Source organism: Coturnix japonica, chromosome 5 (genome assembly GCF_001577835.2).
Source record: "Coturnix japonica isolate 7356 chromosome 5, Coturnix japonica 2.1, whole genome shotgun sequence".
NCBI classification, from domain to species: domain Eukaryota; kingdom Metazoa; phylum Chordata; class Aves; order Galliformes; family Phasianidae; genus Coturnix; species Coturnix japonica.
The window spans coordinates 25,935,676-26,001,865 of NC_029520.1; the positions used below are offsets into that span (position 1 = coordinate 25,935,676).

At 37.7% G+C, this 66,190-nt stretch overlaps 2 protein-coding genes and 1 long non-coding RNA gene across 7 annotated transcripts; 2 read left to right on the top strand and 1 right to left on the bottom strand.

The window, feature by feature from the left end:
* The first annotated feature begins 228 nt into the window (after window positions 1-228).
* On the top strand, window positions 229-8,221 carry FAM98B (family with sequence similarity 98 member B). Of its 2 annotated transcripts, XM_015864826.1 has the most exons (9): window positions 229-364; window positions 691-839; window positions 1,350-1,385; window positions 1,531-1,665; window positions 2,382-2,560; window positions 2,805-2,885; window positions 3,662-3,778; window positions 4,649-4,816; window positions 4,942-8,221. In XM_015864826.1, exons 1-9 carry the CDS (start codon window positions 300-302, stop codon window positions 5,305-5,307), a joined length of 1,296 nt encoding a protein of 431 aa, XP_015720312.1. In that variant the 5' UTR covers window positions 229-299; the 3' UTR covers window positions 5,308-8,221. The 2 variants fall into 2 exon arrangements, with proteins under 2 accessions (XP_015720312.1, XP_015720313.1); XM_015864827.1 differs by lacking the exon at window positions 1,350-1,385.
* Window positions 8,222-9,153: 932 nt separating this feature from the next.
* RASGRP1 (RAS guanyl releasing protein 1) lies at window positions 9,154-52,686 on the bottom strand. Of its 4 annotated transcripts, XM_015864821.2 has the most exons (18): window positions 52,556-52,686; window positions 42,425-42,824; window positions 38,916-39,085; window positions 27,856-27,961; window positions 27,210-27,272; window positions 25,808-25,939; window positions 24,989-25,142; window positions 22,734-22,907; window positions 21,578-21,694; window positions 20,851-21,126; window positions 20,107-20,187; window positions 19,440-19,544; window positions 18,000-18,109; window positions 17,226-17,370; window positions 16,031-16,067; window positions 15,312-15,458; window positions 14,449-14,828; window positions 9,154-12,476 (listed from the first exon to the last, which is right to left on the bottom strand). In XM_015864821.2, exons 2-18 carry the CDS (start codon window positions 42,502-42,504, stop codon window positions 12,342-12,344), a joined length of 2,412 nt encoding a protein of 803 aa, XP_015720307.1. In that variant the 5' UTR covers window positions 42,505-42,824; window positions 52,556-52,686; the 3' UTR covers window positions 9,154-12,341. The 4 variants fall into 4 exon arrangements, with proteins under 4 accessions (XP_015720307.1, XP_015720309.1, XP_015720310.1 ...); XM_015864823.2 differs by lacking the exon at window positions 15,312-15,458; XM_015864824.2 differs by lacking the exon at window positions 42,425-42,824 and having other exon boundaries at window positions 52,556-52,685.
* LOC107314954 lies at window positions 41,196-48,482 on the top strand. The gene is made up of 3 exons (XR_001555685.2): window positions 41,196-41,307; window positions 41,970-42,213; window positions 44,143-48,482. It is a non-coding gene; the product is annotated as an uncharacterized LOC107314954 (long non-coding RNA).
* Window positions 52,687-66,190: the final 13,504 nt, after the last annotated feature.

Sequence of the window (66,190 nt, forward strand, 5' to 3'; positions counted from 1 at the left end):
CTACATATTTTGCTTTCCTGCTCTCTTTAATAGTTATTTATTTAGACCCCAAATAAGAGTAGATCGTTCTAAGAGAGTGGCAAGAGTCTCATTTCTACATTCCCTGCTCTCAGATCCACGCTCCGTGGTTCAGTCTCTATCCCAGCTGATGCAGCGTGTCGGGGCGGCCCAACCCGCCGGGCCGGGCAGAGGTTGCACCGAGGCCTTGCGGCTCCACGGAACGCAGCGGCGGGCGCAGGTTGCGGCGGGGCCCATTTGAGGTGGGCACAGCGCGGCGCGGCGGCAGCCGCTGTGGCGGCATGAAGGAGCTGGAGACGAGCTTGAAGATGGAGTGCGACATCTTGGACGCGCTGGAGGCCCTAGGGTAGGGTAACGGGGGAGCGGTTGTGGCTCTCCTTTCGTGGCGGGGCCTTGGGGGGTGACGGGAGCCTCCTGGAGGGAGCGGCGGCCCGGCAGGCCCTGCTCCGCTCCGGCGGCGGTGCTGCCCGCCGCTGGGGACGGAGCAGAACGGAGTGCTGGGCGGGCAGGGCCTCCTGCCTCACCTGGGAGCCCGGGATGGGGCTGCCCTGCCTGTTGTTGGCCGTGTGTTGGTGGGCGCCTCCGCCGTGATGGAGCACTCAGGGTATTTAAAAGTATGTGTATTTAATCTTAAACCTACTTCGTGTTATCAAGGTTTGTCTCCCTGTACAGGTACACGGGTCCCCTCTTGGAGGAGGAAGCCTTGAACAAAGCAGCACAAAGTGGGTTGTCTTCGCCAGAGTTTTTTGACCTCTGTGTTTGGTTGGGCTCCCAGATAAAGTCACTTGGTGACATGGAAGAAAGCATCACATCTGCAGATGGTAAATGAGTGTTAATTTATTGAAGCTACGTAATACTTGTTCAGGGGATTCACACTTGACATTTAAGCTAGTAACCAAATTAGTGCTGAGATTTAGAAGGCTACTAGAATGTAGCCAAAGAAAGACTGATGTTTGTGTGTACATAGCTGCTAGATTAAGGTCTTACCTGGTGAAGATGCTTTCAAAAGGAAGAAAGAAAAAGAAAGGCAACCAGCCATTGACAATAAAGCTGGGCATGTGGGTATTGTTGGGTGAGTTTGACTCCTAGAACTTGTTTGCCACAACATGAATGACAGTTGCCCTCTGCTTTGTGACATACGCTGTTCACTTGACAGTGATATTCCTGTGACCTGAAGGAGACAGTGCTACTGCCTCTCTGCTAGATGTGAGCTGCTGATTCACTCCAAATGCTTGCATTATGGTTTCAGGCTGCTGTAGCATCAGCTTCTTGTTTAAAGCGTGAATGCAGTATTACCTTTGCAATTGAAAGTGGTGTCTGTCTGTATACAGGGCCTCTTTCAGAAGGAAGAAAATACTGTTGGAGTGGTAAGTGCTGTTTGTCAGGGGTATCAAAACCTGCAATCTAAATGTATAAATGATAAAAACTTAATTAGTTGGATGTTCTATTGATAAAAAAAATAAGAATTAAATGAAAAGAAAAATAATTAATGGCATTTATTTATTTCCACAGGTGATAAAGATATAGAGAGCTTTCAGCTTGAGATTAGTGGCTTTCTGAGAGAAATGGCTTGTCCGTATTCGTCACTTATATCTGGAGACATAAAAGACAGATTGAAAGAGAAGGAGGATTGTCTTAAACTCCTCTGTGAGTTAAAATCATTTCTCCCCCTCTACAATATTGTATGTGCTTGCTCTATAATTATACAATTAAAGTATTTCTCTATGTGTATTTAAGTGTATCTCTACAATCACTATCTGTGCATGCATCACATCACTCATGGGGAATGAAAATAGCAAGACAATATTTTTTATGATGTATTGTTCAACCTACTGAGGCCTCCTGGTCATTTCTTGATCCAGTTCCAGCTCAGCTGAAATTAAGGCCTTGCTTCTTCTGTTTCTGAGACATCTGGGGGTAGCTTGAAAGAAAATGCAGCATGATTGGGAGATGCTGAAAGTGAGACAGAGGGGAGCAAGATCTAGGTTTAAGCTAGACCTGGTCTAAGGGATGCCTGCTGAGACTGAGTATAGAAAGAAATTGTAGTGGGAAACTGATTCTGGCAAACACTTGAGATTAGACAGGAAAAGAATGAAATAACAGCAGGGTGCAGTGTGATAGCATGAACTAGCCAAGGAGCTTGACCTGGGGAAGGATATTAGCAGTTAAGTGTGTGTACAAGATGTGCAGACAGAAGACGGGAAGCTGGATGGAAGTTAGTTCAGGTAATGAATGGGAAACTGACACTGACCTGTCAAGAGAGGACTGAGAAAGGGTCTCTTATGTTTGCCTTGTTTTACATGAACATGGGTACAAAATTTTTTATGCCTCTAAATCTGCCATAATGATGCTTTTCTCTCTAGTATTTCTAAGTACAGAACTTCAAGCTTTAAAGATATTGCACAGCAAGAAAAGTAAAAGCTCTCATTTGGAAAAGCACAATGAAATCCATCAGGAAGTACAAGCTATCTGTGATGCACTGGGCTTACCAAACTCCTCCTCATCTGATATTCCTCCTTTGTTAAACAGTGTGGAACAAAAGGTAGAGGTTTTCTCTCTGTTTTTAGCTTCTGCATCAGTAAGCTTCCGCATTAGTTAAGAGCCTAACAGTATGATTTGTTTTATACTGCTTAGTGTTTAGCTGTTTCAATTATGCGGTGAAATATTTGAGATGCATCTTTCTCTATGAGTCTAATAAAACGCTTATGCTGTATTTGATCTTATGATTGAAACAACTTGTGCTGAAATAAACGTAAATATAATTTGTGTTACGTGTTTTGTTTCAGATAAAGGACATTCTCTCAAAAGTTCAGAAAAACCACGTAGGGAAATCACTGCTAACAAAACCTCTGAATTCTGATCAAGTGGTAAGAATAGAAAAAGAGACTCATTTTTTTTTCTGTATTTCACAGGATGGTCAAAATTTATGTTTATGGCTTCATCTGACTGTCCATTTTACAGCCACTGTTCTAAATATTAATAATTAACTTTCAGTTACTAAGCACTTATACTGCTAACATTAATTCTGGAAGTATTGGATTGTTAATGGGCTTTGTGTTAATCCATGTATTTACTTTTAAAATACCTTTAAATACAGACTGCTGCAGCACTACATGTATGCACCCCTAACTTTATGCAGTTTATAGAGGTTACCTGGGGATGGCCATTTTATTTGCTAAAAGGGCTTAACTTTTTTAGTCTGGGGAAAAGGAGGCCGAGGGGAGACCTTATCGCCCTCTTCCAGTACCTGAAAGGTGCTTACAGTGAGAGTGGGGCAGGTCTCTTGTCACTGGTGAGAACTGACAGGAAGAGGGGAAATGGCCTCAAGTTGTGCCATGGCAAGTTTAGGTTGGATATTAGGAAACACTTCTTTTACAGAAGGGGTAGTTAAGTATTGGAATAGGCTCTCCAGGGAGGTGGTTGAGTCGCCGTCCCTGGATGTGTTTAAGAGCCGTTTGGATGTGGTGCTCAGGGTTGTTAGAGTTAGGGTACTATGGTTAGGCTGTGGTTGGACCTAATGATCTTCAAGGTCTTTTCCAACCTAGGTAATTCTATGATTCTGTGCACTTTCATTTGACTTGTATGACTTATACTTGACCTGTATAGAACTGAACATTTGGGTTTTTGTACTGTAACACTACAGGAAAGATTGGAAAAAATCAATGATGCTCTTCGCAGTGAATACGAGTGTCGCCGTCGTATGTTAATGAAGAGGCTAGATGTGACAGTGCAGTCTTTTGGCTGGTCTGACAGAGCAAAGGTGAGCTTGCTGCGTTCTTTGCTTCCTGTAGATGGGAGTCTGCTACAATTCTGCAGGTCTTCTTAGCAAATGTACCTACTATGTAAATACAATTCCATTATTGCTGTCTACTTTTCAAGCAGTTTCTCATTCTGGGTTGTAATATCTGACTGCTAGATGGTGTGGAAGGGGAAGAATTTGTGGCACAGGCCATCTTTTGTGAGCGAGTGTCTGTAGCTCCAAAAATAGAAATTCAAGCATCCTCTGCTGAGGTTTTTCACTCTAAGTCCACACCTCCCTTTTTCTTCCCTATATCCACCTGCCCCCAGTGAAGTGAAGTAAGAGGAATCCTCAACATTTCTCTTAGAAATGCAAGAGGAAGCCAAACACTGGGCCTTAACATAGATAACCTACAAGGTCAGCGAGATAATTGCAATGACTGTAAACTCATTTTCCCCTCAGTTTTTTTGTAGAACACTTGTTTAGAACTTCTCCAAAAAAGCTTTTGGGATGCAAAATGTTTTGGTATTGATGGTTTTTTTAAGCCAGCAAGCAAGTTATTTTCCATTTTTAATTCGGTTACTCTCTTGCCTTCCTCCCTTACAGCAGGGAGTCTAAATTTTAGTCTTAGATATCTTGTAAAGCATCAAAGAAAGTTTGCTGTCAGTGGATAGAAGAATCTCTTTTAACTGTGCTGAGTCTTAGCAGCATATTTTGTACGTCACCATATGAAGAGAATTGGTGACAGCTGGCACCACGTTTTGTAAGGTAACCCAGTTTTACAGACATTACAACCACTGCAACTTACTGAGACCTGTACAGTGTGTTTTACAGCCTACATACAGTAAGTGTGTTTATGTCTAGTAAGTTATGTTTGATTTTTATCATTAGGTAAAAACGGATGACATAGCACGAATCTATCAGCCCAAGCGCTATGCATTGTCTCCAAAGTCAACAGTAACATTAGCTCACCTTCTTGCCGCTCGAGAGGATTTATCAAAGATCATAAGAACAAGTAGTGGATCAACAAGAGAAAATACAGTTTGCGCAATCAACAAGGTAGCTTTTCTTTCTGGGATATGATAAAAGGAAAGATGGGTGACATGCAGACAGCATGTCTTTGTCTGTAAGAGAATTAGCCTCTGTCCTTTCAAGTTATTATATCCCTTTATTTTTCAATATAGGTTCTGATGGGGAGAGTACCTGACCGTGGAGGCAGACCAACAGAGATTGAACCACCTCCTCCTGAAATGCCTCCGTGGCAAAAAAGACAGGAGGGTGGTGGAAGAGGTGGCTGGGGAGGTGGAGGTGGTGGAGGGAGGGGCGGCTGGGGTGGTGGAGGGGGTAGAGGAGGTGGTGGGGGTGGCTTTGGGGGTGGGGGTGGGGGTGGCTTTGGAGGTGGGGGTGGGGGTTTCAGGGGCGGTGGAAGAGGTGGAGGTGGTTTCCAAGGCGGCAGGGGGGACTATGGTGGCAGGGGTGGTTATGGTGGCAGAGGGGGTTATGGAGATCCGTATGGTGGAAGAGGAGGTGGAGGTTATCGGAGATACTGAAAGAGTAGTAAACAAAATATAGTGGTGGTGTTTACTGGTATCAGGAATTTAGATAATGGTACCTTTGGTTTAGATTAGATTTAAGTATGACCACGTGAATCATTGCATTCGACCAATGTTGTCACTGAATTCTTTTAGTTAACTAAGCAGAACATTTATACTAAAATATCATGATTAGAGTCTTCGCTTTTTGTACTGGTTGTGTTTTGTTGTTTTTTTTTTAATTATGTTCATTTATTTAAAATAAGCCTCAGAAAACAGAATAAAAACCTTTTTAAAGAAACAGAATAAAAATGACGTTCAGGCTTCTCTAATTATTCATTGTTGCATGTGAATTCTCCTGCTCCAAAAGCTGGATACAAAAAAAAAAAAGAACTAAAAAATCAGACCTAAGAACTTGAGGGAGACACTTCTGAAAGTCCGGACTGCTGCTCTTGTGCTTTTTTCCTTATCCAGTTTTTACATGGGACATATTGGAGAACTTCAGTTTCAAGTTGTCACTTAAGGCTTTGGTCAGAGTTATTCAGGGAGCTTTCCTTTTCTTTCAGAACTTGACATAAAAGTAACATCCTGAATTACTTCTCTATTGATACTAGTAAAATTAGGTGGCTTTGTGTGTTTGTAAATACATCGGAAATTAACCGAAGGTCAGAGCATGGACCACAAAACCAGAATCGTGGTGGCTTTTGATGTTTATTTTTACATTACTTGCTTTTCTTATTATTGATGTTTCACAAAAGCATTTTCTACTACCATCATGTCCAATAGAAGTTCATTTATATACTCCTCCTGCATCAGCCTTTACAAATAAAGGTCAACAAAGTTTAGTTGCCTGAGAAAGAGCATGCCATTTCTTTATCTCCTGCCTGCTCTGTATTTGGCAACTGACAGCTGATGAGTTGCCTCATGCAGAAGTTGCTTTTCCCCATTAAGGTTTTTGGAAAAAGCTCCAATATAGCATTCAAAGGCTTTGCTTTTTTATTCTGTCACCCAATTGATCTGATAACATGCAAGAAATTCAGTCTAGATATGTATGGATACTTTCTCCTTCACAGATTGTGTTAGTCCAGTAAGTGTATCTAGATGAGGAAATGGATTTTGTATAGTTATGGCTGTTAGTAGATTAATTTAGATAGATTAAATTAAGTTCAAAGCTGCCAGCTAAAAATGATGTCTGTTACTTAACTTCTTTAGATCCCTCCTCTGTTGTGATGCCATTTGTGAGTAGAGGTGAAACAAGAGAGATGATGCCCACGTATCTATTCACAATAGTATTTATCAAGGTCATGTCACTGCAGAGATTCAGGAAGGCATCTGATAAACCTGGGCATGTCTCTTGACAGAAACCTTGAAGCACTTTCAAGGAATATATCACTCAGACTTATCTGCAGTTGAACTTTAAGTTTTGAATTTGCTTTTGTGTACCACAGTTATGAGGTTTTTTGTGTTTTTTTTTCCCACAAACTTGCTGTTGGTGTCCAAGTTGGTTGGTATGCTTTAAAATTCTTACCCTGTCTTTGCGGACAAATGGATCGTGCCCTCAAGTACAGAGGCAGATCTATGTAGGAACGTAAAGCTTTGTTCAAAATTAAATGCTTCTCTAGCATGTTAGTTAAAAACGTGTCAGGTGTACCAACACCTTCATTTGAAATTTTAGTCTAGAAAAATCCTTCCTGTTATTTTTTTGTATGCTTATTGACTCAGAATGCTGCTTTATGATGTGATTTGTACAGCCTTAACCGTACTTTACAGTTCCAGTAGGCTTCAAGAAAAAAAAAGTGGGAGATGTCATTGCTTGTACATGCTGACTTGAATGTGAACTTAATATAATGAAGTACCCTGTTGGCTCAACTTCACCCACCTCCTAGCAGTAGTCTCATTGTTGCTTTGTTTCTACACTCATTTCTGTTGTCGGCCTCTGCTGATGTTATGGAGAGGAATTTCGAGTGGGAGCGTAGTACTGATTTTTCTTTGGAGGTTGATTTTTGCATAGTGCTATAGAGTAGCTCACAAATAACATTCAGAGTGAGACCACTGGCCATGGAGATGACAAGTATTGGTCAGCAAGGGAAGGAGAGTAGTTTTTAACAAACAAAGCCTTAATTTAAAATTCTCTTTGCTAATCCTATGCTGTTATTTTTGCTACAAGTAACATATGAACAACAATCAAGAATTTAGTTTTACCAGGGAATTAGGCTGGGAAATTCAAGTGGTTTTTCTACGCATAAAGATTTCATCATTCTTAAGATGTGAAGCTGCACTGGGTTAGTTGGCCTGCAGGGCTGGTAGAACCATAGTAGTTGTGCATGTGCCTCAGTGCTCTCACACCTGTCAGTTTGTGCTGTTCATAACAGATAGCGCCGTTCGGAGTGAAGTACACCAGATGTGCGCCCCTTACACTTCTAACAGTTCAATTATGCCATACTGTTTTCCAATTGTTTTTTAAGTTGATGTTGTAAAAGACAGAAGTTTAAATAAGGTGAAGTTTTATGGCAGATTTTTTTTTTTAATTTATTTATTTGAGCCATTTCATATTTTCTTGAATAATTCCTAAGTGTGAAGCCAGTAGCAGAAAAGCAAAGTAAGCACCACCACATTTCATTGAGGTATCCCTTTCTCGGTCTTGTCTGTTGTCAGAATAGATGTTCTTATTTCATCAAAAGATGCAATAATACCATTAAAACAACTGACTGAAGCCTCCAACCCTTCTGTCTCAGTCTTGAAAGAAGTATTTTCAAAAATTAAGAAAAAAGCCATTTTAGATGTCTGCGATTATTTCCGTGTTTATTCAGATTCAGTGAATTGTTTTGGTTGATCAGGAATTGAAAAAGAAGACTTTTGTGTCCGGGCTGAAGAGGGATGGTTTTGTTAACAGCTGTAAACACTGAGGAATAAAGTACCGTATTTGAAGTTATTTGCATCACTTGTGATTTTGGTTCCCTATGTCATATCTCCTGTGCTTGCAAGAAAGATTTGCTGCTGGTGATTTGAAATAATGGTGAAACGTGCTTGTATTGTAGGGAACAATACAGGAAATGTTCACCAGACAGGAGAGGGCCCAAATATATCCTGATTACATTATCTGGGGTTTTTGTTGAATCCGTCTCCATTGAAGGATATTCAGCTACAACTGACCTTAAACCTGTGCAATTTTCTTAGCTTATTATGTGATCATTACTTTTGTCTTTATGTAAACTAAAGAAAAACTTCACAAGCAATGGGAGGTTTTCCTTTTTTGTGTTTTTTGTTTCTTTCACTTTCACTTCTGTAATCCTGAAGCAAAACACGCCTTGCTGTGTACGTGCAAAGATTGGAGAGCAGCTTTGCCTGTAAGTAGGAATGGTGGTTTTCAGTGCTCTGCACCCTTTTGTTCTTCACTCCCCTCCCTCAGATATTTTGATGTTCACTACCGGACATAAAAACATAAATGAGATACAGTCTTTTGAGTTCTGCGGTGAGGTAAAAAATAGCAAACATTGGGGATGATACGATGCTACCAGCCCTAGTAGAAATTACAGAAGGCTTGTTTAAGTGTACCTGTCATGCTGTAGAGTCTTTTGAAAACTGGTGTCCTTAACAAAAGCAAGATATTGTGCTAATGAAGAATTGTACTCGGTAATACCTTGAACGGTGTAATGGCAAAACAGCATCTGTATTGTCTCAGCCACTAAATGCTGAAATAATCTGAAGATACCCAGCTTCCCAAGTTCTCTCAGTGTCCTCAGGCTCAAGAATATAGAAAGGTTGGCTTGAGACTCACGTATATCAGCTCAGTCCTGCAGGCGTGTTGCAGATGGAAAGGAAAATGAATAGATGTTGTTCAGGTTTCTTTCTTTCAGATACAAATTCAGAGGCAAGGTATGATTTTAATATTTTTTTTTCTAATATAAATATGAAACTGAAATCTTACACTTCATATAATATAAATGCTTACGGTCTGTACACTTTTCCAATCTTCTTCAATAGCACTGAAACAAAAAATGGGATCTCTGTAGGGATGGGTCCCAACATTGTAACAGGTTACTACTGGAACAAAGAATTCCAAATGGTAACATTGTTTTGTATTTTCAAAAGCTTATGTGAGCTATTTTAAAGGGCATTGTCTTCAGTATTAAATTTAGCTCTGGCCTTTTCATTGTTAGATCATTCAGTCTACTTACTTTCATCTTTTAAGGATCAGAATTCACACTTAAAAAATGAACAGTGGGTGGGGTAGGGACACATTTCATTTTTTCTTCCTTTCTGTATGTATATGAAACACAGCTGAGCCTGGAGAAAGAATAAAGGTGAGTGCTTTTCATTTATATTAACTGTGATAAGACGAGTTTTAAACAGTGTTCAATACTAGTGCTTGCTGGTAAGTCCTCTAAAGAGCACTTAGTACTTATTCATTGTATCTTTTTTCCCAGCATAAAGTAGCAGTAGGATCAACAGAGATGTGGATGATTTTTGCTCAGTAACTTTGTCAGTTTCAGCAGTATCCCTGTACAGTCATTATTTTTGCTATTAACACTATTATTTCATGCAGCAAAAAAGGAAGTTGCAAAGTAATAACAAGGGACTACCACCAAAACAAATCAACAACAACAAAGTATTGCAGGAGGCTTTGGGCAAACATCCTGAAGGTGTTTGGAGAGCTTTGAAATTTTCCAGGTATCAACTAATTTTTCTGAAGCAGGAAGTTTTCAGCATATGTGAAGTATCCCGTATGGATTCTGTAAGATGATCCTGCATCAGGGTGGGTTCAAATCATTCCAATTGCTTACAGGAACAGGGTGACAGAAAAGTAAGTTTTAATCTTAGGCTGTACAAGTCTACAGTCTTGACTTGATTCTGAGCATTAAGTACTTAACATTACTAACACAGTAACCTTTGGGTCAGCTATCGATGGTAGGGAAATTCCAAATATTGACTTGTTAATTTGCTCCTCTTTTACCCACCAGAGCAGGCAAAGTGTGTGTGCATGTGTGTGTGTATTGTGTGTGTATTTATATGCATACACACACACACACACAGAAATTCAGTTAGAACTGAAACCAAAAGCAAGCAGTTACCTCAGATGCACAAGATTTGCCAAATTTTGCTGGTCTTGTAAGGTATTTTCTAAATGCACTGAAATATTTCCAACATTTATCCTGTTCCCTTTAATTGTTGAAGAAATAGACTTTTATCTGCTAATTGTGTATGAGAAATACTTCTTACTGCAGTCCTACAGAGAGGGCAAAAATCAGGAAACTCGCAGAAAATCGGCTAAGCAAATGTGATTTGAAAGCCACTTTGCTTCAGTGATCAAAGTGTAATCTCATGTTAACTGTTAATAATTCAGGCTTAGTGTACAAGGAACAAAAGTTTCACAAACTTCACAACAGCAAGGTTTGTCATATGCATTTAAATTCCTTACAGATCATGTTTATTTACAGTAAGATAACAGAAGGTCTACAACTACTATTACTACTACTCTCCCCCTTCATTTGTTTTTATTTAATCATGGATGCAAACACAACTCAAGTTCTAAGCAGGAACTTAGAACCAGTAGATTAGGAAGTAGTTTCAGCCTGACTTGAAAAAAATAAATAAATTATTAGTATACTTGACAATTAATGACTGTAAGCTGGAAACAGAGCATACTTTTATGCCACTGAACACAAAGCACACCATGCTATTATAAGGGGTCAACTAAAAGCGTTTAGTCTGTCGTGGATTTTGTAAACTAAGCTGTAAGTTTTGAGGAGCACTGAAGTATATCACAGAATTACAGAATGTCAGGGATTGGAAGGGACCTCAAAAGATCATCTGATCTGACCCCCTGCTGGAGCAGGAGCATATGTTGTTAATAGATATGTTAGTTTTAGTTTGTGCTTTATAAATGTTCAGTGATGTCCCTTTTTGATAAAAGCAAGTGAGTTTTATACAGCTGTAAGAATTATCATGAAATGCAAATGACGTTTTAAGATTGGCTTTTATGACTAAAAGATTCACCAGTAAGTTGAAAGATATGTCATTCCTTGACAGTATGTACACAGAATAGTTTTAGAAAATTACATTACCTCCCTAGCACCTTTCACTGTACAAAATCTACACACATAAGAGCACAGTCACCTTGACTCTTCACCTAAAGTGCGTGTGAAATCTATGAGAGAAAATGAAGAAATCCTGGTTAGAACCATAAGATGTTAGAAACTGGAATACAGTGTCCACTGCATTGAGATTGCTATGCAGTTTCCTTCATAATATGGTCTTTAAGGTTCTACTCAGATGTTACAACACTGGTATCCACTTTGATATTAGAAAAAGTAATCAATGTTATCCCATATCTACAGTACAAGGACAGCAAGCTATCCCTTAAGCCCAATGAGTAGGGCTGTTTTCCAAGTTGTAACCTGGAATACTGAAATGGAAGCAGAATTCACTCTAAGCTCTCTAGTCTCATATTTTACCATAAAGAAGTTTTAAAACATTTGTCAGTATGCCCTATTGAAGTCTAAAAATCAGCTTAACTACTTATATTAATATTCTTGCTAAACTCTAGAAATTAAGATGACTACGTAATGTTTTTAATTGGTTTCAGCCACAATGAGAAAGAACTCTCTTTCTTAATGAAATACATCTACAGCTTTACTTAAATGCTTATCTCTATTGAACATTTGTTTCTACAAACCTGAATTTGGGCCAAATCTGAAGTGAGAGTCTTATGAGTAGTTACTTAGAACACTTGTAGAGTGAGATGTGCAGCCAAGTCACTGTAGAATTCACGTGGTCAGCATGTACATAAGCTTTAGGAACAGTGTTGCTCCTTTAAAAACCAATCCCAGAAGATACTGAGTTCATTGTGCAGATGATGTTAACATACCTTAAATTGAAGGGATTCATTTACAGACTTGGAAGTGTTTTCAACAGGGAAATGTCTAGAATAAAGAGAGTATTTCTGTTTTAAAATCCTTTGGATTGTCTTTCCAGTTCACTTGGTAAAGCAGCTTTATCACAGTCATTCCCTTCAGTCTTACATTCTTCCATAAGAAACTTCCCCTCATCTGCTAGGAGCAGTCTTTGTGTTGTAGGTTGTTGATAACGTGATTTCTTCTCTGAATCGTAAGAGATTCAATTGTTTTATGTGCCTGTTCCAGTTGCATCCTTAAACCTTCATTGTCTGCCTTTAGAATATTTCTTTCCTAAGGAAACAAAAGAAATAAAGAATGGCATTTGACTTTACATTCGTTTCAGGATTGCCTGGTTGTGCATATAGGTTGAATGGCGTAAACATCAGTTGGTGTAGCTCTTAGCAGTAGGGAACCAGTAAGTTTAATTCAGGGCTATGAAAATGGTATTTGTTTTGTTTTTCCTGGGGGAGGGCAGCAGGCCTAGATATTTATATACATACATGTTTTTTTCTTTCCTGAACCAAAATGCTGGGAGGTAAATAGGGACTATGCGCTGAATATAATTTGATCTTAACAAATTCTTATAGTACCCCTCCTGTCTGTTTCTAAGACTGTAATAAGTCCAGAAAACTCAATGGGAATGTGACCATCGTTTTGTCTCTGTGGTACAGATTTCTGCTTTAAGGACTGTCTGCTACATGCTATAGCAGTTACAAAAATAAAAATACTGATCATGTGCTCTGTGAATGCAAAACTGAAAAGCATGGACTGTGAATTTTAAAGGCAAATATAATAAATAGACTATTCTGAACCTGAGCTACAGAAATATCTAGTGAGGTATGTAAAAATGCAAGATAGAATTAAATGAAACTACTGTACTGAATATATAAAGATAGTGGTCTGGCTCTTATGTGGAAAATGTCAGTTTCATTGTTTCTTTAAAGATGGGTCCTATTAAAATTTTATGGAAGCTGTTAAAAGTATTCACAACAGTTAGATTAGGACAAACTTATTTTTATAGCTTATTAGCCCAAAATGAGGCCATGTCATGAGTTGTTAAGTAACCAGGAATACAGACACAAGATAAGTGTCAAGACAAAGCTTTATTGCTTTTCACATTCAGCAGCAGTCACTGCTTATTGATGTTACTGGCCTGGAATTTAGACATGATGTTAAAAATCCAGACTTCAAGTAGATTTAAAAACTGAGAAACCTGATGGAGGTATGATTATTTCACCCTGTTTTGCTCTGATTTCCTTTAAAAATATGTAAATCTATAAGTATTTATGTGGCTCTTAGAATTTAAGTTATGCAAAATCTTCTTTCTTAGAAGAAGCATGGCATCTTACTATCCTTTCAAAGCTCTTCCTTTTAGAAGCTTTGATTTATTCCTGTTGCTTATTATTTCAAGCCAAATGAGGAGCTTCAATCAAGTTGTTCTAGATTGGTTTAGTACATATCTTTACATTGCTTCATTATATAGGAGGAATCAAGACATGCAACGCATAACAGAAGATGCTGTATTGTAGAAAATTTGAAGCTTATGCACAGAGCTGGTTTACGAACATTGTAATCTATGAGGAAAGGAACACAGGTGACTAACTCCATTTTAGTTAAAAATGTATATTTTTAACTAAAAATGTTAAAAATGTGAGATTTACAATTCTTTATTTATCTCATGTGCATCCCTCTGAATGTTTTCTATTTCTGCGTTCTCCACAGAGCTGGGAATTTCAGGTTTTGGCTAACATTGCTGTTTTAAATTTGTATTAGAGGTCATTAGCTACCAATATTTTTGTTAAGGAAGTGTTTATCTGGTTCAACATAATGCCGTACGTAAATAGAATACTGTCAAACATGTTAAGACACTAATTCAGCTTTCCCAGTCTTGTATTACATGTGTGGGAGACAGTTCTTTAAAAATAACTCGTTTAATGGATTAATATCTTGTCTTAACCAACCGGACTGTGGTCACAGACTTGCTTGTCACTTCTAAGGATGACAGGGATCAATATAATCATAGCAAAGTCTTCAGAACATATTCCCTAAGCCCTATACTACTACTTAAATTTCTATTTGAGGTGAAGCATTGCTGGAGGTAAAGTGACTAAAAATTCATTATGTCTCTCATGGATTGTTCTGGCAATTAATTATACTTGAGAACAGTGTCAGAATGATGTCTCCCCACACAGCCACATCCTCATGCTCTAAATACTTTACAGTACTGGTGTGTAAAGCCAAATTTGTTCCACTACATACATACCCGCTCAAGTTCCTGGTATGAGGGCTTATAGCTCTGATGCTCGCGATGATCCTCCTTCATTTTCTGGCTGGAGTCCTTGTTTTCCCATTTAACATATGCTTTTTTACAGCTCAGTAACGGGCTTGGACGTGGGGATGTTGGGATAGGCTGAAGATAAGGATTTTCTAGTATCTTTTTCTCTTTCTTCTCCATTGACTTATGCAATACATCAGCAGCCAGCAGTGTGGAATCTGTCTGTATACCTTTATGAACTACGGCTGGTTTCAGTCTTACTGAGATTTTCTGAGCCGAGGAGCCCATGAGCATAATAGTTCGGTCCTTGCTGTCTTCGTTGTGTTCTACTACTCCATTTGGAAATGTGAATGGCCCTTCTTCATGTCCTATAGAATATATATGGTAATGAGTCAAGAAGTGTTGTGGGTTCCTACCACAAAGATACGTAAGTAAACTGACTTTAAATTCCACATTGAAATTTTAGAATTGCAACAGTACAGCTTCCTTAATGCAACAATGGTGGTAAAAACAAGCATACCAAGACCTGCTTGTTACAAGATGGAAGAGTTAAGGGAACCTGGCAACTCTTCATTTCATGGCATTTAAGTTCTCATGAGAATCTGGCCAAAGAGTTACCCAGTTCTTGTGGAATTTGTGCACCTTACATTATTTAGTGTGAGGAGAGACTTCCCAGAAAGTTTTTATTTACCCAAGACTTTAACTAGAATCCATAGTTACAGTTAGTAGGCTGATAAAACTCTGTAACTAACAAAACTCAAAACACTGCATTACAACTTTTCTTTAAAATAAAAGACACAACATAAAAATTATCTAGATCTTTCGAGCTTTTTAATGTGACCTTTCCTCACCATGGAATTGCTCTTTAACTGCTACTGTGCAGAGGCTTGAAGCAAGAGCAGATGTTGGGCTGCTGTCTGCAACAGAAGCTTTGTGTCTTCTCTTGCACTCTATTACAATCAGGTCTTTGCATTGCTTGTGACAATTCATTCCACAGTCTGTAAACAAATCAAAGTTTACACAATTCAGTGTTGCTGTTGTAGTATTTAAGATGATCTCTCATACTGAGTTTCCTACCCAAGAAGCAGGGAAATGTTTGTCAACTCTACATGGATTACCTGAAACAACATAGACTAAGAAGTCAGCTGAATCCTGGTGCTATATACACCTCAAAGGCCTTTTCATGTTGAAAAAATCAAATAGCAACAGTCAGTTGCAACAGATTTTCTGCCTGAGGTAGAAAACCCTGCAAAATACTTCTGAGTCTGTTATACAGTTGTCACAGAGAGTTGATGTTCTCATCCAGCAGAACGGAAGGGTCTGTTCCTCAGCCCTTTGGATTCAGTGAAGATTTGCAAAGGGTAGAACAGTTCCTTCAGCCTTGCATTTCTTTTAGAATATCTTTCTGCCATCTTTTTATTAAGCTGGCCTTCTCCTTGAGGAGCCAGATTAAATAGGCTCATAAGGATTAATCTTGGAATGATCAGGGCTGGTTTTTTATTGTTTTGTTTTGTTTTTGTCATTTTCCACTAATTATGTATTAAATTTAACAAACGATAAAGATTCTTACCTTTGCATCTGTATCCTTGTTTAATTACTCCCCATAGCTGAAATTCAGACAAATAGAAAGACTATTTATTTCTGCACATTTGATACCTCCAGATATACAAATCCACTAAAAGCTCCGCTCAGTTCTGAAATCTGAGCACCACCAGAGTACTTTGTTTTTCTTTTGTTTTGTTTTTGTTTTACTTTTAATGGTAAAATCAAAATATGAGATATCTACCTCTTCAGCATAAATATTGTTTAGCAAACAATATTTATACATATGTTCCTTTATCGCAAGCAAAATAGCTTAACCTAGTCTCTAATTAATGCATCAGCCCAAAGTAAAGCTGTGGAACTGGAGTAGATGGAGAACTGCGTATCGTCACTCTTGTTTGATCCCAGCTAAGCTGGGGAGCAGTAGGAGTCAGTTTTACCAAATCTTCTTATGCTAGGCAGGAATCATGTCACATCTGTACCAGACATGAGTTCATAACATGATGGGATATCCTGAGTTGGAAGGGACTGACAAGGATGGTTGAGTCCTTGCTCCTTATAGGATCACCCAAAATTCAAACCATATTTCTGACAGCGTTATCCAAATGGTGAATCTATCCCAATGTCCAGCCACCCAGTGGTGAAGAACCTTTTCCTAACACCTCAACTGACCCTCCCCTGACACAGCTCCATGCTGTTCCCTCAGGTCCTGTCGCTGTCAACAGAGAGCAGAGATCTGCCCCTCTGCCCCCTCTGAGGTGCTGCAGGCTGCCATAAGGCCTCCCCTCAGCCACCTCTGTTCTGGGCTGAATAAACCAAGGGGCCTCAGACACTCCAAATCTGTTGCCTTCCAGTCACTTCAGGTTTTTCATAGCCCTCCTTTGAATGGTCTCTAATAGTACAAGTTCTAACTGCTCAGTGGAGTGGAAGCCTCCTAATTTGGAAGTCTTGTCAAACACAAGAAAGGAGCTGCATTTAAGCACATAATACTACAAGAAGGGTATGTATAAAATGCACATTACATAGCTATGTGGGCAGCAGACTGGTTTTCTTTGTAGGTTCACTGGTGTTTTATATAGGTTAATTTCAGTAGGTTACAAGACGTAATTATGCAATAAAAGAAGGCATTTTTCCAGACAATATAATTTGCTTGTTTATAATACAACATAATTTGCTTTCAATTAAAAAAATAATAATAATAATAATAATAAAGGAGAGCTTACAAATCCAGCACAGTTGTCACAGAAAGTAGGTCTTAAGTAAGTGGTCTCCTGAAAGTTGTGAGAAAAGCCAAGTCCTAATTTGGAATAGATTGAGCTAGCCCTCATAAAGTAAGCAGTTATTTCATCCCTGCTAATCAGACCTTCCCTGAAAATAAACAAGAAAAGTTGTTTGTGAAGCATCTGTTTTCTTAAAAGCATAAGAATTAAACATACCTACTCTTCTCTCATACAGTTTATAATGGCAATACCTCAATTGACCAAAACCTACAATGATATCAGCAATTTTGTCAACTGGTCCCTATGTTTACAGAAGTTTCTCTGCACATTATAATTGCAGCCTGTAAGGATAAATGAATAATCTGCCTATGAGATGCAACGTCAAAACTATTTCATAGTTTTATTGATATTCTTATCAGTTTTATTATTTGGCATCTTAAGGCACTAAGAAGAATGTTCTTAATTTTTCCAAAAAATACATTAGCCAATTCTCTGTTTTTGAGGGACAAATCCATTTCTGGAAGGTTATTCAGTGGTACATACGGAGTGTCATTTAAAAACACATTGTTTTTCTTTTATCTGAATTCTTCCTGCTACATAAACCACTGCTGTAAGCTCATTCACAAAACATCTGAATGATGCTTTTGTCAGTTACGTTTTCACTTTGTAGATGGAGAGGACGATTTTACGATCTTAGTGATAAAAGAAGAGAAAACAAAACAAACAAGCCAGGTTTTATAAGCTGAACTGGGTGAAAAGAGATTTATGAGTACTCACGAGTCCTTAGCCATTACACAAAATGAGAATGGAAAACTGGCTGCTATCTTTTCAAATTCCTCTTGAGAAATGTAACCATCCTGATCGTGGTCGTAATTTTTGAAGACAGACTGTATAAGATAATAACAGAATAGTTTATAACGAGGATAGAAGCTATTATATTGCCACTTCAGAAACTGTCAGCAATATTTAGAGGACTCTTTCCCACTTTCCCTCAATATCTATTAAATAGCTGCTTTTTTTTTTTTTTTTTTTTTTTTTTTAATTTTTTCGGGGTTTTTTTTTTTTTTTGCTCGAGTCTAAAGAGGCCTTATGTCTTCTTGATTTTTAGGAAAATGCAGATAGGTCAATACAGACATAACTGAATGGTTCACTACACAAGACTGCCTCTTACACAGTTTGTTCCAAAAGTAATGCCTCTATGTATTTCCATGGAAACAACTGCAGACAGAAAGAGCACAATAACACTATTTGAAAGAACAAGTTCTCAGCTACAAAACACTATTTCTAACCTGGTTGCCACCATTAGCTATGCATTTTCAGCAGCTGGGAAAGAGAGCCTGCATGCCACGCTCATAAAAATCTGCACCAGCAGAGCCGACCCACTGTTTCACAGCTGCTATGACATTGCCACTGCTGACACACTCCACCCACCACCTCACTGTGCTCACATTCCCTGTTCGGTCTGCATAAACATTCAGCAAGCACCAATGAATGTCCGTGTGTGCCAATTCTTCTGCATGGGGGAAATCAGGGATACACCACTGCTCCATATGCACTTCCAGTCAAATGCCATTTTCTGAGACACCCCCTCCTCTGCCGTCTGTCACTTGGCAACAAAATGGAATGGAATGTTGGAATTGGAATGTTCAGCCTCTACTGGCTAAACCAGCATTCACCTCTGATGTCATGGACCAACATAAAATAGCAGGCATTACTTTCAGAGCAGACCCCATAGTTTCTCTTTAAGATCGTTACTAAGGTCTACATATACAACTTGTGCTAATGCTTTCAGTGATGATCTCTATACAAACCATTGCAGCTGCCTGGCTTACTTGATCAGGTTAATGTTATGTGAGAATCAGTTATATGAAGATTTATTTCAACTTAGGAATGACATTACTGACTGCAGCAAGAACTATATATAGGACAAATTTAGGAATATGCTCCAAAACAGTATGCACTTATCGAGGGATAACAAGAAATATTATAAGTCTTTAGAAGAAAAAGAGATGATGCAGCAATATGAAGAAAATTTTTACCTCTCTCCATTTTTCTGTTTTGAAATCAATGATGAATAAAACTGATGACCCAAATGAGTATAAAAGCAATGGCTGCTCTAACAAAGCTGTTGAGAGGTCTGCTTCCAGAGTCCACCAGTAAAACTTGGCAGTTAAGACTACAACTGAGATATAAGGTAAATTGTCTGACCATACTTACATCCACCATCCTCTGAACATGTTTGCTGACTGTTTTTGGATCAGGTTTTGGGGCTACTCCTGAGGCCCAGTCTGCAACTACTGGTGGTCTGGAAGGTGTCAAAGGCTACAATAAATTGAATGGGACTTTATTAGTATCACACTAAAATATTTTTGATATTATACTTCTTTCAATTCTGACAATGGACTATGAAATACAGGACTGCAGAAATGGCATGACTGACACATAATCATATTTTTGATAATTTTGTCATAGTTCAGACAAAGCACTTCCCTGAGCTGTCTTTTCTTTAACTGTCACAATTCACTAAACCATAAACTCACAATCTTTTCCAAAACAGGAACAAAAACTGCAGGATAAAACTTACATGTTTGATCATTCGAATTGCACAAAAGATCTTAAAAGAACCAGTATCAGTTGTCAAGATGGAGCCTGATGTCTCTGTACAAGCAGTAGCATTTGTGTTTCTGCTAGGAAACCAGATATGGCAGCAAGTCTCACATAGACCCTCCGTTATGCTTTATCATCAGCCAAACTATGCTTTAATGGATTTTACTGCATTTTTCTCCATTTTCAGTTTTGCTCAAAGTAAAATAAGATGAATACAAGGGATAAAAATTGCATTATTCATAAAGATATTTTGTTAAGAATCTGAAAATGTCCTTACAGCGGCTCGGTGACTTCTTGGCTCTCGTGCATATGAAAGCTCATAAATTTCATCTTCTGTGTAGTACAAATCAAGGGACAGCTGAAAATAAACAGAACATTAGCTTAATCCCAGACCAGTTACTACTACTTGATTTACTTGTTCCTGGCATGCATTTGTATTTTTTGATAGATTGGTGTTTAATGTTTGCACCTATGGAAAAAATAAATAATAATCTGCACAAGTGTTGACCATGATTTGGAATGGATGCATTTCTAAGTTCCAGTCTTTTGCTGTCATTGACTGGAAATCTGTAACATTAACACTGCAAGTGACTGTAGGCATAACTATTACTGCCACGATGTATAGATAATCTTTCACACCACGTAAGCACCAGTCCAAAGACATTCAACATCAACTTTAATTCTCAGGAAACATGTCACTAAACCAGGCTAAATCAAGAAGTGCATGATGAGGATAAAANATATATTTATATTTATATTTATATTTATATTTATATTTATATTTATATTTATATTTATATTTATATTTAGTACAGAGAGAATGTATGCTACTGTCATGGGACAGAAATAAATGTTTTCTTTTATAGAAATAATTGGAAGCATGCTGCCCATGTGGTATTTCTACCCTTGCTACTTGGCAAATCAGCATTGCTAACCTAATATAATTCTCTACTTAGTTCAGTTTGAGGTAATTGAAAATCATTTTTAAAACTGAAGTATTTCTCTCTTCCAATAGACTTACCGTAAGCAAATGAACAAGGTCCATGTTAGCCTCCAGGGGAAGTGGCATTTCCTGGAGTTGTATAAGCTCATTTATGTGATTATAGAGAGAGTACAGTTTGCATATGTTAATTTTTTTGTCCTCTAAGTAATCTGGCATGGCTTCATGAAGTGATATCAAGTCTTTCAAGTGGACCCCAAGGATTGGGATCTTAAAGTTAGTGCACTCATTATAAGCACGTCGATAACAGTCATAGTTTCTATAAGATGAAAGCAGTTCTGTCATTTCATTAAACACCTAAAAAAAAATAAAATAAAAATCATCAAAACTCTTTCTAATCTATGTTATCTGTCTATAATGCCAGACTTGCTATATTCTCTATTTAGTCGATGGAAAAAAAATACAACACTCTCAAATCAAGATGTGTCTGCAGATTTCATGTCTCTGGCCTTCCCAGAAGCAAGCATCTTCACCTTAAAATATGCAATGTAATTCTCTGGCTTCCAAGTCACCAGTTGTCCTGGCAGAGAAACCCTGCACTGTGCCATTAAAATATAGCCAGAATTCTTACAGTGTGTAGGAGTAATGTTTGTAAAGTTGAAGTGACAAAAAAATCAGGAGTGGGGAAACTCTTCCTTTTTTTTTCCCCTCTGCTCTATCTGTCATGTCTAACAAAGTAAGCTTGCTTATTTTTGTGTGAAGTGACCAAAGAAAAGTTTAAATGATTTTTAAAAGATACAATACCAACCTTAATTACATCATGAGGAACACATGAGCTCGTTTCCTTGAGTCTGGAAATGGAACTGTGACAGAGACCTCCTATCACTGCCATTAACGTGTTGAAATTCTGCAACTGGTGAAGCTTCTGTGTTGATATACAAACAAGCAGTATTTATTATTTAAAGTTTTAAGTTGTTCCATATGTACATCCAAATTCTGCATTTCCTCTGTTTCTGAGGAACAAAGTCTTAGAAGTTTTGTACCATTTGACTTCATTCACTTTGGTACTGAAATTATGATTTTGATGAGTGTGATTTTTACCTGTTCTACTGTTATTAGATGATAATAATTCTGCATATAAAGCAAATCTTCAAAGGACTCCTCAGTATTTCTCCCTCTTCCCACAGTCTGCAATAACACTGTGCAATCTATCACTTATGGTTGCAGATGGATCAGTATGCAAAAAACATCAGTAGAACAATAGCTTTGCTTCTATCACATGAAGCATAAGGAAAAGCAATTCTACTTATGGTCAAAGTCATCACAGCAGTTCATACATTGGAATGACAGGTATTTTCAGATTGACATTTCACAAGCTGATTTAAAAATATGTATAAATCTCATTTGTCATTGAAAATGTTTTCTTCAGAATGAATAGGAGAAAGCCATAGAGATGCTGAAGATACTGTGTGTGTGGGAACTGTCTGGTCACAGACTGAACCAGTAATTGAGCACCTGGAGAAGGGGTGTGGCCAGCCCTGGGAGCACAGCTGCAAGCAATTTACTTATGCAAACAAAAGGGGTAGACCATGGGTTCCAAACCTCATTTAAGGGCTGGCAGCCACAAGGGACACATCTCTACTATGGGACTGTTTTCCTTGGGAGTTTCCAGTGGGCCCTGATGCTGGAAGGAGGTAAGTGATTCCTTCCTTATTAGTAGACTGACTGCTAATTTTCTTGGGAGCTCTGAAACTGGTTTAAGGCAACTATGTCTGCTGCTGCCTGTTCTTAGGGTGTAATGTATGAATACCTGGTGTAAGACCACAGCACTGCCCAAATATGCTTTCTATATGTATGAAATAGGAGATTACTGCCAACTACTTTCTCAGTTGATGGTGGGGGTGGAAAAACTAAGAGACTGTTTCAGAGGAAGTGGAAGTATCATGTATCAAAACTTAACTGACCTGTGCAACATGAATGAACTTGATAAATACTTCAGCTCGAAGCTGTGGTGTTGGTCTACTGAGGACCATTAGCTGCACCCACTGAGAGATACCATTGCAAAGAGCAATTGATCTTTCCATTGTTGGATTCTCTTTCACACAGCTATTCACAATGTAGCTCTGATAATCTGAGAACTCAAAAATAAATAAATAAAAATAAAAAAAATTTACAATAATAATACAAATAAACTGTGAAGAACAAGAAAATCAGTGAACCTTAAGTGTTCATAAGTTTGAACCCTCTCCGTTGTTCTTTTCAAAGCAGTAAAGCTCATAGCAATGGAATTAAAATAATCTTCATCATTTATATCACATTGTTGCATCATGCATATCTCACAAGCCTTGACTTCTCCCAGCATTACTGGCTCCACAGATTCACTGAATCTGGTTCTCTGTGAGGAAAATTATGCTTAAAATTCAGTTTAATCTGGTAATTCAGTGATAGTTTAAGTTATAGGAACATACATTGGAAATATAACACTTCTGCCTTAAACTATTCTAATCAAAATAAGTTCTATAAGATTTTCATAAAACTAAGATTAGGTTTGTTAACAAAAAGGACTACAGAGTCTCTATTTTTTTCATGCATATTGTGAGATTTTCTTATTTAACCAAAGAGACCTGAAATAGTCTAGGGAACCCTTGTATGTGGCAAAGTACTGATATTTTCTTTGAAGCCATTCTTCCCATTAAGATCAAAGAGAAGCAAACATTTGTTTTCATAGATGCAGTGTCTGATTCCTTGATTTATTAATAGCAAGGATACACAGAAAAGTGACTAATTAGAAAATATGATGGGAGACTTATGTACACTCTTGTTATTATGGACAGTAATACTGACATCTTAACAAAAACTTTCATAGCTGCAGTAGATACATGTTTAATATACATGTTATATTTCTTTGGCTTAAGAAAATATCATAAATGGTAGAAATGTTATGTGTTTTTTGCTTGTTCTCCCTCTGCTTTAGCTTTTTCATCTGCTCATTTAGTAAGTACTAATAACACTTTAAAGAGTCAGAGGTGACAGCAGATACCAGAATTAATCCTCTTACTAAATTAGAAATGGAACAAATCATAACAGTAAGAAAATAAGTAGAGCTGTCTCTAAGATTTCACAGTACATACAGTTATAGTTTGAATTCTGAACTACAGCCAGATTTGGCTGGATGTAAGCAACTGCACTGTATGATGATTAATTATTCAATATCTGACTACATAATTATTAACCTCATAGTAGTTTCAGAACAATTATAGTTTGATTAGGTTATATTTTGTTCTCAGTAGCTCTTCTTCCAAAAATGATTTTTTCATTGCTGAGCAAACTCATATCTAGTAATTGTCTGTGCAAAGTTATGAAAGTGCTAGGAGTTACATGAGCTTTGAATGTTAGTACTACCTACAGGTAGCAGTTTATGCACCTGCTGCATGAGAGTATTGCACTGCTGTTTCCTACTGCCACAGGAAGTTGGTTTTCTAGGAGCATTCCAGGCTTCCTTCATCCCACTTGAGCCTGATTGCTGATTTGAGCCGAAGGAACCTGCTTGTTTCAGTATGCAATTATACAACCACTTCTACTAGAAACTGATTATTTGGAAGAAGTTCAAATAGTTTACTTTGCTTCCCCAGAGGCCCTTTCCTTTGATCTATTGTGTAGATGTTCTACACTCACACCCTCTCAGAAATGACTGTAGTAAAAAGGAAGGTAGTCAGAATAAATATCCCTGTCCAGTTTCAGTCTAGCAAAACAGAGAATGGACAAAGACACAGGCACACACAAGTCCATGCATTTAATTGTTAGCAAATAAATTGTTAAAATTTTAGCTCACAGCACTACCGCTATCTCAGTAATAGTTGGATGTGGTGGTTTGGGTATAGAACAGACCAGGGAATATGTTCAAAACAGAGCATGCATCAGTGTCCTATGTACAAATGATAGTTAAGTTGTAGAGAAACAAGCTGAGCTGTGCTCATTCTACTTAACCTCAGGACTAAAGAAACAGGCTTTACCTACTTCACTTAGTTATACTGATACACAGGTAAGCTTTCCCATTTGGTTCTGTAGCTGACCTTGATCTTGTCAGCTCTCCACCACAATCATTTTGTCAGTTTGTCAAAGTGCTTGCACCACAGGGTTAAACTTACCTCTTAAACTTAATACCACTCTCCCATCTTTACTATCTCCTTCCTGCCTCTATTTAAAATAAAATACTTACTGATATTCTTCTGAAGGACTTAAATTCAAGATAGGTAAGATGGTCTGACAGCTCTTCTGGCTCAAGGTGATCAAAAAGGAGTGAAACTTTCCGTTTCTTACTGTTGTTAGCCTTTACACGCTGTGTCAGCTTTCTAGACCAGTCTCTGGAATTTCTTTTAGAGAAATTAAGAGAGAATTATCCTAAATTACCCTCTGAAGATGAAACTTCTTATATGATAACTTGCATTATTTTCATGCTTTCTTTCATTAAAGAGTTAGAATTTGGATTTTTAAACAGCAAGCATCTTTCACAAATTACAGACCACGTAACAAAACATTATTTGCTTTAAGTATTTATATTGCATCTAAATACAGTACAGCAATGTTACTAAGGAGTACAGGATCATATACTGCACTTTCAGAACTGCTTTCTCTAACTTTGGCCTACTAAACATAAAAGATTCCCTTTAATAGTCCTTAAAATATCACATAGATGCTTTTACCTCCTCTATTATTCAATCAGAATGTTCTCTTTTCTCACTGGCTGAGTCAGTAAGGCTCCCTGGATATAATAAAACTCAACTAGCACAGAAAATCAGCACAAAGACTAGAAAACAGTCCAGCTCAACTTAGCCTATTCTTGAAAGTCATTCTGTTCCTCAATGTATAATAATGTATGAACGCTTCACCAAGAATTAATAACATGGAACTTTCAATAGACTAATATTAACCCACTGTGGGATCGTTATCCTGTTATGCTAGAGAGACATTATATTCAGATAAAGAAAATTCAGAGCAAAACTTTGATTCCCAACTATACTGAAACTTTGACACTCACATTTGAGTTGTGTCGATTAGACGGCAGTGTAATTCCTCACCATTAGCTTTAACCAGTTCTTGAAATGCCTCCATGGCTGTTGATAGCTTAGAGTCCATTTTGAACATAACCCAGAACTCTGTAATCCAATACCTATTATAAAGAGGGGAAAAATATTGATTTTGCTTTACATTGAGTAAGGCTGAAATCTAGATAACTGCTCATGTTCATGATTTTATTTAATTTTGACCAACTTTGGGAGATAATGCTTGCTTTTTAAATGCTACTGTTAGGGTTTACAGGATTAAAAAAAAAAATTAGTTCTATACAGAATTAAGCTGCAGTTGCATAAAATTCAATATTAAAATATCTAGATTCATGTTACATTTAGATAATATGTATGCTGATTATTTTTTTCACAGGGTTGTAGACAATTTTACATATTCCTTTAAAACTTGAAAATATTCTGCTTAAAAGAAATGCACTATCCTAGTCAGAATTTTAACTATTAACTTAAAAAAATAAGTTTAAATGTATTTGTTTACTAGTGGTTCATTCTCATATATATCAAATACTTTCTAAGGACTATACTTTTCTATGTTAGGCATTCAAATTATTTGTCATGTATTTTATTTCAGTTCCCATGTGTGACTTGTCACCCAATGTGATAGGTTGGCCCTAGCCTAAATACTAAATACTGACCCAGCTGCTCACTCACTCCTTCTCCCTGCAGAGGGACTGGGGAGGGGGGAAAAAACAAACAAACAACTTTTGAGCCAAGATAATATAATAACTGAATGAAAGAGAGAAAAGAACAAAACCCAGAAACAAACAAAACCCCACCACCAAATAAAGGTAGTCACTCATGTTTTTTTCCTGCAATCAGACCAAAGCCCACCCATAATTCAAGCTATAGCTACTTTGGAATGGCTAACATTTTTATTGTTGAGCATGTTTCTATGCTTTTGTTTTCCTTAAACTGATTTCAAACTTCATTGTAATTAATGAAAATGATCTGTGATCATTGCAAATGACTGAACAGTTACTAGGGAAAGTTACCTACAGATTAAAATAGTTTGGTTTTTCTATGTAACGGTAGCTGCAATATCCCACTCTATTTTTTTAATAGACCTATATCATATTAGATATAATGCTCTTGATTCCTGAGCTCTGTCAATTTTTACTGCTGTTTAAGGAAGAGGTTCATATAGAATCAGTTTAAAAGTGCAACCCAATAACTTATGCACTGACCTCAGTGGATCTGTGTGAGTCTCTTTTTGTAAAGTTGCTAAAGTGAATCTTGAAAAGCTGAAGGAATACACCTTTCTCTTTTTGATGTGATGTTAAGATATATTGAAAACATCCTTTTGTATGATACAGGGACAGCTGTTGACTAATGGCTACCAAGCAAGAGTATTCTTACCTCACAAAATAGCAGATCTTTACACACAGCACAGATGATTTCTTCTCTAACGCACTAAGATAGGTAGAAAACATTAAGGAAAACCACACGTGCAGGCAGTCACCTAAGAATAGCATCAAATCAGGATACAATGTTTACAATTTAAATACACTATAATTTTGAGTGAGTGCCTGAGAAATAATGTTGAAAATTGTCATCTCCAGATGGTGACATTAGGATATTAGTAAAACTATGCTTTTGTGCTTTGCTCTTCTACTTGTACTGAGGGTAGAAAAACAGAAACCTGTAATAGTCCCAGGTCTGCAGTATCTAACGGAGGTACATATACTAATCTAACACCTGTTAGGTAATCCCTTTGCAGCCAATAGAGGATGATTTATCCTAATTAAAATCTGAACTGGAATTTCTTTTCCATCTATGTGGATTATAAGGTAAACCAGGCAAAAAAGAAAAAAAAAAACCCACATCCTAAAACAAACAAAAGCCACACTGTACAGACAAAAACACCTGTAAAGATGAAGTCTATCGTTTCATTAGAAGAAAATTAATGCATCCCTTCATTAAATATCCTCTACTTACCTTTCTTAGAGTTGTCAAGCATATCTAACTTTTTACCTTATAAGCAGGTGAATATTGCAAAGGATATAGATCACTGAGTTTCTGGAGCATATCTGCAGAGGAGATGATAAACTGATGCATGGTCAGAATCATCTTTAGCAGCTGGTTGTTCTGATAAGAATTTCCTTCTAAATCTGGGGGGGGAAAAAGGAGTACTCATATTCAAATTGTCATGTAACTTCATAAACACCAAAGAGGGCTCTTCAGAATCCTAATTCTAAGCAGGCCAATGTAGCATGCTATTTGAAAGATGATAGTTAGTTACTAACTTAGTAGGTTTGTCTTTTTTCTGATGAGATAAAACAAACAAAAAATAGCTTTGTCTCAAAAACAATCAAAATACTCAGATAGCTGTAAATAATGATCAGATGAATATAACATTTGTAAGAACTTAATGAATTGAGTTACAGAAGAATCCACGATCAATGTCAGCCTGTGGAATGACTGGACCCATCAGAATGGAGATATTGATTATGCAGGTTTTTTGTATAGCAGACATACATAAATCTAAAGTAAACATGCATCTAGAAATGCATGGACTGAGGTATAATGTATGCAGAATTTCAGGGGTTAACCAATGCATGCTCTTAGAGGTGGACCTAAACATCCTAATGCATTTCCTTTAACTGCACATTACAAGGATTTCACTTGAAGGAGGCTTTAGACTATATGAAGGAGGTATTAGACTAGATATCTAGACTTCTGGGCTCTGTGGGTGCTTTTTCCCATATTAGGAAAAGATCATCAAGGGCTACAAATATATCAATGTTTTACAAAATTTCCCTTTCTCAGTGGTAGAACTAATAAAGCCCAGCTTTTTCTTGATCTGTTTCCTACTACTTACACTTCAATTCCTACACTTACACTTACATTCTCCCCTGAAAGCTTTATCTTCCCTTTATTAGTGCCATAACACTCATGCTTACAGTGGGTAACACAGCATATACTGTGTCTGAATTCAGGCTGATTGGCCAGAGAGTGAAATCTGTTAACCAACTGCTGGGTTCACATAGCTGCCCCTGCACCAATCTGGATGTCTCCCTTCTACATAATCAATCCTGTAAAGACCCCTATATTTCCTTCATCAAACAGACTAATTATTGCATGAGGAGTATCTGTAGTTCTGTAGGAAGGTGATTCAGAATGATCTAAGCCTGTAGTTTACAAGTGAAGTTACTGTTTAAGCACTCAGTTTGAACCCTTAGAAGCAGAGGACATGCTGCGTATCTATCATGCACTGATGTAGATATTTTGGAAACCGTGTGTTCAGTTTACAGGGAAATCAATAATGATGAACAGAAAAGCCCTCAGGAAAGGCAAGCAGAAAATTCCTGATTAGTAGATTCTGGCATCAACCCACTCAGCATTATTATGCCAAGAACAGAAACTTTATATAACAGGTCACCTTCAACAATGAATGCGTGAGACCTCTTTCTGAATGTATTTTCTGTAATTACACATACATCATAAGAGGAAATTCTGTTTATAGCCTCAGTCTAACAAACTGACAGAGAAAGCAGTGGAGAGTTAGGACAGTAAGTTGCACTACTTGACTCTGATTTGGAGCCAGCAGAAAACTTCCTGTGAACAGTTACTGTCAATGGAGATTTCAAAGCTGAGATTCCAAAGCTGAGCTTTCAAAATATGACAGCCAAATCATCCTGTACTTGCAGTAAGAAAAAAGATTGTAAAATTCTAGGAGAATCATCTCTCTAATATTATTCTCCACTTTCAATAGTGTGCCAGGTTTTACTCCAACAGCTGTTGCATACAGTTTTAGAGATGTGTGCTCCTTAGCAATCCTTCCAGATCTGCTTTGTAAGATTCTGTGTTCTTAGCTGATTTTCATAGTCATGATGGTGTATACACTACTCAAGAAATACAGGGCACTCAGCTTAGCATATGGTTCAACTAAGCTGATCTGAAAGCACACAAATTCTGTTACCAACCACAGGCACACCCCTAAAAAGCCAGGGCCTTCTGGTAGTAACGTGCAAGAGCTACAGTATATGCTATTTTCCTTTCATGCAAAAGGTAGAGTTAAATACTTGGCATTCATAATAATTATTTTTAACTGTGCAAATACAGTTTCCCACAAAGTCACAGATAGGAACTAGTCCTTTGCTTTAAATACAATGAATATATCCCCTATTAGCTATCCACTTTTGTTTGTAGAGATAAGAAAAAAGCAGGCTTTTCTATGTTTATGCTGGAAAGCACTTGGGTTAGGGCTCTTGAGCAATGACATAAGAAAATGCAATCAGATGAAGGCAGACCAGAAAAGAATACTGACCAGCAATCTCAAAAAAAAAAAAAAAAAAATAAAAATTAATTTGGTAATACAGAAGTTCAAGTAATAGATCAATGTGAAATAAAAATTTACATTGGTGAACAGGTATCCAGAATTTCTTCAGCTGTCTTTTTTTTATTTTAATTGTAAGTTCTTGGTTTTAAAGCAGAAACCAAAGTTTAGACAAACCTTAATCATGTTCTTGCATAATTTCATTTATTACTTATAAGATCTTTCTGTTCTTAATGGAATGTAAATAGTTTAAGCATTAAAGCAGCTGCTGTGTAAGTTTTGCCAGAGAAATGGGGAATTTGCAAAGAAAGGCTGGGACATCAGGAATCACAATGTTTATTAAATTCTTTAGTATTTGACTTATTCCGACATTCTAAGTGTCTTTAAGACTAAAATTCTTTTAAATATAGTGCACAGAGGTCTGTACCAATTTTTACCGAATAGAATGGCTTGGGTTGGAAGGAACCCCAAGGATCATCAAGTTGCAAACCCTCCCCCCCTAACCCTGCTACAGGCTCAGAGTTCCATCCAACTTGATCTTGAACATCTCCAGCATCCACAGCTTCTTTGGGCAGCCTGTGCCAGACCCTCACCTCACTGAACCCTACCCAACAGTTTCACATCTTTCCTGTATTGGTGGCTCCAGACCAGAATACAGTACTCCTGATAGGGCCTCATGAGGGCAGAGTAGAGAGGGACAGTCACCTCCCTGCCGCTGCTGGTCACCTCTCTTCTTATGGAGCCCTTCAATCCACAGATTTTGTTTAACCAGAAAAGCCATTTTTTGAAAGCAAAAAATGGTTATTTGTGTGTATGCTAATAAGTGTATAGTTATTGTTAAGTCACCTGCTTTTCAGATGTGTTCAATATGGGTATCTCCAGCTGACAGAGACAGTAAATATCTGTCTATCTTAACAGTTTCTCTTCTGTGCATATTCCAGGCTTCTACCATAAGTATTATGTGGCATCATGCTTCCAATTGAATTTGGATCTTTTTAATGATCTTTTCACTATTTATTTTTTTCTGCACTGTAAAGGTATGGAGGAAAACAACATGTTCTAACTAATATTACTGATTAGGTCAACACGCTTATCATTTTCTCACCTAACAGAAGTGAATTTATGCTTTAAAACATCCAGATCCAACTACCTCACAGCAGAGGTGGATATTGTTACAATAGAGCAATTATCTTTCATACAATGAAACAGAACTGAATTTTATGCTATTCATTCCTACCCTTAGCCAGTGACGAAAAGGCTTGATTGCACTAAGAAAAGCTTTGTACTTGTGATGGTCTAAAAAACAAAATACACACTGCAGACAAAAGTCTTATCAGTTCCTAGTACAGCTTAGCACAAAGCAGCAAACCTGTATGGGATTGTAGGAGCAGATAATTTTACAAATACAATCATTATCAAATATCCTGCCAAATCTATAAAAGAGATGGTTCTTTTTTTTGGGAGGGAGGGGGAGGGAGTACCCCATTAGTGAATGATGTTAGTAAAGAGAAAAACATTAGGTCTGATTCTTCTATTTGTATTGCATAAATTCCTAATTAAAAAGAAATAAAAAATAAAAAGCTAAAAATTGATTTTCAGCAAGAAAAGAGTCCAGCTCAGTTTCAGAACTGTCACTGACCAGCAGGCAACTTTTTTTCAGAGACATAACCTGCTAAAAATAACTGTGTGTAAGGAAGTTACAGAAGTTATGGTAAACTATCTTTGTGCAAACAGGGAAGGTGCTTATGGGGGTTTTACTGACTCAGTTGGGAGAGTCTCTCTGAATGTCTCTATAGCATTCTCTTGATCCACCACAAGGTTTGTTGTTTTTTCTTAAAGTCTGAGACTCATTTTGATTTCCGTTTGTGTATCTGTTTCTAACCACATACTCTGCTGAGCAAAAACCAGAGTGAACACTAAAGAAAGTAGCATGAGTGTATTTCAGTTAGTCGATTTACCTTAACAGAGTGCTGCAAAATACTGCATAGCCTTAGAATTGTCTGCAAGTTACATTTCTTTTTTTCTTTTGTAAATGCACTAAAGATATTTTTATAGAAGTTCTCTGAAGCAAAAAAGGAAGTAAGAACTCAATATACTTTTAACTACATGCATGAGAATACAAAAATATAGGACTAAGCTAGGCCTGTCAGTCATTCTTGTGCATGAACCAATTAGTGGCTCCCCGCAATGTGTGATTTAGATATAACTGAAATATCATGTGTTTCTAGAATAGTTAGAAGTACCCAAGTACTAAGGCTAATAAGAAAGGCAGTAAGAGCAAACTACCTATTTTTCACTACAATCCCAAGCTTATGACGAATGTATTCACTAGAAAATGTTCTATAGGCAGTACCATGGTCCTGATACCTTCCTACCTATGAATGCAATCATTAGGCAACAGGAAGAATGCCAGGAAGGTCTTAATTGAGCTGTATTTTGCAAGAAAGAAATGTTTTTTACTAGGTCTAAGAGGCACTCATTTTATAAGCATTTCTTTAGCATCAGGTTCAACTCTATCATCTGGTGCACCATTTGAAATGTATAAGACGTGAATCATAGAACACTGATATTACGTGATCAGTGACTAAACTACTAAGAATATGAATAATTTCTTGTAATCTACCTGAAGCTTTCCAGTCATTATCAAACCTAGCACAAAGAACAATGTAATGACAAATCATCAGGCAACTGCCAAGCAGTTTTATTAGGAGCAAAGATGAAAGTCACTGGTTGCTCTACTGATGTTGCATTATGGTATTCTATAGTAGTATTCTATATAGTATTCTGCAGAGTGGTAGTGGAGTTTTTTGTTGTTTTGCTTTGTTAATATGTTGGGAGTTTTTGTCTACCTGATGTCTTTCTTTCAGAAATAGTATAAGTTAATTACAATGACCTTACAAAGATTAGGCAAAAGGCTCTCATATTTAAACTTAATTCTACAAATGATGGTTGTTCACAACACACAGCATATAAAAAAAAAAAAAATCAGTCATAGACTGGATGTTTCTCTAAGTCTACTTCACACTTCAATACAGAAGTCTACAGAACAGGAAGGGAAAAAAGTTCTTCCAACCACTCATTAACAATGCAGATATGACCAAGGCACAAGCAAATCTAATATGCGTCCAAGACTACTCCACGTGAGAGTAGGGAACACCAGGGAGTAGAAATCTCAAGGGAAAGACATTACTCTCTCAGAAACAGCTTTTGGAGAGCTACCTCTTGCAGAAAGCTCTGGGTGGGTAATTCTTTGAAATGAAAACAAGAGGATGAATGTTCTTGTCAAGGGGAAATGGGATGATTTTGAGAAATTAAAATGTTCTTCAAGAGAAACCAAATGAAATGTGGGTGGAAAGTGTTCCATTAGCCTTGGAAATTCAAATCAAGCACAAAAAGTAAAATGTTAACACCCCCTCTGTGCACTAATTTTCATTGTTCTATAGTATAGTTCAAGTATTGACTTCTGGCAAACGAGATCTTTTTAATTGGTCTTTTTCTACAAAGCCTACCAATCATAATTTGAGTGTTCAAGTTTTTTTCAAAGCTATGAATCATGATATTGGAGGAGCCATGTGTAGTTCTTGAGCTACAGGCAACTCTTGAGTAATCCAGGTGTAGTGCCTGGCAACAACAGTGTAAGCTCTGATGGATAAGACAAGACATCTAGAATGGAATCAGAAAATTCTGAGCCCAGTATTGCTAGATAACCACTGAACTCAACTACGTGCTCAGCTCTTACTCATCCTAGAACTGCAGCATTTTTACAGTGATACTCTGTATGATCAATCCTGGGGCAGCCAATCATCTCATCTGAGGAAGCACAAAGTCAGCCACATCCAAAGGTTCAAACTAAAACAAACCAGCAGACACCAAGCATCTTTCCTCTCAGAGACCTCAAGATGTTACAGATAGATTAGGCCCCAGTTTCTGGCCTTAATTTTCATTGCTGACTCACACTTCTACCCTAAATTCTGCTGTAATATTCCAGACATACTGTTTCATGTTTCTCTTCCTTACAAACGTTAGCATCCCAGACTCTGGTTTAACTTCTAGATATATTTCTGGCATTAGCGTTTAGAGACTATGTGACAAGCATTTTCTAACTCAGTAGATGGAGATGTGCCTTTGTCCCATCTTGAGACTGGAAAAGCCCTTGTTGACCATAGACCAAAAATACGAGGCTTACCAAAAAGCAAAAAAAAACCAACAAAACAGAATAAATAAAGAAAATGACAATGCAGCTTCACTATGAACTTAAATGTACCAAAGTACCATGCATAACTTTCAGGTATGTACAAACGGAACCTTAGAAGAGAAGCTCTTGACATTGCACATTACAGCTTCTGCCAGAGGAGTTCCATATTTTCAAGGGTATTATAGCATACCACTAAATGATCACAATATGGCTGGCACTGGGCACTGAATTCTTCATATGGTTTCAATATGTATTCAACCATGAAAGTTGAAGAGTTCAGGGATTCCTGAAAGTCAGTCCCAATGCAAGTATAATCTGAGTGGCTCTAATGGGTGCTCTTCCATCTTTGCTTTTTCCCAGCTCTCGCACTTCCATATTCTGACCTTAGCAATGGGAGTTTTAAAAGTGTTTGGAGAATTATCTTGGCTTTTCTTCTCAAGCCTATACTATGTAATAGAAAGATGTATTGTACTGTGTAATACTTCAAGTGAAGCCCCTTCTTTCCCAGACTTATAAAAATGCAATACGAGGAAAGTACCTGACAAAATGCAGCAAAATACTGACAGGTTTGATTTGTATATTCTTTAGTGTGAAACTAAGTAACACAAAGTAAAATGCACCGAGAAGCTTAAGGAACAAGAAACTATTGCTTGCTTCTGTTTCATACATACACCAAGAAGAAAACAAACTCATAAATACTCTCAGTAGAATGAATTCTTTTCTTATTGTATCTATGCTTTTGTGCACGGATAAACAGGAGTTATATTGCTTTTCTGAGGTTAGAATTAGAGGGTTTGAATATATAATTTGCTGTCATACCCCTGTAGTAAGTATTAGTAAGTGGGAGACTTTATAAAGCAGGTAGTCTAAGTTCTATGCATTTTCTTTTGTTATTTCATGACTTTGGACAACTATGTTGAAAAGACCAAAATCAAACTAGTTAATTAGAACTTTAAAATATATGCAATGAAATCTAAAATGTTTCACTTCTTTGTGGAAAAAAGAAATTCTGCAGGCATCAGGTTAAAAAAGGAACTAATTTTCATTTTAGTACAATCACAATTAGCTTTAACAGTTAGCTAAATAGCACTTAGCATTCTACAGAACAGCAGCTACTCTTCTGTTCCCACAATGTCATTAATTGTTCATTAACATAGTTTCCATTGCTAAGCAACAGTAGATTTTCCTAACTGTATTTTATCAAATCGCATGCAGTGATCAATGCCATTTTAATACAGAATAACAAACTGTACAAATTTTAATGACTCTTTGGGGAACTAGGGACTTCAACATTCAACCTAGGCTGCAGGGGCATGTTTGTGCCCCCTGCAAGTTTGTGGAGCATGAGACAAAAAGAAATGACTGACCAGGAAAATATAAATACTGAAAGCTCTCTTCTGTGTGTGTGATTATGTATTAAGAGACGTAAAAGACATATGTCATAAAAGATGTAACTACATTCTAATTAGAATTCTGTTACAGCTTGGTATTTGGTAAATTCTGAACATAATGACAACTTCGGTACTTGAGCTATGATTGTTTTATTGTTTACTTAATGTTGTATCTAGACTGGAAGAATGTACCTTATGTTGGGAGTAAAGTGGGTTTTTCTTAGAAGGCAGTCTAAGAAGACAATTTTTTTATGTGATACTGATGCAAAAGTGAGTAGAGGAAATTCTAGAAGTTCACAGAACTATAATATTCCACTAATGCAGTTACTTCTGTGTTCTGCAAAACATTAACTATAAACAAATAGTGCTTGTACAACCAGCTTCTCTGCCAGATTTCTCAGTTCTGTTGCAGTAACTATGTGTCATCTTTCATCCAGATTAGTCCTGAAATGGTTTACTGAATTTCTAAGATTTGTTTACAAACACTCCCTTTAACCCACACTGAAGCAACAAGTTGATTTAGCACTCACTGATCAGGCATTACAGAAAATTTTACATCACAATCTGAAGTTTATTATGACCATTAGAGGCTACAAATCGAACTAAGTTCACATAAATTCTATTAAGAATGTTATTAGTCTATAAAGATAATATTTTAATGCATTTCAAAAAGAGTTCCCGTGGTTTTAAAACCCCTTTTTTTTAATATACCTTCTTTCCTACTGAAGAATCCAGTATAAACTAACTTTACTGCAGCTTTTCATATCTGAGCTTCCACCTAGAATTATACTACATAAAATATACATGTACTCCGGGGGGAAAAAATAAATCTATTGCTTTCCTAAAATCCTCTACTCACATCTATCAAGAAATCAGAGACCCTGCATGGTAACAGACAGTTAAAAAGATGTTTTGTGATTTCTTTTTTCTGCTGTGCATACTTGTCTTGCCTTGCAGCAACTGAAGTGCCTGAATTCTAGGATAGCATAGCTCTTCCATGTGCTGAAGCATGTGTGCTTGCAATACTTAAATCTGAGGCAAATACATAACATTTTCCACATGAAGGCTAAAGATATAAATACCTCCATGATAATGAAATTGTGACATTTTAGTGATTTCTTAGTTTGTTCATGACCTTCAGGTGTTTTTTTTTTCCCAGTAAAACACATCTGTTTGTATAAATTAGTACTGCCAAGTGTGCTCTTAGGACTGTTTATTAGGTGGTTTTAAGTAAATTTGCAGTGCTTCACTGTTGACAAAACAAGGAGATAGCATAATGATACTAAATCTAATATCACTTTGTTTTCCTGAAGTCACAAGTTCAGACAACTTGTCACCAATTCACTATATTGAATTCACTTTCTATTCAGAATCAATCTCTCTGCTGGAGATATTCCAGTGAATCCAGGCCTTCTAAACAACATGTTTTCTAGTCTTTTCCATCACCTTATGCTACCCACTGCTCTTCCTCTATATCCATTCCCCTTGCTTTGATTTTTCTTTTTATGCCACTTCCCTATTACAACTTCTCTTTCTTTCCGTGTAACCACTTTTTCATCTATAAATGTTACTGTTGGCTCCACTTATATGCAGTGTTTCCCTTTCCTTTCTAAGGCAACCAAACATGATGCATTCATTTGAACTCTGTGGCTCTTCTTGTCAATCTAGATCATAGCTGCAATGGTATCTTTTAGCCACTTGTAATGTTGAAAAGGTCATCTTTCAAGATGTGTAAAATACTTAGAATAATTGCCCTATATAATCATTTTCTTCATCTTCACACTGTTGAGAGTTGTTTCAAACCTCTACAATTCTTCTAGACTAAACTCAGGACCTGTGCTCCTTTTTAAGTTTTCTGCCTTCAATATCTCATCACACTGCTTTTTATGAATTCTTGCTCTACCTCATGTTCTGGCTTTCCTATTGCCTTTGTTTTTAGCAAATATCTTTTGGGATTCAGCCTATTCATCCTGATGCAACCTTTCATGAGACTTGAAGAACTTATACATTTAGTATCCCCTATTTTTGTTAAGAAAAATTATGTTATTGAATAAGCACCGGTGTAACACTTCTTACTCAATATTATAACCATACAACAGTCTTACATGTGCTTTAGATGCCTTGTCTCACTTCCAGTAAACCAGAACTTACAGATTAACCAACATTTTTTTAGGAACTGGGGCTTTATAAAAGTTCAGTGGATATGTTCTTTACACAACAATGAACTGAATGAGAAAAGGAGTCAAAAAGAAATGATAATTGCATGTTTTATTAACTTCTCTCAAACATGCATTTCTCTGCACACGCTGAATATAAAGCTTTACAGTATATTAACATTAATGCATTTCCAATGGGTGTGAAAGATTAGTAATTGTTTGTATAGTACTTGTTGCAACACTTGATCAGCACCCAGTGTTACTATTTAACTGCACAGATTAATTATTCTAGAGGTGAGTAGGCCTTTGAGTTTGTTGAGTACCTAAGGACTGCTCTGCAAGAAAACTTTGTAAGACTTTCAGAAAGGCGCTGTTTCTAAACACTGAAAGACAGAGGGCTTACAAACAAATACCTTATCTGTAAAATATTCAGAACCCTCCTGAGCACCGTCAGTACTAATATATTTTAATAATATAAAAACCAAACACACTTAATAGTTAAAAAAAGAAAAATAAAAAGGACACTAAGAATACAGGGCTTAGGCAATAATCATCAGTGTCCGTGTACTACAATCCTTGAGGTAAAAAGAAACACATAACTAACAGGCTCAAAAATTATACAGATGCAATTTTTATTTGGATTCTTTCTCTTTATGGAGAGGCAACTTTAAATTTTCTACACTGATAATGTAAGCAGTAATCTAATATTACTTCACCTACATTATAAAACCAGCTCTGCTCACTTCAAAATTTTTGTATTAAACATGTGAGATTTATTGCATATTATAGCATTAGAAATATTAACTTATTATTTTGTTGTTGCTGTTCCTTCAAGTATTGGTTTGGTAAATACCAACACTAATTAGCACGTATTATATACATATTCATAAACCCATAAAAAAGATGCCAATGCTTACAGAATACATAATGTTCAGTTAAGCTTTTCTACTTCATTAATATATCAGTGTATTCACTGGTAAATGGCCTAAAAGCAACCGCTATAGAAACACATTCACACTATTCCAAAAACCTCCAGATACTCACCAAAAGACTGAATGCAGGTTTCAAGAAGATCTTCCAAAGTCGCCCCTTTGGCTAAGTGCCCCAAAGGCACCATAGTGACTTGGGTAAGATTTGAATGGCTGTGACAATGACTGATCTGTTTCAGCTCAAGTGACGATTCAGGGGCAGTGCTGCATCCTTGGGCAGGTTGCCTAGAAGAAAGCACAATAGTGAAGTAAGTACAAGGGTGAGTAACAAATTTTAAACGACATGAAAAAGGAGAGATTTAAAGGGCAATGAACTCTAGGTAGATAGGCTGGTGAAAGACACAACCCTTCCACTTGGTAAGTGTACCTAAGAGTCTGCTCAGTAAATGACATCTTTTTCCTGCTAAACATAGACAGTAGAGCACAGTTATAGCATTCTGTAACCGGGGAGACCTCACTGCACTCTACAACTTCCTGAAGGGAGGTTGTGATGAGGAGGGGCTTGGCCTCTTCTCCCAAGCAACAAAAAGGACCCGAGGAAATGGCCACAAGTTGTATCAGATGAGGTTTAGACTGGACATAAGAAGGAACTTTTTCTCTCAGAGAGTGGTCAGGCACTAGAATGGCTGCCCAGGGAGGTGGTAGAGTCGCCATCCCTTGGCAGTGTTCAAGAGGCATCTGGATATTGAGCTAGGAGATATGGTTTAGTGGTTTTTCTGTAGGTATGGTAATAGGACTAGATGATCTTGTAGGTCCTTTCCAACACTGTGATTCTATGATTCCTTAAATGATCTGTCAGATTGCCACAAATCTTATTTCTTTGCCTGACAGTTATGTTTCCAGTACTACAATATATAACCCACAAAACAGGAACATTGTTACACAGTAATCTACAGATAATATTGTGTTCATTGTTTGCATGCAAGCTCATCATTCTGTACAAAATATTAAAGAAGTACAGCGTTCTTATACATGTTCATGTGCAAATAACAGGAACTGATTCAAAATCTGACTTGAGAGCATGACCATGCCATTCACAAAATGGCAACAGCCACTTGTTTCAGTGAAAGCTTTGGGCTTATTTCAGAGTGAGTGTGCAGACCACCATATTCCATGTTCCTAAGTAAGTTACTGCAGCTTCTTCCTGTTGCTGTCTTAAGCCTTCATACAACTTTCCTTAGACAGAACACTACTGAAAACTTTATTAATAAACAGACAGCCCCAAGAAGAAAAGGCACAGAAATGTATCCAGTGTGCATAAGACAGACAGGCAGAGATGGTGCGGATATCCCATGCTCCTGGTTCAATTTAGAAATAAAGAAACCTAACAAAGACAGATCAGACCCTACCTCATCTCAGTGAGTTTCAGGCCTTAGCTTAAAATTTCTGACTCACTTCCACACTGGAAAAGCCATGAAACTACAGATGAGGTCATTCATGCCCCTCATGGCCAGAAGAACGCAGACCTGACTGCAGAGGCAGTGGCCATCACTTAACTTTCCTACAGTGAATCTAAACACTGGCTATGCAAAGAATGTTCTCCCTTCCCCTTTTCTCTAGATTTCCCCCCTCTCTGTGCGATCTGACTTCCTGTTCTCTGACAAAAAAAGAGCGAGGCCTGCTTAGCTTTCAGGGTTGTCTTTTTGCAAGATTAACCCTCCCTCCTCACTTTATTCCAGCGGCTCTTAGGCACAGGGTGCACTCAGAGTCACAGCAGCAGATAAGTTAGGTCTTGACAACAGTGTCAATACCGAGCAGCACGTAAAAGGAGAACCATCCACATCCTCCAGCAATAAGTTTACAACAATAACACCGTGGCCGACTTGGCAGCGCTCCGCGAGTGACACATCCGAAACCGATGGCACGTCAATTAGCGCGGATCCCCGCACAGCGCCTTTTCAGCTCGGAGAAGGCACTAGAAAAGCACACCGAACACCCCGGCACGCCGCTGGAGCCGGGACGGGGCCGCCCGCAGCGCTGACACCGAGAAGCGGCTCTTCTTCCGTCGGCGACGCCGCGCAGGTAGCGGGGCCGCCTCTCCGGCTGAGCCGCCCGCTCCTTCGGACGGCTCTCCGCACACGCGCCCGCTCGGATGGGGAGCCCCGTCCCTCCCGGCCGCTCCGCCGTCTCTCCCGACCCGCGGAGCCCCGCGCCCCTCTCGCCGCCTCGGCCCCCGCGCCGCCGACTCACTGAGTTTCTCTCTTCTTGCCCAAGGTTCCCATGCCGGCGCCGGTTTCGGCTCCGCGCGGCCGCAAGGAGCCGGACTGCGCGGGGCGGTGGGGACAGCGGGGCGGCCCCGCGCATCGCCCCCGTCCCGCCTCAGGAGGAGCCTTAGAGCGGCTCGAGCGGAGCAGCCGCCGCCCGTGCCAAGAGCGGCGGAGATCTTATCGGCAGGAGGAAGTGCTGAGCTATCGCGCTGCTTTTCTCCGAACCGTCGACTTTACCAGGTACCCCGACACGCTCCGCTGCCCGTGGCACCGCGTGCGGCGCGGGCTCCCACCCGGGGCGGCCCACGGGGGCCGGACCTGCAGGTCACGCGTGTCTCGCCGCTCCCCACCCTCGTGGCGCTGCCGCCGACGCGCTGCGGGCGGTGAGGACCCGCACGCGTCCCGCTCCTGCGCTCGCTGATTGGCTGCTCGGCGGCGGCCGGCGGGGCGGGGGGCGGCGGAGGGCTGGGAAAGGCTCAGCTCCCACCTCTCACCGTCCTTCCAGTTTAACTAAGTGCTGTATTTCATAAACGCTCACACCTTAACTGCCCAGTTTCAGCCGTCGATTGTCATTTCAGGGAAGAAATGACCCGACAGTAAAGCTGAAAGTAAAACTCAGTTACTTAGGGTGTGACCGAAAGGTGTTGTAGTGAGAAACATGGGTACCTGAGCAGCAGGAAGTCACAGGGCACTCAGGCTTTGTTGTTCTGAGAGCTCTGATTGCGCACCAAAAGGCCATTGTACCTCATGCTGAGACAGGGGCGGTTCTCATAAATTGCTTCTTTAACTTGTAAGATTTCAGTATTCTGAGTAATTCCCTGCCAGCAACCAGGACACACTTCTCTCCAGGTGTCCAAAATGACCAGATTCACCAAGGCCACGGTTTGCTGCCATTTCCTCAGGTTCATGGTTACTCCTGCTGTGGTACCAAAGCTGCGCAGACCTGACTACAAACCTGCAAGTGGAAGGAAAACCCAGCATGCCTCTGGAAATCACCCTGTGATTCATAGGGTGACATTCCTCTGAGTAAGCATCGAGCTCATGTCCAGCTTGAAGATCGTTGTGATTTATGAAATACAAATATGTGATGTACATCCAAGGCCACGAGTCGTGTCATCTGCGATGTTCTCTGCAGCATCTATGTTGGTAAGCCAAGATCCCTGCCGCCTTCTGCTTTAGACAGTATATCCCAGCTATCTTTTCTTTAATTGTGGTTCCCTTGAGTTCATGCATATGTGTACATTCAAAGACAAATGAGGCTTTGATGCAAAGTGTACTCTCCAGCTTTTTGATCAGGAGTTAATCCATAAGCAAGTCTTATACAGCCTCATAAAAAATACGCTTGCAACTCACGTACCTGTACAGCATCCCAGTATGTCGATCCATGAATGTAACTTTCTCCAGGTGACGTGTCCTCCTATTGTGAAGTAGATTCATACCTGGTCTGTGTCCAAACCAGACTTGCTCCACTGAAGGGCAAGATAATCCTTTTATTTTTTCCTTCTCAGAGCTGAAGTAGACAACTGCTTTAAATATACCTTATGGTGTCCTGCATGCGTTCTTCCAGTAGCTTTCACCTAAATCTGTTTTACTTATATCTCTGTGAAATCTCAGTCCAATTACAAAGGCACTCAAGTGACCTGCTGGAATGACGAGTGAGGAAGTTCTCTGGTGGTGACAGAGGGCTCTGCAGAGTGGTGGGGTCGGCAGACTGTGTTAAGAAAGCCAGTCAGACAATCCAGTGTGGGAAGCAGCTCCTGAGAAAAAGATTGCTAATACAACTGGAATGAAGGACAGCACAGTGAAAATATGAAAAGCCTCTGCTGGATCAACTTACATTGTGCAAATAAGTAGTAATCAAAATAATTGGGTTTAATAAGTTCTCTTCGGTTAGAGCTGCTAACAGTTTGGAAAAAATAATAATTAAGCGGTGATATGCCAAAGATGGGCTATCGTGTGTGATCAGCTTATACAAATAGCATCCCCATTGACAGCATCATTTCAGTGTCCTTCCCCATTATAGCTGAAGTTTGTAGCTGTTAAAATGCTTTTTCTTAGCATGAAATGACCTCTGTTGCAGCTAGTAGAGCACTTCTAGTGTCTTGTTCCAAGCCTGGCTCATAATTTTTGCCAGGGTTATCTAGAACAGGACTATTTTCAGTAGCTTAATCATAGATTTCTATTCTTAGAAAGCTTCGATGATAGTGAAGATTTTGGTCTGATAACCCCACTGAGGTTATCAGACAATGGCAATTCCCTCTGCTGTTTTTCTCCTCATGCAGCTTCACCGTAGGGGACAGAGGTGAAGTGTTGCCCTCCTTTCTAAAGAAACATGACTGACAGCAGAGTCAGTATTCATGAATTTACACTTGTGTCATGATAGGAATATCTTCCTTCTTCAGTGCATGTTCTGGGACAACTCCCTAGACAGCTATAGCTTTTTAAACAAAAGGTGGTGGCAGTAAAATTCATCTTTAGACTGTAGAATGTGACTTGAAACAACTGTAGCATTCAGAGAGTGCATTAAGAGGAGTGTGAACTGATTTTTAAGTCAGATTAAGAAAGGCTGGCCTAATCTTGAGTGCTTTGGGTTGCCAGTGAGACTTCAGCTTTTCTGCTAGAACAGAAGGTACAGAGGGCATCCAGTAGCAGCTGCCTCCTTATGTTTAGAACCACAGGTTTGAATACATTATATGTTAAACAAGTTACATAGTTAGTAGCTATGCAAATAATAGGTCTAACTATCCAATCTATCTCTACACTGATGTTTCTGCTGTAAAGTCTGCTTCTGTTAAACACTTCAATGGTCAGTAGTCAAAGCTGAGCCCATTGAGGACTTCTCTCACAGAAAGTCAGTACAAATGAACTGACTCTTCTTTGCCTTGAACATATATATGTCATCTTACTTTTAGAATTGAGGATGTAAGACAAACTAAAATACAACTGTTTCTCATTTATTGGTATGCCTTTAAGCACAATAAGTGGGGAGGGATATGTCAGTGAAAAAATGTGCGAATTTATATAAAGCAGTGCTATACACTCATCCTATGCTTAGTGGTGTCTATTTTGTTGCAGGTATTTGCCAGTCATGAATTCCCCACCACCTTCGGTGAACAATTAGGCTGATGACTACAGTGCTGTGAGTCATTTCGTCAGTTTGAGTGCTAAAGGTCTGTGGGACGGATTGAATGATTCCAGTCCTACTGATGATCCATGTGGGTGTGAACATGCCACATGATGGAACGTCTGTGGTTTTGAGTGTTGGAAATTACAGACAAGGCGTAGTTTGTAGGTAAAATCAATATCTTCTGGCAGACCAGCTGGTAGTCAGAAAAATATATGACTTGAAGAGGGTTTCTGCAGAGAACCAGAGATGCAAAAAAAAAAGAATAGGTTTGGAAGAGACCTCGGGTAGTATGTAGTCCAGCCTCCTGCTCAAAGCATGGCCAGCTGTGGGAGCATATCTGGCTGCTCAGAGCTTTATCCAGGTTACTCTTAAAAGCCTTGAAGTCCCTTGGAGAACTGTGTAATCCAAAATTAGGAGACTGATTTGTCTCACTGTGTGTATGGATGTTGATACTGCTGCTAAATATAAAGCAAGATGCAATTCCTTTCACAAGCACCCCTGCTTCATTCAGATCACAGTATGGATGTATATGTAATAGGAAGGGGCTCATAAGGAGGCACATAGAAAGATGTTTATAACAGCTTTGATTCCAGAAGTTAGATGGCATGTAATCATTAAGTAAGGTGGACTGTAGAAGTGAAGATTTAGTCTGGTGGATAAGTCTGAATTATCATTATTTGTTTGTGCAGATAATTTTCAATCTACTGATGGGTGAGTCTTGTACTTTCAACTGTAACTAAAAGATAACTGAAGGGTTGGAACTGTTAGGTATTTCTGGTTTTCATCTAGAAAATGAAAGGTGGAGTAAAATGAGTTGTTTCAGTAAGACCAAAGAACGTACATCTTGATAATTTAGAGAAACGTCATCTCTAGTACGCTAGAGATTGCTATTAGCTGGTGGAATTCTTCTGAATAGGATCACACTTGGTTTTGTGTGGCTTTGAGGCTTTGTCCTGAAAGTAAAATCTTGGCCTTTCTATTGGGTAAATATTTCAACTTATGTATTTTCCTACTTAAAAGAATGCTGAAATTCAGCAAGCACTGATCATCTGCCTGCAAGAACAACTAAGTTAACTTGAATCTATGTCCAACCATTCCAGAAGTAGCCAACATCTTTGAGATATTATGATACAGTAACATTCAGTGAAATATAATGATGTTACTAACTGAAATCTGTGTTCTGTGCTGCTAAAACAAAAAGTATGTTAAACTCTGTCATATAAAGCTCACATTTACTGTGAGTCCAGGAACAATGTTATCCTAACATCTACTCCCTTACAGAAGTCCATAACAAAATTGTTCTCCTTTATGATCTTTCAGAATTGATGTATTTTATTAGTTTTGATTTAGGTCACTAGGATGCTTAGGTGTACATAAATTTATGAACTGATTTTGATAAGAATTGCATGGAAACAAATCTCCTTCCACACACTCCACACAAAACCCCAATCATGTTGCAGTGTCTTCTTTTCTTTTTCTTTCTTTCTTTTTTTTTTTTTTTTTCTTCTTAAAATGTGTGTGAAATATGGACAGGTGGGGTTAAAACATCTGACACTCTGGAACAGACCACTCACTGTCCAGAAACGTGAGACTCAAGGCTCAGAAAGGAAAAGTGTAACAATACTACTAAGAATGCCTCTTTTTGTTCACCATCTGCTTAAAAGAACAAAACAGCTGCTTAAACAGGATGTAGATAACATCATCCCCAATGTCCCTTTGTAAACATTTTCCAAGGAGACAGTGATTAGCTACTTCCTTTACAGGATATCTCTTGGTCAGCACCAGGAGGGGGGACACTGTTTATTAGAAATATAGAAGTGAATTGTTTTAACCTTTTAAAAGTACTTTCACAGATAAATTGTTGTGGCTCTGACAGTACCTTTGCAAAAGTGACAGGATGAAAGTCAGGCTCAGAGAAATGTGGGTTTTTTTGGTGTTTTGGGTGTGTGCTTTAATGTAATACTTAAAAATTCTGTTTTTTGAATACCAAGTAAAATTGCAGTGATCCTTTTAACTGGAAAGAAATGTAGATACATGATTTCCAACAGATAGAGCTGCTCTGAAACTTCCAAACAGAATGCACAAAATCTGATTTTGCTGTTGCAGAGCTGAAGGCCAGTATTAATGGTTTTGCCCATTCTATTTGCCTTGACAAATATAAGTGGTAGGGATTGTATGAAGAAGTACGAGTGACAGATGAGGAGAAAGGAGTAATCACAGGGGTTTCACAGAATGTGGGTGTTTTAGGAATGGTGTTTCTCTGCCCTTTGCTGCCTTTCTGATCTTGTAAGCAGGGCAGAAAACATTTCCAAACGGATTTCACCCTTAAGTGCAAGCTAGTGCTGATGTGAACTGAACACCAATTGAATGCTGAATGTAGGTGGATATAATGCAATGTGTCAATAAGTTCCAGATTCCTTCTCTCCTAAGGGACCACCTTTCCTTTTGTATTGCTTTAGGGGAAATGCTCTTTTCCCTTCCAACCTGGTTTTGCTTACTCCTCCCACTGCTCTTGGCATGCTTAGTATGAGTCAGCTAAGGAAGCAAGAGAGAAAAAGCATCTTCCCCCAAACTCACCCCAGCATACCATGGAGCTCTTGGTGCTGGGGGATCAACAGAACAGGGTTGTAAACAAAGGTAGAGTGGCTACACCAATGCCAGTGGTCGCTGAGGTCTTTCTGTCATCTGTTGTTATTGATGCAAGAATTAATGGAAAGCTGGATATTATTTTAAAAAGATCAAGTACATTTTTAGGTTAAGGAAATTCTACTTTCATTACAGGTGTCTTTGTAAACATTCAGCTTAGAAAACAATGCACAGTTGTCTACATATCCTCAGCACCTTCAGTGCTAAGATTTCTGGCAGTCAGGCTACAAGAATGACAGGTAAAGCATCCAAAACTAGTAGCTCCAACTGGAATTTGTGTGTTTGTTTTTTAAATTCTTTGCTTACAGCTTTTTGTTTTGTTTCAATGATTTGTAAAAATAAATAAATAAATAAATAATAATAATAATTAATGCTATCTTTCTTTAATACTTTGGAGTGTTTCTTAAATCCTAAGGTGTGAATCTGAACAATGAAGTCTTATGACAACCTGGAAATAACCTGTTAGTGAAAGATTCTGGTACTGTCTGGACATGGTTACTTGGGTGTGAGTTCTGTTTTCCTATCTACCTGTTCTATTTTATCTACCTGGGAATTTTGAAGGGGTGATTGTCGATGTTTGTTCAGGATGACTAACAGGTTTTAAAAAGGGATTTGTGCTATTTCTTTGTCAAATGCAGGCATGTTTCAAGATTTGAGCTTAAACTTAGTAGTATCACTCTTTAAAAAGTCAGAAAACAAAGAGGAAGTGGGAAAAACATTGTCAATAAATTGCATGACTAATAAGCCAGAGTAACTGAAGTAGCATATTCTAATGCAGGTTGCTTTACATCACATTTCAGAGCATGCCAAACATTAGTGTTCTCAGTGCTAGTTGCATCAGCTACAGGATATTACTTAAAAGTATGGACAAAATTTTAATGTCATTTCCACAGTAGAGGGAAATGACAATAATGAAAGAAAAATATGCATAAATGAAAATCAGATTCAACCAATACTCAAATCATGATTTTACAAGGTGTAAACTAATTGTATACAGACAGGAAGACCTTTCAAGATCTTTTATCTCAGTCTGTTGTTGTGGCAATGAAAAAAACAGTTCAGACTCTACTGAGGATTTATTTTGACCCAGAATTGAGAAGCACTCATATGGCTTAGCATTGTCAGGACTACTGAAAGTCAGGCACATGTAGATGTGCTAAGCCATTTCATTTTCATGCAGATTTTCTAAACTGTGCTATGCTAATCATTGTGGTGATGATGCTGAAATTAACATATGCAATTTGATTATATTTTATATGCTTAAATAAGTTGCTCCACAGGTGCTGTGTATATCACAGAACATGTTTAAGTATAATGCACAAAACTGAGAAGGACACTTTTTCTTTTTGCGTGCCTGAATTTACATATATGTAGTTCAAGTTAACATACAGCCACATTTTCAAGCACTGCATACATGTATCCCTCAACACTTCCTGTACCACCTACCTGATCCTCCTGTTCCCTGCAATTCAATTTCAGTGTTTCTCAGAATATTGGAGATATGAGGCAATTCAGGAGGTCACCCATCTATCCAGCAAGTTTACCTCAGTCACATGGCTTCTATATTTCAATTTTCCTCCTATTTATGTATAGACTACAAGATGGTGGTTTCTGTTTGTTTTTAATTTTGTTTTTAATTACGTTTTTTGAGTTTTGAAACGGATTTATTTTCTGATTTCTTTTCATTTTTCTAAATTTATTTTTATTTTATGTTTATTTTTGGCTCTCACAAATATATATATATATATGTATATATACATTTAGCAAGACAATTATTCAAAAAGAAATGTTTAGCAAGACAATTACTTTGATGTGAATATGTTTTGAAGAACAATGAAATCTCACACAATAAAAAACCCTTGTGCTATCTTTTGACTGATTAAATAGCATGCTTAAGTCTAATCCATTCAATGTTTTGATACTTTAAATATTGTGTAAGGTGATATTTTTAATTTTTCAAAAGTATTATTAGCTGTTTTTATCACACCTGTTTAATGAGATGATAATTCCTCAAAGTTTAAATGTTAATTGTACTAATGGACATCTCAGTCCACAGAGTATTTTGTATTCCAAACTCTTTTGATTCAATTTAAATTCTTAATATCCTGACATAGCTTCTTCCTCACCATGGTGGCATCTCTATTCCTTGGCAAGCTTGCAAGTACTCAGCAATGCTATTCCATCTCAGCCTCATCAACATCTATCAGCTGTTTGGTTCTCTGGGTTTGCTTCTGAAAATCTTGATACAAGGAGTACTTAGTACTAAACATAACAGAAGTGGAACTCAGTTTCTTCCTCTCACAAGAAAGTGTTTTGATAGTTGGCCACGTTCATGTTTGAAGTCCCTGTGGTTTAGTGGTTCTTTAATTATTGAAAAGGAGAGAGCGCACACTCTTCCCTTTTAAATATCCTATAGCATGCCATTTAAGACATTTTTCCACTGAGATGTAGGAGTTAAGGTTTGAATTTCCATAATCAGTGGAAGGAATTGAACTGAGGCATCTTGCATCCTAGGAAAGTGCTCTAGCATCTAAGACACTGCATTTAAATACCTTATGAATGCATTACAAATGGTATTGCCTTCCTTGTCCTTTGAAAGTTAAGTCTCAAGAACCTGGCCATAACCTAAAGGAATAGAACCACTTTCTTTCAACAAAGCACTTCATGTGTTATAATTTAAGACAGAATCTCTCACTAGGATTTATTTATCTACAGTAACCTGCCCCCAGGTCAGAATGCAGCCTGTTGTAAGTCCAAGTGATTTAAAATTCTTGGTTCTGGTATGGCCAAACACCTTAACTTGCAATTTATTGCTTATTACATCTAGTTAATGCTATGTTTTTGTGGATGTAATTTGTGAGACACTCAAGGTCACAAAAGAAAGGTGTGGAAGAGCAAAATACTGAATTTAAATGTAAAAAAAAAAAAAAAAAAACCTAAAAAAAAAAAAAATCAGCCTTCCTCTATCACATATTTCATCAGAATCCAATAAACAAGTCATAAGCATGCTCCCACTGTTCCTTGATTACAGTACTTTCTTGCCCTGCAGTTGTATTATTATTGTTTGAAAGTACCACCCTGTTTAAATGTATAATTGCAGTGATTGTGCAATCATCGTTATCTCTATTCATTACTATAGCAACTGAAATAAAAACATTCTTCAGCCCTTCCCATATAAAAAGTTCTTCACTTTCTCTCCTTTAATTTTATGCATATGCTGAGTGAATGTGTATGACACAATGGAAATTGTGTGCTTTGAAGGCTGCTCAAGTTAGTGAGGGTGGAAAGTTAAATTTCACTTAAGTACTTGTGTTAAGAAAAGGGAAGAAAACCTGATCTGCTCAGTAGGACTCAGATTAAGTAAGCGTACTATTTCTCCAGCTTCCTTCACATATTCTTGGCAGAGCACTTCACCAGCTAGGAAGAGGAGCAAAGCAAGTAGGCAGCAAGATAAGTTCCAGTATGAGACAGATGCTCAAGCTGTATATTCCAACATTAGAACCTGATTATTTGCCCTCCCTGAGCTTTAATGAGGCCTTGCACTGATATTTTTGTAATTACAACTCCCGAACTTTGCCTAAGTGTAACAACTGACATCATTAACATGAATAATCTGAGCCACAAACAATGCTTCACCCCACATTTAATCTCCCTTTTTTCTTCCTTTCTTTAAATATAACATCTGGAAATGACAGGTAGTGCTTGTTTGTCTTTTTAATTAACATATTTCTGAACACAGAGGAAAATGAGAAAACCTAATTGAAGGGATCTATGTTGTTCTGTTAACATCAAAACTAAAATAGCATGATTTCTACCACACAAAGAAAAAAAATAAAATAAAAAAAAAATCAAGAATCTGATGATTTTTGTAAACTGGCTACAGTCTGGCATGCATAATTGTTCCAGTATTTGCACAGGGTCTGTAGGAATTACATGATCTTTAAGACTTCTACTTTGTGTCAAACCTTGTTACAATTTGCCAACAGGTTCAAATGCTACTTAGACCCAAACGCCCATAGCACCCATACACAACCACTGTGATTGCACAAGTTTCATTTCCTTAGGAAACCAGACTGAAAACAGAAAAAAAAAATAGGGAACTCAAAATTGTCTTCCAGTACAATATACTACATACATTCTAGTAAGTGAATAGATTGAGTTCCTCATTTTCCATTAAGTTCTACAGACAAAAAGCAGTATGGATTTAAATGCAGTTAATGTGGATTCCATTGTTTGCCATCAGTTGTGTAATTATGGTTAAATTCTTTCCCATTACCCCTTTTGCCTGCCTAGACAAAGTTTGGTCAGGCAGGAGCAAGTGCTTTCTTCTTGTCTTTGGAGAGCTTAGCATGCTGCTGCCCACGAAAGAATCTGGAGATGAATAGTAACACATGGGCTTTATTTTTTCTTAGTAATAATCATACAAATAACCAGAACAGAAACAATATCTGAGGTTTTTAGTAACCAGGACATCAAAAAAGAGAGGTGTACGTAGCTGACTTTTTGAAATCAGCCTACAGATTAAAGGAAATTTATTATGGATTTTGTTGACAGTTCTTGATGTGGTTTTTTTTTTTTTTCCTGGATCATTTAAAATCAGATAAATAAATAATTAAGCTATAGGAAGTAAAAAAATAAATCATTATGGAGAATGAATCCAATTAATAGTTTCTTCTACCCTGAAAATAGAGTTGGGTAGAATAGGATAGGATTCTTAAGCAGACATTTCCTTGGCTTCTTAGAAAAGCACAGGAATCATATGAGTTACTAATGGTCCTGCTTATTATTTCTCCCAGTTCTGAACTGAGAATCAATGCTACATCAAGAAATTCTGGCTTTGACGTTAGTGATGATACAAGTGCTGATAACTGTAGTAGAGGTTTTGAAGTGAGCTAAAATGAGTTACAAATGCCTGGCTTGCTCTGCACCTTACTGTAAACAGCCTGAGGGATGGGTTCTGTGATAAGAAAGTAAGCCTACACCACACCCTAGATTCGGTTACATGAGACAGTGTGACACATTTTCATCCACGCTGCCTCTCTGATGCTGTTTACCTTTACTTTCCCTTTAGTTCAAACTAAAATAATGAGTTTGTTCTGTGGGTTTAGCAGCTCTAAAATAAGGTTCTTAAATTGATTTTAAAACATTCTTGCCTTAACTGTAACTGAGACAGTTTCCTTGTCTGTGAAGATTATTCTCTGAACTAATGCAGCAATGATACCCCAAATCCTGTGCGAACTTTGAGAAACAGTCAGTGAAACCTGGTCTTAGTTCACACTATATGTCTACCATTCTCAGTTATTATTTAATCAGTAACAAGATTTCTACTGGTAAAGCCACCTTCTTCCTCCAATACTTTTAGATGTCCTTGTGAGAAGGGAAAGTCATTACGTGCCTTCTTCACTTCAGTCTTCATTACTAAAACTGTTCCTTGAGAATCCCAGATCCTGGGAATGTAATACCTCCCCTTGGCCAAGGAGGATCTGATCAGAGATAATCTAGGCAAATTCAGTGCACATAAATCCATGGGCCTCATTGGGAGGCACCTATGAGTGCTGAGGTAGCTGACAGAAATGATTACCTAGCAGTTCTCTATCATCCTGGAAAGGCTGTGGGAATGGGCAAGATGCCTGAGTATTGGAGGAAAGGCAGTGTCTGTCCAGTCTTCAGAAAGAGCAAGGAGAAACTGGGAAGCTACAGACCAGTCAGCCTCACCTCTGTCCCTTGGAAGATGATGGAGCAGTTTATTCTGGATATCATCTTCAAGCAAGTAGAGCAGAAGTTTATCAGGAACAGGGAACGTGGGTTCACCATGGAAAAATTGTGCTTTACCAGTCTGGTAACCTTCTATGATGTCACAATTGGCTGGGTCTCTGAGGGTACAGCAGTGGATGTTGGCTACCTTGACTTCAGCAAGGCTTTTATCCCTGCCTATAAGTGGTTTTTATCTTTATTTCAAGCTTCTGTTGGCTTTTTCTGAGGATCAGTGCAAAAGCAATACTCCTTATGTCCACATGGATGCTAATATATACTTCGTATCTTCACCTTAGAACTACAGCCTTCTTTATGCACGTCACATAGTGTTTTTTTCTCTGCATTATTTTCTTTCAGAGAGTAGCAAGTGGTGCAGTGAGATCAAAGGTGTATTTTTTACACTGATGTTTAATTTTATCTTGTGTCCTGAAAGAAATGTGCTTAAGGAAGATGAGAACGGCAAAATAACCCCTTTATTTAAGTTCTTTAAGAATTTATTTAAGTCCTCACATCAGTCTCTAGGTAAATGTGTATTAGACAGCCTTTACCTAAATAAGAGCATGTTATTTCTGCAAGACCCCTACCATTCAGTGCACATGGTAATCAATACTCACTCATCAGGAAGAGTACTATAATGTGTGGAAGTTAACTGGGAGGAAGATTACAAGTATCACTGAAAGAGCTTTGTTACTAGAGAATGTCTGGTGGAACTCTTCAGGGGTAAGTCTTTAAATTCTGTTCAATAATTTCACTAAAAAGCTTCATCTGGAGATAGAAATGTATGACAATTGAATTTCTCAATAGCAAAACATGCACTTGTCATTAATAGAGAAGAAGAATGCAAAATTCAGGAAGAACTGTATGGCTGTAAGGACTATAATAAAGGATATAAGGGAAAAAAACTGAATAGTATGATGTGCAAATACTAGTCCTGGGAGTTTCTGTCGTTAGCACACTGACTGCAAACAGCTGTAGTGGGGACAGCTGCAGTGAGTGATTGATCACAGTAAGTTACAGGTACTGCCCCAGAAGAGACAGGTGTACTAGATGAGATTGGTTGCCATAGTGCTGGAAATCAGTTGTAGTTTTTGATTTCTCATCTATGATAGTTCTTTCCATCTGAAAATATTAGCACAAGAACAGATTTCATCCGTCCTTGTGTAAATTCAGGCTGAACACTAGAAGTTTTCTGGCAAAGTGGTCAGTGAAATCCAGAGATGGTGGGGTTATGACTTCTCATGTTCTGGGCAAGCAACCTAACGAGCTTAAAGCAAACTTTGAGCTTTTGCAGAAAAGATGATGTGGTTGATTGCAATTGCAGAAAAATAGATTTAATGATTTATGACATAATTTAAGTATGAATATAATATGGCTCTATGAACAGTGAGCTATTTTCTACAGCATGTTGCTCTCTGCATTATATACAGCTTACTGCAGTCTATACTGAGTACAGAATACTTTACTTCCTTTTTACAGCTTCTATTGCTGTTATTTAATTCATTTTAGAAAAGATTGAATGAAAGACTGTGTATGTTGTATATATGCAGTATCAAAGTACTGAGAGTAAGACTCAAACAGTTAAATTAGGTACTGCGGGGTAACTACAGACTATTCTTCACAGTATTTAGAAATTTGTATTTGAATAATACTTGCCAACAAACTCAGCTGAGAAAAATCAGCTCTGCTGCATTTCAGGCCACAGGTGCCTTTTTGTATGTGTCCTGAGTGATAGACTGAGGAACTGTATGGAAGAAGCAGTCTAAAATAACATTCTCCATTATGTTCTCCATCTTTAAGTTAAGCTTAGACCCTGTTTATTTTCACCTGAGGCGTTCCTGGCAGGTAGAGGTGCTTATCCAGCAGTATTTCAGCTGAAGGTGACTGCTGAAATGTTGAAAGAAACCGAAATGATGCTGACATGCAACTTATACAAAATACATAACTGTACAACACGGTTGAATTAATACAATACTTCAGGTGTTCTGCCAGGCACTATTCTTATCCCCTGAGTCTGGGTTTAGAGAAGAACTCCCACAGACTCTAATTCCATCACACAGGATTTCAATGGTAATACCAAGCTAAGGTATTTTTTTCTTGTCTTTGCCTGGTCTTTGGCCACTCCAGCAGCTCACACCTTCCCTGTACCTCTACAGCTGGTTGGGAGGGGCACGCTGTGCACTAAGTCAGTCAACAGATCTGATATATTTGTGCATGTTTTCTTTCTTTCTAACTTAAGTCAGTTCAATCATCAAGTTCACAGAATGACTCACTAACTGTTGCTTGGCTTTCACCTGGAAGAGGCATGTGCCCTACCACCTGTGCAGGAATAAACAACCTGAAAAGCACCTGAAAAGTGGCTGCTGTGCCACAAAACAAAGACTCCTGGGTACACCTCTTTGGGATGTGGAATCTGTGAACGTTGCTTAGCAAAAAGAGTTCAACTGTGAATAGATATTTGGTAAATAGGCTGTAGTTGTTATGGAATTATCAAATGCAAGCAAATCCACACCCTTGGTGAATTTAACAAGGGAAGATGGTTTATTTATCTACTGGTACTGTTCAGAGTTTGATGCTATTGTTTCATCTTTTCCATCTAGAGAAGGTAAGAAAATAATTTAGTGCTTTTTCTCTTAATTTTACTACCAGGAATGTTTTCATTAAGTTAGCTGATATAAACAGAAATATCCAGCTGATAGCAAGTAGTGGCTTGGAAAAATTCTGCTCTAATTGTTGATACCTGCTAGTTTTAAACAGGAAAGAGCTGAAAGTTGTAAGGATATACAAGTGAAGTTGGTAATATTGTTTTTAAACTGTTGTTTTACTCTGTTCTTATATGCTCTGCTTTTATTTCAACACAACAATTAGACCTGAACTTTTGTCACGCTAAGCTGTTTCAGGTTGCACAGGTGCATTTGAGAAGTGTTTTCTCACAGATGTTTATTGAAGCCTTGGATTTAATCTAGAATTCGTATGTTACTGAATTTCATGTTGAGATATATTACCATGCTTATCTGCCAAGTGATTTCACAAAGGGGGTCATCCTGCTTTTCTTACTGTTCCTTTCAAGAGAAATTTTAAAAAATCTCTTAATTTTAGCAGATGAGCTAATTATAATGAAATGTTATCTTTCTTTTTGCAAATAGTTCTCAAAGATATCACTTAAGACATAACTGCTAAGAAAGCTTTACTCAGTATTGAGCAGTGAGTGATCAGAGAATTGCCCTTCAAGTTACTTTAATTATGGAATCTGGAAATGATGACTTAAGGATGAAACAGTGCTCCAAACTTATTTTTGTGTATTCATGTATTGCTCATCAGCTTCCTTGATAACTCAGCTATGGTCTCATACTGAGTCTGAGAAATTCACGTGTGACAGAGCGATTTCAAATCGCTCTAACTCACCAAACCTAACTCAACTGTAAATTCTATAAGCTATCAACACTGCAACAGCTATGAGTCTTTAGCTCATTTATAGGTTTATGATTTAGAAAGCACTTATTTCTACTTTGAAGTAAAAATTAAAAACCTGTAGATACTGAATCATATACAAGTGCTTTTAAAATCTTGAGAAGCATTCTAAGTCCCATTCTCAGTCCAGGATTCATGTACAGGAATACTACCTGTCCTTCAAGTATTAAGGGATAAAAGCTTTTAATGGAATGAAAAAATCTTTTTCTCTCATTCTAGCTAAAACTGCAGTTTCCTGTCAAGTGAAAGTTACATTTCTGTTACATGTAAAGAAATGTCAAAGGACATTAGAGGAAGAGCTTTTTAGCACATGGGAAAATGGTCTGGGGCTGCCATTAGTGAAAGAGCTGTTAAATTGAACCAACTGACTGTCTCTTAAAAGCAATAGAAATTCAAAATTTATGAGGCCTACAGGTGAGGTGTTTTTACTTAAGTTAAAAGCTACAATTTATAAAGGTTACCAGAGGTTTGTACTGTTTCGAAGCTTAGTTCTCTGAATAGTGTTTTTGATGGAAAACAATAGTTACTGTACACGTTGCTTGTGTTTAATGTATGGTTGTTTTAAGGCGGGGAAAAAAAACCATTTAAGAGGACTCTAGCATGTCTACCATTTTAGTGCATTTGAATAAAAACACTGCAAACTCCAAGTGGCTTTGTAAATAAGAGATTGTATTATTTAAATGGAAGCAGTGGTTGATATAAGAATGACCATTTTTAGATATGGTAATATAATGTTGTCATTTTATATTTAATAAATCAGAACATTTAGTAATTTATTGTTTTTTTCCCCATATATTTATTGCTAGATAATATTCCTCCCCATTAAACCATTCTGTATCTATCCTTTTAACTGTATTTTATATTAGAAATGGCAGCTCTGAGAGCCTACTATGAGGCAAATTTGTAAGAACTGAAAACTTCACATTGGCCTAAGATGTAAAGAACATTCTGAATGTTCTGAACATAGATCTACATCCTTAATTTTTAGAAATGTGCTCTTCCTTTTTTTTTTTTTTTTTTACTAGAGGAAAAACAAGTTTATTCTGTCACTTGGTATTGTAGCACAGTAAGAGGATTTGGCATGACAGTTCCTCTTAGCTAAAATAGTCTGTGCACAATGTGAAGAACAAGCAACAGGGCTCATTTCAAAATGATGTAAAGGGTCCATTAGGCACTAAATTCCTGCAGGCACTGTAGAAAATTCACTTACAAACAATATCTAGTTTGGCCTGTGGTGTTTTATTTGTAGTATAGCATCACCTGTTGGTGTTTGACCTAGTTCTTAATCTCATATGCTATAATCTTGGTGTATTAAAAATAGGCTAATGCATAGCTATGATAAGTTAGTGTTAGTAATTTTGGAGTAGATTAATGTATTGGACTCACGAAGTGAGTCTGATTGTAAATCAGGGCATTAATCACTTACATTTAATAGATACATTATCAATTAACTGCTGGAAAAATTGATTCCTAATTGATTTGTGATGGTTTTTAAATTATTAATAGATATTTCCATGTATTTTATTTTGTTTTTTTTTTCCTGATGCATGTTTCAGAATTATTGAGTCTGTAGATAAAAATCAGTGTACAGTTTCAGAGTGTAAAATAAAAATGTAATGAAGTAAATTCCGAATTTATTTTTCTTGGTTCTGATGTCTGTTTTGCATTACGTTTTTAAGGCTGACAAATCCAGAAAGATAATATGTCACTACATCAAAGCCAAGATGCGTGGATTTCTTAGGGAAATATAGATGCAGCTTTATATCCCTTGAGTACACACAAAGTAAAAGATTTGTAGTCTTTCCATTGATGCTGAAATCTTTCAGGGTGGTGAAGGCATTTATAATGTATTTTTGAAGTTTCTCATCTCCTGCTCTTCCAGGCCTCAGATTATAAAATTATTTGGAGGAACTCACTTCCAACTTGGACACTTGTGTAGCAGTTACAGCTCCTGAGCATAATCAAGGGCACAATTTCTTTATTGCTGTCTCTCAAAGGAAGTGTTTATGCCTTTGTATATAATTAGCGCTTCTGTGAAGAAGCTCTGAAAAAGAAAAGGATTGGTTATCTTGGTAGACTTGTGGTTCAGCAGGGTGGAGAGTAGTGGAGTAGAACAAAATGTTTTGCACTTAGTCATAAGAAGTATTAGAGGCAACTAAAATCGTAAGTATCTAGTGGCTGAATGTGGGATTCTATTACCAGTAGAAAAGGAGAGATTCAAAGCCTGATAGTGCCTTTGGAGAAATACTGCTGGGTGGAAATTCCATCTCAACCTGAACTCTGTTTCTAGGGTCTCATTTCCCATTAGGCAACCTGATCACAAAAATAATTTTCTGTGCAGAGAAACAATGCCTATACATCAAAGTTCATAGTAACGTGATAACACCAGGCCTCAAAGCGATTTGAAGACCATGGATCACATTGCTAGTCTTGGCTGGACTGTCCTACCGACACTTATCGTAAGTTCAGATTTGATGCCTTCGGTCTTCTGTCTATTCAGGCTTTGGAGAGATGGATGGTGTGGGCAACATTTTCCTAATAAAGTTGGTTGCCATAATAGCAGCTGTGAAACAGTAAGTCACCTCCACTGGTACAGTTTTTTATGAATGTGGCATACAGGCTCTTGCTTATTGCTGGAGAAAATACATAACTCATGGTGGTGACAATGCTGAATAACTGTTTTGTAGACAGAGAAGACTCTCACCTAATAGTGGCATTGTGCTCTTTGTATATGTTGTAGTTTCCATGGAAATAAACAGGGGGCACTACTTTTGGAGAAACCTTTGTAAAGCTATGTCCCATCTCAAAAATACATAAAACTACATCTCCATACTACCACAAGTACACATATAGTGATACAAAAATACCTGCAAAAAGTATATATTGTTTATTTTAATTCTGTAAGGTTTAACTGATTTGATAAAGAATAATTGGAGTCATACCAGAAATGGCTAACTTCAGGTAAATCAGCATACAAATCATCAAAATGCTTGAAGTGCACTACCACCTTATCCTTAGGGCAGGGAGTTTTCATATTCATAGCTGTGCAGTATAGGTTTTATTTGGTAGAATTATTTCCATTCTCAGTTTTAGGCCTTTAGTTTGGAAGACAAAATTGATGCTCTACAACCAATGACTGAGGAAGGCACTTCTAAGGGACAATTCAGACCATCTGTGCCAGAAGTCAAATTGTCCAGATTGCATTATGGAACATCATGGAAGATTGTACTTTTCTCATTAATGCATATCAATTGGAAAGCCTGCTTGTCTGTACACTTAATGTAAATGCATATGCATTGAATTGAACTTGGTCTGTACATTTTCTTCTCTCTCTACTCAATATTTATGATTTTATGGTGGCTGAGGATGTAAACATTATTTATACTTTTAAAATTTGCCATAAAGCCTATGAATCAGTCTTCTATATAAAAACTCCCATTCCCCAGTGTCATCATATAATATTTAAGTCTTCACATAATTCATTAAAAAAAAAAAAAAAAATATTGTTTAGTTTAAACTAAAATGCTTCCAGAAGTGCCAGTCACTTTGGATATTTCAGTTTCCTGTGCACTTTATTTGCAAGTCCAGATCTCTGTGGGTGTCCATTAGTGATGACATCAATTATTCTTAGTGCTGACTCCTGCTGTGCATCGGGTCTGAGGTATTTTGAGCATTTGGATTCAAAGAGCTCAGAAAAACTCATAGCCAATTTCTGTAATTATCAAGTACTCTTCCAGTCAGCTATACTAAATCTGTTTAACCTACCAGCCCAGATCTGAGCAGTAGAAGCTGAGCTGTAGCATTCTGATTGTGCTAATAGTTAGGTTGCCCTTGAGATCTTTATCAGCACCTGAAGCCCCATAGTCCCTTTTCCATGTGCACCTTTTCTTTTCTGCCCTGGCTCTATTTTGAAGCAGTTTTGTTTCTCACCATGGGGTTGTATTTTGAGGCACAGCACATAAAGTGTCTAATGACAGGAAGTCAGGGACAGCAAGCTGTGGAACTACATCCCCAAGGCATCCAGTGCTCAGGCCCTCTCACACAGAAAAGTTACAAGCACTCAAAGAGAAGAAGATGAAGGCAGCAGGAAAAGCAACACAACAGACTTTCAGCTCTGACATGAAGAAAATTTCTTGAGGATGGTAAGATTCAGAGACCCTTAATAAGGATAGCTGTGTTTAGGGGCATCCTACCATATTTCAGAAATGAAATTCTCACCAGCATCAGACCAACCTTGCAGCTCTGAATGCTTCTTTGACTAAGATAACAAAGCAGGTTTCTGAGAATGTATTCTTTTTAGGTTTTAAAGTCTGAGTTATTTGCATCAATTAACCTTCACATCTTTGGTTATGAAAAAAAAAAAAAAAACAAAACAAACCACCACAAACTAACAGTTTAATTTGGACATCAAATACACTGCTGAAAATGAATAAATACTAAAGAGTCATCATCCCCAGACAATCTGTAAATGGAAAGTAGATTCCGCTTAATACCATAAGTTACCTGTTGCTCACTTCATATTGCTTTTCATCATCAGTTATGTAGAAGGTATCCTGGAACCATGTGTGTGAATCTGGGTAACTTACCTGAGGATTTTTAACTTTTCAGAAATCACCAGGTAGAAAGTCACTTTGTAAAGATCACAGCTGACTGAAGGAAAAAAACAACCCAGCTGCCTACTCTTTACCCAAATGCATGCTCTCTGGAGCAATTGAAACTGAAAATTTTAACATGAAAGGCCAGAGCTTTCTCTGCTTCGTGCTATGTCATCCCATCCAGCAGTATGAACAGTATACAAGAACCAGAATATCTTTTTCACAGAACATGCAAGAGATCTGCAAGCCATTCTGCATCAGATGTGCTTTAACGCTGTAACTGCTGTAAGTGGAGGACCTCTCTAAGCACAGCTTTTGTGCTGCAATTAGCTTATGGTTTTTCAAGCAGGAAATCAACTTCAGGGGTGGTGGTTTTCCTATAGCTAACATAACTAATGTAGCAATTGTTTGATCTTTGCAGGTTTTTAAATGTATACTTTTCTGTATAGTCAATGGAAAGTGTTTAGTATCTCTGTAGCTACCTCAAAATATCTCATAAAACTAAAAGTAAATGGATATGAAAGTTGTTGAAATAAGGATGTATTCACATTGCAGTAATTTTCTTCTACATTTGCCTATTTAAAGAACTTGTATATTTATGACAGACTGAAGGTTGAAGAAATAATATGCTTACACAATAATATGCAAATAATTTTGTTTCCTCTAAAACTCAAAGGAGGGAAGTTGTGTTCATTTGGGGATTACAGGATGTTGGCTATTTGAAGAAGTATCTGACTGGTAAAGAGAAAATTGTCTAATTTGAAAAGAGGAAGATCTGTCCAGCAGCTGGGATGTGAACTGACGGAAACCATTCTTCCATTCCTGGCACTGGAAAGATTTCCTCTGGGATCAACTCATAGTCTGATTCTATTTGACATTTCTCATTTTCACTTTATCTTCTGCCTAAAATAGTTACAAGTACTAGTCTTAAAAGTGCAGTGTTTCTTTATTTTGCCTTATTCTTTTTATTTTTGAAGGAAGAATGGATTACAAACATTTACTTGAAAAAAAAAATACAATGCTCACAAGATATTGTAGCATTTTAAGAATAAATTAAAATTGGAAGGAGCGTGGGAAGCTGGAATGACACGTAGTGTTTTTACCTTGACAGCCTCTCACTGGAGGTGGAACAGCAAAAGATCTTGACACGTCTTGACACCTCCAGGTAGAAGGCAGGTAATTTATTTCAGATGCAGTAAGAATTGAAAATTAATGTAGTCACAAGACCAGAAAAAATCCAGCGGGTGAACTTCAACATTTCCTAATCGAGTGCTGATCTCATGAATTTTTAGGGGCAAAAGTAATTAAAGTTAAAATACGTTATAAAACAACATATATAAACAAATTATATATATATATATATATATACACATAAATAATTACAACTGGTTTGCTTAGTAGAGTAAAGCTTGGGGAAATAAAGGTCTATTAAGGCAATTTGGAAAATGGTGATATTTGGAAATATCATGTGACAAACCGTGCGAAATACTAGAAATCACAAAACACTGAGAAAATTTAAGGAAATGGCTGTAGGTTGTTATTTGCCTCTTTAGTTAGGTGTCCTAAGAAGCTTTTCATTTTTTCTTTTCTTTTGAGTTGCTGCTCTTAAGCTCTCACTCTTGGTTTCTTCAATCTACCTCACTATTTTTGTTTGTTTGTTTTCTTCTAAAAAAAATAGATGAACAGAGACTTAATCCCACTGGATAAACACTTTCACTACCTGGAATTTTAAGTTTTTCTGTTTTTAATAAGGATGATGAGTGTGTTAATGTTAAATATGCTTGGTTTTCAATTTATCTAAGATGATGAGAACTGAGATGACAGTTAAAACATACACTAGAATAGCATAAAATTATATATAAAGATGAAGAAATAAACCATTGAACATTTAACAGTGGAGTGCAGACATTTCCAAAAGCCTATGAGCTCATGCAGCGTGGAGAGCCACTGACATATCTACCAGCCAAGGAAGTTGCATAGCCATGGTAGCATGGCATCGCTCTCAAGCAATAAACCCTGTCCCCCTGAACTGGGACATATGTGAACAAGCTAGACATTACCAGTGCTGCAATCTGTAAATACCCAGTTCTAATATTCCTGCACAGCAAGGTAGTATGAGCTTTTCTGTACCCACAGCAAGCTCAGTCTGTAAAATAAGTTAAGGTCCACCCACAAACTATATGGAAAAGAACCTATATGTGCGAGAGGTTTCAGTGCTGTGGCTTTGTAGGCAACCAAAAAAAAAAAAAAAAAAAAGTGTTGTTTTTTTTTCTATAAAAGTTTGACAAAAACTGATGATAGAGAATTTATTCTGCAGTGTTTTAAACAGTTACCGCTGTCGAATTGCAGTCTGTCTATTTTTTTCTTGATCATATTTACTGACATGTCCTGACTTCTGAAAAAGTATTTGTGTAGGTGGAATTGTTTGTGTAAGCCTATGTAAAGGTATGCTCCATAGGCTCCTTACACAGACTTGCTCTTCAATTTGAGCTGGACTCAACAGCCACTATAAGTCACTATATATTACAGAAGTGATAGGATGAGGCCCTATAGGACAAATGTGTGTCTTAGCCACACAGAAACACCGTTTCTACTTAGTTTGAATTACTGATGGGTTAAAAAAAGGAGGTTGCATAGGTCAGTGGGGGGTCAGTGGGACTGAATTTCAAGAGACCTGGATTCTATTCTTAGCTCCGCTATTGACTGTCCTAGACAAGCTACCTCATTGATCTGTGTCTCTTTACCTAGGAATACATGTTGCCTTGTTTATTTGGATTCCAGGCTTTTCCTAATGGGTTCTGTCTCTTACTGGATTTATGCAGCATTTGGTGTGAATAGGCTAAAATGTTAGTTAAGTTCAGCAGGCACATCTATTTTAAAGGAAAGAGAAGGGGAAATAATAAAGAAAATAATAATAATGAATGTTCTTGTTCACAGACAATGATTATTTTCTACTTGGAAAAAAAAATGTGGATTTGTATAGAAATCAGATTAATGAAATGCATTGTAATGAGATACAAGGGGGGGGGAGATATATTAAGTAAACCAACAAAATACTTATCAAATGTCCTTTAAATGTTCAGTAGAGTGAAAGCATTTTACAGATGAAAGCTTAAGAGGACCCCAGAACCACATAACAAGAGAAGGACAGGGCCCAGCTTTGCCATCCCAAGAACTGGGATAACAACCCAGCAACAAGCAGGCAGCCAAGTAACAGGTGTGTATGGAATGACTAGGGGGAAACTGAAGAAGAAAAGGCTATGTATGCTATTCATAATAAGTGTGCTCAAAATCATACAACACCAGTCCGTTATTCCTAGGTCAGAGGGTACCCTTGGATTGCAGAAATACACTACAGAGCCTGCCAGCAATGTTTACATCACCATGCACTGTGTGAGCCTCAACAACAGTGTAACCATCAAGGCTATTATTTTCTTGTTTAATTTTTTTCAAACACTCTCACTGCTGGTATGAAGAAATAGCTTATTTCTGCTTCACTGCAAGCAGAAACACCTCATTCCCGAGAAGAAACAGAGAATAGAGTAAAAAAGGGGAACCTGTGGCTTCTGTTCTCTGCTGTATTCCAGTAGAGAAAAATGTTCTTCTGAATGTGCAGGTGAAATTTAGTTACAGTTATTTTTGTCCAGCCTGAATACTAGTGCTAGGTACAGCAACACAAGCCTTCAGCCTGCACTGAGAGGCTGCTTCCTAAAGGGACACTGAAAAACGATCTTGTGACCATTGTACCTCATGATGGATTCCATTTGTAAATTATTTACATTCTAAGTCTATTGTGAAAGTAGTGTGAGACAACTGATCTGTAACAAAGAAAAATGCTTCCATTGTACTATGCGTCTTTCAAACTGATTTGAAAAACTGAAGGACACTAATTGTATTGGCACAGCTTTAAGCATAAAAAGCCTTTTATGCAAGAAATTAAGTCTTCATCAAGAAAATAACTGTTGAAATCTTAATATCATTCAGTGACAGCCACACCTGAAGAGAAATTTTATAGCATAATGATCCTTGCAGCATAATTTGGACAGACTTTTGTTCTCATTTTGATATTCAGCTTGCTTTGCTGTCTCTCCTTCCCACACTGGTTAAAAAGAAGAGAGCAAAAATTAGGAAAGTAAAACAAGATTTGGATCTGGAATTAAACTTTCACTTCAAACAGATACACGTATCTAACTAAGCCTTGGGTGCCTAACATAAGACTTGGGCAGCTGCATTCCAGCTGAGATCCCACTTCAGGCACAAGACCGAAAAATACCCTTTCAAAGCCCCACTCAGCTTCCACCCAGGACTAGAAGTATGCAGACTTCCTGCTCTTTGGATTTTACATCCTAAAAGCAAGAATGTGAATCTGCCCAGAAGATGTGCCAGAACAGAGGGGTTTTTTTGTTTGTTTTTGTTTGGTTTTTTTTCTCCTTTCCTTCTACTTAACTTCATATTACAGGTTGGTATAAAATCTACAATCAGTTCCTTAGTCTCTTATAATAACATCTCTTATGTAGCAGAATGGATAAGTAAAGTATGTCACGTGGATTTGAGTTCTCCCAAAGTAGAAAAATTAATAATGCATACAAAAAGGTTTCATTGTGAACTATTCACACACACACACACACACACACAAAGATAAAAACAGTGGATAGAAGAAGGCTGTGCTCAGTTATTTGGAAAAAAGTGAGCAGGGCATCTGACACTGAAAGAGTGGTCAGAGTGTTCTTTTTATAATATGTATACTTCTTGTGAAACACAAATGAACAAGAGCTTCTGCATTCCAGTCTTTACCAAGCACCTGAGTACTATATACCACTGGCACTCCTGAGTTTTAGGAGCTTTATCTTCCAGTACTTACATCTGATTCAGGAAAAAGGCTTAGAAGATACATAAAGCCACAAAGATGTGCCACTAGCTGTGGGTAATTATAGCTGAATGACTGGAATTTGCTCTAAGCAAACTGATTAAATGTGCTGTTCAGAATATATAAAAAGAATAAATAGCATGTGTGAAAAACTCAAAGTAAAAAGGAAATTGTATCTTTATTTTTACTTTGCTAATTAAAAATGCCCAATATTCCCTTTAAAATTACCACTTAGAATGATGCAAGTGTAACTTCAGATGGATGTATCATTTTGGTGAGAATCGGAAGCATTCTTAAAACTAATTAACATTGTGTGAAACAGTGTTCTATAAAAGCAAAGTGACATGAGTAATCTTAATTTCCTTTCCATGTCTAGAACTATAGCAGCGTGAAGCTTTTATTTCTTCCAAATCAAGTTTTATTAGCTCTTAAACTCTACAAACATAGTAAAACTGAATGAATGAGTTTTCTCAGTAGTGCATTCTTATCATGATTACTTCACTGAATCAAAACCACATCTCTCCAGAGGTGCCTTTGGTTCATTTTTCAAGCTAAATAAGAAGGGCACTCATACTTTTCCAACTGAAGTGGGAACTAGGAGATACTTCTCTTGAACAATGGTATGCATGTAATAGAGGCAAAACACTTGAAAATCTAATGCACAAG

Bases quoted from the DNA above. Each gene is read 5' to 3' on its own strand.
- FAM98B (XM_015864826.1), top strand. From the start codon at position 300: ATGAAGGAGCTGGAGACGAGCTTGAAGATGGAGTGCGACATCTTGGAC. The intron at 1,666-2,381 runs GTGAGTTAAAAT...TTTTCTCTCTAG, and splicing joins GGATTGTCTTAAACTCCTCT to TATTTCTAAGTACAGAACTT. The intron at 3,779-4,648 runs GTGAGCTTGCTG...TTTTATCATTAG, and splicing joins GCTGGTCTGACAGAGCAAAG to GTAAAAACGGATGACATAGC.
- RASGRP1 (XM_015864821.2), bottom strand. From the start codon at position 42,504: ATGAATCTACTTCACAATAGGAGGACACGTCACCTGGAGAAAGTTACA. The intron at 25,940-27,209 runs GTAAGAATACTC...TCTTTATAATAG, and splicing joins AAGATCTGCTATTTTGTGAG to GTATTGGATTACAGAGTTCT. The intron at 21,127-21,577 runs GTTGGTATTGTA...ATTTTTTTTTAG, and splicing joins TTCCTCATGATGTAATTAAG to GTGTTTAATGAAATGACAGA.